At 53.2% G+C, this 70,093-nt stretch overlaps 1 protein-coding gene across 1 annotated transcript; it reads right to left on the minus strand.

Moving 5' to 3' along the window:
- Positions 1–6,060: 6,060 nt before the first annotated feature.
- Positions 6,061–36,656, minus strand: LOC131562110 (hydrocephalus-inducing protein homolog). The gene is made up of 16 exons (XM_058811684.1): positions 36,627–36,656; positions 34,701–34,835; positions 33,262–33,461; positions 30,489–30,613; positions 29,012–29,216; positions 27,641–27,830; positions 26,450–26,549; positions 23,781–23,949; positions 21,823–21,890; positions 19,420–19,652; positions 17,413–17,513; positions 16,103–16,166; positions 15,419–15,481; positions 12,328–12,492; positions 7,812–8,093; positions 6,061–6,102 (listed from the first exon to the last, which is right to left on the minus strand). The coding sequence occupies exons 1-16, from the start codon at positions 36,654–36,656 to the stop codon at positions 6,061–6,063; spliced, it is 2,172 nt and encodes a 723-aa protein (XP_058667667.1).
- Between the last annotated feature and the right edge of the window lie 33,437 nt (positions 36,657–70,093).

The following is a 70,093-nucleotide window of genomic DNA, read 5'->3' on the forward strand; positions in this document are numbered from 1 at the left end:
CGAGGGGCAGGACAGGCCTTGGCTGTGCTGCAGCTCAGCAAGAACAAAACCATCTCTGCGTGCTCAGCGCTGTGCTCAGCACCCGGCCCAGCAGTGTCTCAGTGCCAGGGGCTGTGCCCTCAGTCCCTGCCGGGGATTTCCATGGCAACTGCCAGGCCAGGTGACCCAGGTGTCCCCCCAGTGCCGGTTGCCATGGAAACAGTGCCCAGCCCTGCCCCTTTCTGTCTGGCTGACCTGGCCTTTGGCCCTGGCAGTGCCGGTGGCTGCTGGTTCCTGGTGCCAGAGCGGCCAGCGCGGCACAGGGCAGGTGGCCATGGCACAGCCCCCAGCAAGGGATCCCCTCTGGCTCTGGGCACTGACACCAGCCCTGAGCAAGGGCCCAGGGCAGCTTTCCATGGCCACCAACCATCACAACGGGTCCGGGCATTGGTTGCCATGGCACCAAACCAAGGAACGGGTCCCTGTGGCCGTTGCCATGGCACCTGGTGGCACCAACGAGTGTCACTGCAATTGTACCTGGAACAGCCCTGGCACCGCTTTGTCCCAGGGTTGCCATGGCAGCCAAGGGCAGCAACAGCTCTGCAGGCAAGTGGCCATGGAACCTGGCTGCAGAAATGGCTCCTTGGGCTGGTTTCCAAGGAAACCTGAACTGATGGGGGTTGCCATGGCACCCAAACCCAGCAGTGGGGTCCTTGCAGTGTCCATGGCAACAGTCCCTTGCAATGGCACCACTGCATGTTGGGATGATGATGCACCCTCACAGCTGGCCCAGGGCAGGTCTGGAGTGCTTCTGGTGGCAGCTTGGGCTTGGCACACAGTTGAGGAGGATGTCTGTTTTCAGTGGGGAAACTCAGGAGTTTTAGATTGCTTCAAAAACAAATGAAGGAAAATCCCTCTTTGGCTGTGTGCAGCCACTTCTCCAAGCAAAGCAGGTTCCAGGTGAGTGAGGAGAGAGACCATGGGCTTGGGAAATATGAAGCAAGGTTGTCCACACTGGCTCAGAGCTCAAGGCACCACTTCTCTGAGCAGGCCAGGGCTCCTTAGGAGAGTCCCTGGATCAATATCAGTCACTGAATGCTGCAATCACCTCTTGTGTAATAAGAACAGCAATAAAAAGACACCCTTTAAAATAGGACTACATATTTCCTGGAAGCTCTTTGAACTATTTCTCCATAACTGTCAAAGGAAAACCTCCTAATGAACTACACTGGAGCAGAGGGAAATCAAGGCAGAGCCAGGGTTTGTCAGGACTTGCTTGATCCTCATGAGCCTCACTGTGCATTTGGAGTGAGCCCTTGAACCTCAGGGCCTGGGAGGAGATTGCACAAACCTTGCCAGGAGTCAAAGGCAGAGGAAACACCCCAAGTGTCTCCAGGCATTCATGGCTCCCTCTGAGGTCCCTCTCCAACACAGGCTCCTCATGGACTCCTTGGAGGAGAGAATTTGTGGCCAGGATGGCACAAAAACCTCTCAGACAGTGTGGAAAAGAAAATCTAAAGTACCTTCAACACCTTGAGTGTCTCAAAGCATTAATGAGCCCCATTTCGTGTCAGTACAAAGCTCTCCAGGGACTAATTAACGCAGATAATTGGGGCCATGATTGGACAAATATCTCCCAGAGTCTATCCCAAGGGAAACACCAAATACCTTAAAAGAACTGAAGTACCTTGAAGCATTTATGAGCCCCACTGAGTGGTGTTACTGACAAAGCCTCTCTAAGGACTAATTGCAACACATAATTAGAGGCCATGATTGCACAAAGCTCTCAGAGACTCCAAGGCAAAAGCAAAACCCAAAGTCCTTTGAAAAACCTGCAGTCCCTGGAAGCATGAAGGAGCCCCCAGGACCATTCCTGAGCAAGGCTCCGCAGGGACTCCTTCCAGCAGATCCTTGAGGCCATGGGATGTGGGCTAGGGGAGGATGCTGAGGGCAGGACAAGGGGCTGACAGTGCCCAGCCTGGCTGGGGCTGTGCCAGGAGGCCCCCGTGCCTCAGGACAAGGTGTCTCCTCACAGCCCTTGGTGGCACAGACCCTGCTGTGCCCCAGGGCACCAAGACTTGGCTTCTCTTTGTCCCCACCTGTCATCACTGCCTCCAGTTCTCTGCTCTGCCTGGGGCCTGGGGACACTTTCCCTGTGGTGTCCCTGACAGGGATCTCTTCAAAGTACAAGAAACTTCAGTGTTTCAATAGAACTGAGTTCTTAAGGGTTCTTGAGGGTTGTGTGACATCACAAAGCTGGCTTTGACATCACAGAGCTTGCTGTGACATCACAGAGCAGGGTGTGAGGCTATAGAGCAGTGTCTGCTCTCATAGAGGGTGGCTCTGAGGCATCAGAGAGTAGGTTGTGACCTCACCTGGTGGCTGTGTAACATCATAGAGGAGGCTGTGACATCACAGACCAGATTGTGACATCACAGGGTGACTTTGTGACATCAGTCTTCTGCGATGTCACAGCACTGCTGTATGAAATCACAGGGTGACATAGAGTTGGCTCTGTGATATCACAGGGTCAGTGTGATATCACAGGGTCAGTGTGACATCACAGGGGCTGTGTGACATCATGGGGGCAGCATGACATCACAGGGGCTGTGTGACATCTCAGGAGCTGTGTGACATCACAGGGGCAATGTGACATCACAGGTGCAGTGTGAGGTCACTCTGCCCCGGCCCCCCTCACAGTTCCCCCCAGAGCAGTCCAACCCTGCTCGTGCACAGCGGGGTCCCCTGTCCCCCCGGGTCCCCCGGCCCCGCAGCCTCCCCCAGAGGATGTTCCACGGGATCGACCCCAGAGCCTGACACGGGGACGGGGCCCTGGGGGTGGCACAGGGGGACAGGGACTCCCCGGCAGCGTCCCCATGTCCCCCAGGGCCAGAGCCTGGGCCAGGGCTCCTTCACCCTGTTACAAACGAGGCCTTGAGAGCGCTGAAAAACCCCCGGCAAGGGATCAGCCAAAACCAGATTTAATATTAAGGGACAGCAGCACAAAGTTCCTTGGCAAGAGTCACTCTGCTCCTGACTGGACACTTCAGGCACACCAAGGAAACAAAGCAACTACAAAACCAAACAGAATCCAGGCAATAAAACCAGAAATTAACCTGGAACTGTCCCTGTGTGTGCATGTGTGAGTGACACAAGGACAGCAAGGGCAAGGATAAAAGGAACATGGCCTGAAAGCTTAACAGAGCTCAAACTTAACAGGACTTTACTTATACATTAACCTTAACTGATACTTTCAACCTCACAGTTTAGCAAAAGAGCAGAGTATGACAGCATGTAACCTAACTTAAACCTATGACTTCACAATTTAACAGAGGAATAACACTTAACAATATTGAACTTAACATAAAACTTATACTAAAGGTAACTGCTTAGCAAAAGAAAACCTCTCAGCAGCATTTAACTTCACTTAGGCCTTGTGATTTAACCTTCCCTACAGGCCTGACTGACTCAGCTATCCAAGGCACTCAAGCCCCTCAGAGTGCAGCATTTCTGCCACATTTCCCCAGCACAGGCACTCCTGTGTGCACACAGACACAAAGAGTCAGTGCAAGGCACCTGTGAGCAATTCCCCTGAGGGCAGGAAATGCTCACTGTGGGTCCTTTGGCATCTCCCCAGCGGGTGAAGGGTTGAGCCTGGAGGAGTGGGGGGATCGGCCCAGGCTCTGTTGTTGTTCGGGATCCCCGAGTGCAGCAAACGGGAGAGTTCCCGGCTGGGAGAGGCCCCACTCAGAGGGAGTGGCTGGCCCAGGAGAGCTCCAAGGGCTCCTTTTGGAGCGCTGTTTGCAGGGCCCCAAGAGAGGGGCTTCAGTCCCAGCAATGGTTCATCCTGGCCGCACTTGGCATCAGCAGCTTTCTTTGGCAGGGTGAGAACAGGGATGTTGTGCCGCTCAGGGAACACAAACAGGTCCCAGGGCTGCTCCTATAGGAACCAGGAGCTGGTTGGGCAGCAGCAGTGCCTGGAGCAGACAGTGTTTGTGATGAGCTGCAGAGGAGCTGAGCCCAGGGGCTGTTGGCCAAGGCGAGCATTTGTTGCCCAGGGAGCATTTCTCAGCTGGCAGGGCGGCCTGAGAAGGGGAGGGGGGAATGCAGCAGCACAGGCCCATGGAACCAAGGGACCATTGTGACACTGTGGGGCCCTGTGAGACCAAGAGACCATTGTGACACTGTGGGACCCTGTGACAACAAGGGACCATTGTGACACTGTGGGGCCTCATGGAATCATGGAGAGCACTGTGACGTTGCTGGGCCTCATGGATCCATGGGGACTGTACTGACGCTGTGTGGCTCCATGGAATGTAGGGATCATTGTGACACTGAGAGGCCTCATGAAAACAAGGGGCCATTGTGACAGCGTGGGTCTGCATGGAACCATGGAGACCATTCGGACACTTTGGGGTGTTATGGAACCAAGGGGCCATGGTGACACTGAGGGGCACCATGGAAACACAGAGACCATTGTGACACTCAGGGGACTCATGGAAACGCAGAGACCATTGTGACGCTGTGAGGCCTCATGGAATCAGTGAGACCATTGTGATCCTGGGAGGACCATTGTGATATTGTGGGGCCTCGTGAAACCAAGAGGCCTTTGTGACACTGCAGGTCTTCTTGTAATCAAGGGGCCATTGTGACACTGCTGGAACCCATGGAATCAAGTCACCATTATGACACTGCGGGGCCCCATGGATCCAAGGAACCATTGTGACAATATGGAGCCCCACAAAACCAAGGGAACACAAAACAAGTCTGGCTGCTTTGGCCTCCCATAGACTGCCTGACTGGTCCAACTGACCTTTGCATGTTGAGTGTCACTTCTCATCTGCTGCTGAAGCACTGAGGCTCTGTGCTTTCCTTCCCAATGGAAAAGAACTGTCCTCCTGCTCTAGGCACCCATGGCCAGAATTGGGATTTCACCTCCAGAGGTCCTTATATCCAGGGATTCTTCCAATAGGAATATTGCCAGGACAAGTCTGTCTGGCAGTGGTTTCACAAGGGTCACCTCTCATCCGTCCCCAAAACATTGGGAAAGGCTCCATGCTCTCCTTCCTAAGGAAAGAACTGTCTGCTTCTCCAGGTGCCCATGGCTGAGATTGGGTTTCCACCTCCAAAATTCCCTAAATCCAAACTCTGCAATTACTGACAATCTAGCTGGCCGTGGCCTGCTGAGGCTCTCACTTGCCTTCCAAACCTTGAGGCTCTGTGCTTTCCTTCCCATGGAAAAGAACTGTCCTTCTCAGCCAGGTGCCCATGGCCACAATTGGGATTTCACCTCCAACACTGCCTGTTTTGACAGACTGGAGGAGATTGCTGGCTCTAAACATTTTGTGTGTGGGGGAGGAAGGGGCAGGTCCAGCCTTGCCCTGCCCTGTAAGCCCAGCCCTGCCCTGCCCTGTGACCCCAATCCCCTCAGGGGCCTTCAGTGGGTTTACGGTTTCTACCTGAAGGGCGGCACCCTGAACCCCCAGCACCGCCGTTCCACCCTGGGCACTGGGGCCCTCTTGGCTCTACTCAGTGCTGCCGCTGTACTCGGGGCACCCTAAACCCCGCTAGGGACCCGTGTCCTCCCACTGCAGGGATTGTGCGCGACTCACACTGCCCCGATCCTCCACGCACCCGGAGCTCCATTCAGGGCTTGCGTGCCAACTCACCAATTCATCTGCCACCTTTACTCAAATTTGGTGCACAGGAAAAACACCAGCCAGATATTTGTAAGAGGTCAAAATGACACAAAATTCTACTGGCAAAGTGCAAAAAATCAAGAACTTTGGAATAGGATTTAACGCAACATCAAATTACACATAAAACACTAATCATAGCAGTAACTTCATTAACTTAGCCCATTTATCCTGGAAACATTAAAACACGTAAGCTGTTAGGGTGTCCAAAAATGTTCCATATAAAGAGCATTAGAACAAGAAGAAAGAGAGAGAGACAGAAAGACAGAAGCTCTATAGAAAGACACATATATGACTAACAGCTCCTAGGGTTCCAGTGTGGGTGAGACACAAACCCCAGGAGAGGGCAGAGTCCATACCAGGGGCTCACCTTGTGCTCTATATTTTAAGCCCCCAGGCCCTTGTGAGCCTCCCCCAGGTGGGATTTCTGATCACACAGGCAATCAGGGCTGGGTTAGCACTGTACCCACTGTGTGACTGATTGACAGCTCATCCCACAGTGTCTCAGGACATTGATCTCATCCAGCCTCTGACAGTGACCATGGTGACACAGGGGAACCTCATGGAACCGTGGGTCAGTTGTGACAATGTGGGTCCAAGGACACACCGGGGGATGTCATAGGTAGAATAATGATAGAAGAAAAGTATTACCGCGCCTGAGTGGGCGCTGCTGGTGATAGAGAGACGGTGAATCTTGTTTCTTGAATCAGAAGGCTTGATTTATTAAGATATTATATATAATACATTATGACTATACTAATAAGAATATAGAGAGAGGTTTGCAGAGCAGCTAGGCTAGATAGGAAGAGATAGAAAAGAATCCCAACAAAGCTGTGGCCAAGGACTCAGTCCTCTGGCTTACACTTTGTGATTGGCCCTTAATTATAAACATGGGAACATGAACCAATCACCAATCAAAATAGGTGCCCCTGTTGCATTCACCAGCAGCTGATAATAATTGTTTATGTTCTCCTCTGAGGCTTCAGCCTTCAAGAAGACACAGAAATCTGAAATAAAGGATTTCTGTGAAAAAATGTCTGCGACATCTCACCTTTCTAAATTGTATAAAATAAAAAAAATGCTGATGTGGAATGAACAGGAAATTTCTTTACCTGTAGAATATACAATAACTAACAAATCACTAGAACAATGCTACAATATAAGAAAAATGCAAAATACAATGCAAAGAGAATTTGAGTCCATGCAGCTGAGTTTCAGGAACAGTCCAAGAGCCAAAGTTGTTTCCCTTGGAATATCTGAGAGTCCTTTTTGGTCCTGAAAACAACTTGCTGCAAAAGGAATCCCATCAATAGTTATCAAAAAACCATTGACACTCATAACACAATTTTTAAACAGTTTGTGGAATGTCCTTTCTGGCCCTTCAATGCTTCAGAGCTGCTGCCCGCTGTTTTCAATCTTTTTTATTTAATTTTAATTTTTATTTTTTTTTAAATTGAAAAACAAAAGAGCAGCAGCAGAGCAGAGCAGTGCCAGACAAGGAAAGGCCCTGGGGGCCCTGGCCCATACTGGACCAGGAACCCCAAAACTGGCTCACAAAGGGGGACCAGGACCGGTAGGAGAAACCAGAGTCCCCAAAAACATAAGGAGGCCACGCAGTGGGACCAGCCCAGGAATTTTTTGAGCCCAACGGCCCAGGCCAAACCCATGAGGAAGGCTCTGCATATCCACAGGCCTGAACCCTGCTGCCAGTACAATGGCAGCACGGGAAGTGAGACGCTTCCTTTCCCCTAAACCACTGAGGCATGCCAGCAGCAGGGAAATAGAAGCTGCCCCGAGAATCTTCATCTCGGGTCTGGGAATGTTTGTTTCCCACAGCAACATGTCACCACCCCCACCGGGCTGGGGACCAGAGGCAGAACTTTCGGGAGCCCCCTCCCCCCCGCCGCTAGGGCACAAGATGGGCGGCAGAGATGGCAGCCTCTATGGGACAGCAACCGAAACACCACCCCCCAAACCGCCGAGCTTGAAAGCCGGCAGCTGGACTGCCGCAAGAGTCAGCTGGCGGGCAGCCCCCGCTCCACTGAAGGAGAGACCAGACTCTGGGGCCGCTTCCTGGAGCGGGCCCGGGGCTGGCGGGCCGGCCATGGGGGGCGCTGGGCCAGGGTGGGGGCCCACGGGGCTGTGGATGACGCTGGGGCTGGCCTGGAACGCGGCAGTGACTCTGGCCACGGAGGAGCCGGCCGAGGAGGGAATCACGCTGATCGTGGGATCAGCCGCGGGCTGCTCCGAGAGTCCCGCAGGTTCAGCGCCGTTTTCTGCCGCTGACTCTGGGACTGTCTCGGCTTGAAGCGGCGGGGATGCGCGAGAACCCACCTCCGCCGCGTCCCCCAGCCCTGAAAGCAGCGGCAGGCACGACACGGGGCCGGCGCCGTGCCCCGCCGCTGACTCCGGGGTCTGCTGCAGAGGCGCAGTCGCAGTCTCCTTCGGAGCGCAAACAGGCAGCAGCGGGGCCGGGAGAAGCGGCGGGGCATCGCTGTTGCTTAGCAACAGGTCAATCGCCGAAAGTGCTGTTCTCTTCTGCCTTCTCCGACACAGGCTCTGGCGGGGGCGGGGAGGCCGGTGAAACCGCGGGCGGGACCTCCTGGAGTGACGGCTCTAGCAGGGGCGTGGAGGAAGCCTCGGAGACCGGTGCCGCTCCGATGTGTGAAGGAGGCGGAGTCTGAGAGGCCGGCGCTGGCTTGAGCGGCCACTCCCATCCCCCCGGAAAGAGAGAAGGGGGGGGAGGACAACACTCCATCTGAGCATGCTCCGGAGCAAGAGTAAAAAAACTTCTTCGCGCCGCGAAGTTTCAGCCCCCCGCGCCGCGAAGCGGGGGGGGCGAAAAGCCCAAAGTCATCACCCATGGGGTCTTCTGCCAAGGGCGGTGGAAACGGAGCTTTTCCATAACAGTTAGAGATCCATTGAAAACAAGCTGCTCTGCGCTTCAGGACTGGGAAAAGCTTTATAAATGCTGGGTAGATAGAAGGCAACACGCGTCCCTGACTGTAGACGCACTGGATAATTGAGTCCATGCACTCCCAGACGAAAACATCTAAAGCGTACAGGACATCAGTAAAAAACCCAAAAAGCTTTGCCCATCGAAAGAACCCATAGATATCTGTTTCTGACAAAAAGCAACCATCTTCTCTGCACCAATATTTCCAGAGGGCAATAAGCTTTTCCTCTGAAGCGGAGAACTGAATCTCTTCTGGCAAGGCATGTGTCTGCCAAACGAACAGCCACAAGCTATGAAGGGCTGGTTCATCAGGGATAGAAAAGCCCACAGTACCTTCTAAAAGAGTCCAGCTTGCTCTGGCCAGCTCCACAGGTCTGCTGCCCTTTTCCATCATCTTTCCTGATGGTTTTCCAGAAGAAGGTTCTGTTGTGGTCAGCCTTGGCTGTGAACTCTGTCCAAATCAGGATCTTCAGTTCTTCAGCTCCTGGCTTGAATCCACTTTCTTTGGTCACTTCAAAGCAACCATCAAATGCCACACATACAGGATTTTACCCAGTGCAGCAATTTTGCTCCTCTGGTCTTATTAAATTAATTTTTGCTCTGACACGTCGGGTCACCAGATATTACCGCGCCTGAGTGGGCGCTGCTGGTGATAAAGAGACGGTGAATCTTGTTTCTTGAATCAGAAAGCTGAATTTATTAATATAAGATATAATACATTATAGTTATACTAGAAAGAATAAGGAGAGAGGTTTGCAGAGCAGCTAGGCTAGCTAGGAAGAGATAGAAAAGAATCCCAACAAAGCTGTGGCCAAGGACTCAGTCCCCTGGCTTACACTTTGTGATTGGCCCTTAATTATAAACATGGGAACATGAACCAATCACCAATCAAAATAGGTGCCCCTGTTGCATTCCCCAGAAGCTGATAATAATTGTTTATGTTCTCCTCTGAGGCCTCAGCCTTCCAGAAGACACAGAAAACTGAAAGAAAGGATTTCTGTGAAAAAATGTCTGCGACAGAAAAGCCTTTTGAAATGAAGCCTTGTTCAGCCACATCAATAGCTGGCCTATCATCTCTTCTGTGTGCAACTAAGCAGTTACAAGTTCCCATGTGAAGCTATTTTGAGAATGAGACTTTGTGACCATTCTATTCTGAGGGTGAAAAACAAATGCACCTGCAATAACAAGTAATTTGTCCCGTGAGAATCAGTGAAGAGGTAAACAATACAATAGAGAGATTTGATGCACAAGTAAAATCTATTTTATTAACCAATAATCGACTAACTGATAAGAAACCTTTGAATGAACTAAAGGTGCACACAAGGTCTGTTAAACTGTGTAAAATGAGTTGTATGAATAAAGAATAAAGAGTTCTTCTCCATCTTAGCTTAGTCCTATGGGATTTCAGTTCCCCCCTTCTTGACGGCTTTGGGTTCTCCCTTCTTTGGAGCTTTGGGTTCCGCCTTCTTTGGGTCTTTGTCTTCCTTCTTCTCTGGGATCTTGGTTTCCTTCCTCTCTGATGCTTTGGTGTCCTTCTTCTCTGATGCTTTGATTTTCTTCCCTTCTGATGCTTTGCTTTCCTTCCTCTCTGGGATTTTGGTTTCTTTTTTTGGAATTTTGGTTTCCTTATTCTCTCGGGTCTTGGTTTTCCCCTTTGCTGGTATTGGAGGTTGCTTGCCAACAGAGACACTCTTCTTTCCCTTCTTCTGCCTCTCTTCCTCCTTCCTCCTCTCTTCCTCCTCTAAGGCTTTTGCCTCCTCCTCGACCTTTTGAGCTGGCTCCTTCAGCTCCCTTCTGCAGACAAAACAGAAAATATGGCTGAGAGTCCCACCAGAACCTTGGGCTCCCTCGTCCTGGCTGGCCCTGCACTTCATTCCTTGACCCTGAGGCCATTTCCGTGAATTCTCCTCAACCCACAGAGGTTGGGAACATCCCAAGTGAGGGCATGGGTGGAAGGGGACCTCCAGGACCGGCCAAACCTGAGCTTTGCCATCATAAGGTCTTGACTGTGCAAGCTCCCTCTGAAGGCACAGCCAGACCCCTCCAGCCCCTGCCAAAGGCTGATCCAGCAGCTCTCTGCACTGGTGCCTGGAAACGCCCTTTGTCTCTTGGCTTCCCAGTTTAAAGCAGAGCACAGATTGCTGACATCTGCTTAGCTCTCCTACAGTTCTTACTCAGCTCATTCAGCCCCCTTCTCCCTGGGCATAGCTGAAGCATGATTTTAAAGAGTTCAGATTTCAGCTGAGGGTTAGAAGCAATTCCCATTGATCAGGATGTAGGTTAGATAGGCAGACCATAGGTTAATGATTATGAGATGCTTAAGCTGGAGCAGATTGTTCTATTGTTTACCATTAGGAGAGGGAAGTGGAGGAAGTGAACTGTTATAAGAACATCTTGAAACCAGTAGAACAATGGTTAGCACCTGGGCTTGATGTCAATCAATCACTAAGCAGGGGACCTTGGATGGTGCCAGAGGGTCACAGAGACCTGATGAAGACATTCCTGACTTCACCCCCTAAGACCACTGACCCAATTCGAGACACCAACCCAATTCAAGGGAAGAATTGCACAGGAGTGAAGGACCAATGACCTCATTTGAATACAGAGCAGGGATGGGAGGTGCTGGGGTTGTGCAGATGTATTGTGTGTAAGATCTTGGGAAATAAAGAGAGGGCAAAGAACCTTGGACAGCGCGGTCACGCCTTTTAGGGACGGCTCTGGTGCCACCCGCCGGTGTTAATAAACATCCCACTGTCTAACTTTAATTAGTTAGAGAGTCTCTGCCCGTGATCTTCGGTTTTAACGACTCCTAGCCTGCTCCTTCATGAGAACAATCCTATCAGTCAGAAAGCAAAGGCTGCAGGAACTCCTCTCCTGCAAGACAGGCTCTTGTCGGGCAGATTTCCTGCTGGAACCCAGCTGGGACCAAGCAAACCAGTGCTGGCTGCCATGGAAACCACTGGAAGCAGCCTCGTCCGTCTCCTCCCCATGAAACCAACTTCAGCCTGGCCTGAAGAAGTCCTGATGCACAGGCTTGCTTTAAGCACCTCCACTCCCAGCTCCACACTTGGCCTGTGTGTCCTGAGCTGGGCTGCCTTGCTGGAGCTGAGCTTCTCCTGTGCTTGCCTACGGCTGCAGCTGCAGGGGAGCCTAAAGCACAGGAGTTTTTCTGGCTGCTATGCCACCATAAGGAGAACCCTGGCAGATCAGCAGTGCAAGGACTTCATCTGTGGCAGGAGCAGGACCCAAAGCAAGGTTTGCTCTGTGCCCCACGCCTGCCCATACCACAATCCCACTGTTCTGGTGAAGAAGGCAGATGATGAAGAAGATGCCACTCAACACCATGGACTTCAAGACACCTCTAAATGCGGTGCCAAGGCAGGCCCAGAGCCCAGCTCCCCGCAGGCAGCAGCTAAGCCAGGAGGGCTCAGCACTCAAATAGAGAAGATGATGTTCTGTCTCAACAGAAGAAGGTCCTTCCTCTCTTGGCAGCCAGGGAGCTCAGAGTGGCCATCCCTATGTTGCTGCTGGCCTTTGCTCTGCAGCTCCTCTGAGCTCAGAGGCCTTGGAGCAGGGAAGCCCTGCAGGGACAATAACCCGTGGCAGAGCAGGAACCCACGGAAGGCTGACTCACCTGTCCCTGAGAGAGGCCTGAGAGCCACAGTTGATCTCCTGGGGGCTCAGGGAGGAGCTGACACGTGAGGCCGCCCTGGGCACCAGCACCTCAGAGGTGGAGCCTCCCTCCATGTGGCACAGCTCCGGGACATTGCAGGTGGTGTTGAGGTGGCCAGAGAAGGTGGAGGTGACCTGCTGGCTCTCTCCTGGCTGCAGCACACCTGGCAGTGGCAGGATATTGAAAGCCTGGATGGAAGACAAGAGAGATTGAGGTGTTGAGCATGGAAATGGATGCAGAAGAGCATCTTGGAGCTGTAGCCAGAGGGGCCTATTCCCCAAACACTGCCAGAATCACCCTCACCTCATCCTGCATCCATGCCATTGACCAGTGCAGGGACCATGGGGAAAATCTTCTCCCATACTCACAGCACAATGCATTAATTAGTACATTACATGAAAGTGAACTAGGATGTCTCCTGGCAGTAGAAATTCTCTCTGATGCACAATTTGCCATTACAAAGTTTCAAAACTTCCTGCTTTTAGAAAAGGAGGAGACTCAGAGTGAGAGCTCTTGGAGCTGAGGGAAGGAGTCCAGCCCAGCTCATCTGACTCCTGAGGCTCTTCCCCTCTCTCTCTGATTTAAATGCTTCTTTCTCAAGGTGCTACAGCAAAATCTCCTGCAACAATTTCCTGTGGAGCACTTGAGGAGTTCCAGGGGGAGCAGTGCCCTCCACAGGTGCTGCACAGCATCCTTGGGCAGCCCTGCAACGTGTCCTGCACGGCCTCTCCAACAAGCAGCTGCTCCAGCAGCACTTTGCGATGGCCTGCAGGGATGGGAGGCCCCTCTGTGGCCAATGCTGAGGGCCCCCAGTGGCACTGGCAGCTCCAGCCCTGCTTGCCACACTGACAATGGGCAAGGGAGTCAGATTCCCTCTTGCCTTCTCTGCTCCCAGGGCAGTGTGCGCCACGTCCAGGGAGCACCTGAATCCCTCCAAGCCTCGAGGCAGGTGAGGGTGCTCAGGATTTGGTGCTGGCACCCAAAAAACAAGCCATTTTCTGTGCTGGGAGGAAGAGACAGCCCCTCTGCAAAGTCTGCCTTTGTCAGACAGCTCCAGGGCCAGCAGTGCAATAGCAGCTCTGGGTGAAAGCAGAGCCCTGCAAACAGGGAGTCTGGCTGCCTTGGGAAGAGGGTCCATGGAGATCAGCATAATCCCAGCTTGCTCTGTGAGGGAAGCTGGAGGTGTTACCATGATGATGCAGAGAAAAGCCTCATCTTACACTGGGAAGGAAACAAGGCAAAAAAATCCCACACTCAGCACAGGCCTGTAGGATCTGAGCCAGCTTCTCCAAGGAAAACTCTCCTATTTCTCCCTCCCCCTCAGCCCATGTCCAGCCACGTGCCCTGCTGCCCAGCCCACTGTCAGGGCACAGCACAGCAGGGCAGCAAAAAGGGAGCTCAGCATGAGCAGGACTTGGTGCTGGCAGGCTGGGGAGGCAAAGCAAGCAGTCGGTGTACAAGAAAATCTACCTCTGCTCCTGAAGAGTGGGTAAAATCCTGCACTTCTTTCAGGGCTCTGGCTGCCTCCTCCTGCCCAGTCCTGAAGTGCCTCCATCGAGTTGCCGCACAATCCAGACTGGTTCTCCTCTCCTTCGGTGGCTGGGGTTTGAATTTAGGTGGGTGGAGCTCATCTCTGGAAAATAAATAACTATGAACAGGGACCTGCAGTGGGAGAGAGGGAGGGAGGGACACCTGCACGAGCAGCTCCTGGCCAGGATGCAGCCCCTGGCTGGGTGCTGGCTCGTTGGACTGAGAAATGGTTTGATCCAGCCCTTCCCAATCCAGGCTGGGGCAGGTCTGTTCTAAAGGCAGCCCAGGGATGGCACTGAGGTGCTGCAGCAGCTGCAACTGCTCGCATTGAGCAATTACAGAGGACAGGCATTTACACCTGGTGGGGATGCAAAAAGCACAGTGGGAGAGGAAAAGACAGAGAAGGCAGCAAAAAGGTGAGATTTGAGACACCGAGGGGCAGACCCAGCCAGTGCCCAGCCAGCACAGCCCACCCAGTGCCCAAGGCCAGAAACTCTGCAGCTCCACCAGGGATTTATCAGGAATGTTCCCCTGACACCGCTGGGGGGTTGGTTGACATTTTACAACACTCCCAGGTGACTCAGGTCGCATTCCCCATCCATCCTTCCTTCCATCCATACATACACAGGCTGTGGTGCTGGGATCCTGCCAAGCTCTGCCAGCCTTGGGCTTGGGGAGATTTCTGCCAGCCGTCCTGAGCTCCGTAATTGTGCTCTCTGTTCCAGGAAGCAAGCAAGAAAGATTTTAAAAAACCCAAAACAAACCACAACAGAGAAACCTAAAAAACCTTCAACAGCTCAACCCTGCTCAAGTTATTTCTTTAGGGACAGCTACCACTCTCCAGCTGAAATGCTGGGCTTTTGGGGAAAAAGAAAATTACATGTTCACCTCCAAATTGAAAAGGATTAAGCTAAGAGAACCTTTCAAACTAAAAGTTACTGTCCGAAAGGTTTTATCTTTGCAAGAAATCTCTAGGTAAGACCAGCCTGACGGTTAAACAACTGGTTCTTCTGGTGGGGAGAAACCCTCCTCTTTAAGGGAAGCAGCCTGATAGTTAAAAGCAACTGTTTGCTCAAACTTCAGGCTCCCTGGCACAGCCTGCATTGCCTTTCCTTCCTGTTCACTGATTTACAGGCAGTGCCACGACGGCCCGGGTTCAGATGTTTGGTGCCATCCGTGGAATTTGGCATTGCCATTTCCATATGTTTTAATCGAAGTTTCAGTCCTTGCAACCACTCTTCAAATGCCAGCTTTCCTTTCTTTTACAGAAAGCTCAAGGTTCCCAGAAGACTTCTGACATCCTCTCTTGCGCTCAGAGAGATGACATTTTCAAACAGATGTTTCCAAAGTTACCAGCATTTGAAAGAATAATGACCTCAAATGCCCCCTGGATTCCAGCTAAGCCCAACTCCATTCTGTGTCAGACACTGAGATTCCCACCTCTAAGGCAGGAGCTGTTTGTGCCCCCGTCCCTCCTGTCCTTCTCCCCAGCAGCCTGTGCCTGTTTTCCCCGGCAGAATCCCTGTCCCTGTGCACCCTGCCAGGAGCAGCTGCACACAGGCTCACATCTCCCCTTGCCCTCACCAGGGGGTTTCTCTCATCCCCGAACACGCCGATGAGAACGTTGGTGCGATGAGTGCCCAGGGCCTGCACTGCCACCACAACTGGGATCTCTGCTGTGCTCTGGGGCTGCACAATCCCACAGGGCTTGGGGCTGGAGTAGAGCACAGCAGAGTCCTCCTTGCGCTTCTGGAAGGGACACAATGAAACGCAGATTCAGAGGGACCTCTCAAGAAACTGTAGGCTCCTTAACATCCACCACAACAGAAACTTACACACACCTTTAAAGCTCCCCAGGACAAAGGTCAAAGGCACAAACAAGATGCAAGAATTGTAGGGTTAGCACTCCCAGGGGATCCTGCAAGGAGGCTGCCAGCAAAGGCACTGGTGTCTGTGGGTGCAGCAGCTTTTCACAACCCTCTAAGATCTCCCACAGGAAAACACCCTGAGGACTAGAGCATCAACTGTTTTTTCAGGAGCTTAAACTGCCTCCTAAAGTTTACAGTTTGGTAGGATCCTGCTCTCAGCAGATCTTTAAGACTGAATAGAAAGCAGCAAGGTCTTATCCAAACCCTTGGTTCCCCTAATAATCTCCTCAGGAATATTTGACAGGAGGAGGTGGATGTGATGCCAAACCTGGGGAATAAGCCCGTAGCAGCCAGGAAGGTGGCTGGGATTCCTAATGAGGATCTTTCTCTCGTAGGGCACCTTCAGGTGGCACTCATCACACAGCAGCACTGGGGAGGACACTTGGAGCTCAGGAACGAGACATCTGGGCAAAGAGATGACCCCAGGACAATCAGAGATACTGAGAGAATGGAGAATGCCTACCCCCAAAGACTGTGAAATGGAGCAGAACCCATTGGTCACTGTCAAATGCATATTGAAGAGCCCTACAGGGATAAATTGCCTTCTACCTCTTCCCACTCCCACATGTCTTGTCAAGGAGGGGCAAACCCTGAGAGGCAGCACCCAGAGGCTGCCAAGCGCCCCAGGCAGAGCACTTTGCCCCACAGCTGCCTCAGCCCCTCCTTTACCCAAGAAGGCTTGCAAGGACTCCTGCAACAGTGCCAGTGACCCACGAGCTCTGGGGAAGCCTTCCCAACAAGGATCAGTGCTCCCTAAGGCTCAAGGAACACACAGCTCCAGGGTCTCAGTAAAACTGACTCCCTTCTCTGCCATTGTGCTGTTGCCCTGCCTGAGAACTCAGCTCTTTGCCCCAGCCCTGGAGGGCACGAGACAGCAGCTGCCCCACAGAGGGGCTGATCAGCCCCTGCCAGGCCCTGCAGCTCCCTGGCTCCTTCACTGCACAGCTCCAGGCACTGCCTGGCCCCAGCTCCACCTGCTGTACACAGTGGCAGCCCAGGCACTGCCTGGATGGCTCTGCCTGGCACAGGGAACAGCACCAGGGAGCTGCATCCCTCTGGGCATCACACTGACACCCACAGCAGCACAGCAGCATGGAATTCTGCTGCAGCAACAACGACTTTTGCTCTCAACTCTGACAACATTAAAGCTCAAAACGGGAAGCAGAGGGAAGGACAAAAACTGGAGCTGACCTGCCACATCAAGGGCTGCTTTCCCCTTGTCACACCTTGCCCTCCCCACTCTTGCTGGGAGCCACTTCTCCCCTGCCATGTGCCCTCATGGACAGAGGCAGAGCCTGACTCTCAGCAGCTGCTTGGTGTGGCCCAAACCAGTGCACCGTGCTCACAGCCAGCACAACTCCATCTCTTGCAGCCTGAAGGAGAGGAGGCCCTCAGGAAATTTGTTCCACCTCAAGCACCAAAAACAAGGCCAATCAATGATATCATTCCTGGTGCCTTTAGAAGAGGGCCCAGGACCGTGCTGGGCTGCGAGCAAACGTGCTTTTCACCACGGGCTTCTGCCCAAGCACTGCTGTTCTCGTGTCCAGCTGGCACAACATGAGGGCATTCAGCAGCACTTCTCCTTGGCAGCTGCAGCCAGCACAGCCTGGGCAAGGCAGTGCCTGGGGGAGGCCAGGCAAGGGCTGGTACCTGGCTGTGATGATCAGGGATGCCACTCCCTTGCCAATACCCTCCAGGTCCACCAGCAATCTCCGGTAGAACTCCATCACCGTGTTGGAGCACAGGGTCACCTGGTGGAAGAGAAGAACAGTTAATGCTTCCTTACAAAAGCTCATTACCCACGGGTGATAACCTCCAGTTCCTGAGGGAGGATTTGCCCTTCATTCTTCTGCTGCTCCATGTGTAGAGCACAGTCTCAGAGTAACAAAAGCCTTCTGGCAATACCACATTTGTTAAACACACCTTGCTATAAGGGCACAGGTCAGTGTTGGGAAATTTAGGAGACTAGAGAATGGAAAAGTACAAGACTGTGGCTAATTCCAAGTCCTGCACCTGTGAGATAGCGTGTCCTTGGGCCTAGCTGTAGTAGGATAACAAATAGTGAGAGAGACATGAGAAAAGAGAGATGTAACCCCTAAGGAATGAGGAAGAGTTAATGGTATAGTTTAACCAATAGATTGCTTGGCTTACAGAATATTCATAAGCTTATTATTTGCTGTATAAGTGTTTGAAGCTTTCTTCAATAAACTGGACCTGTGATGAACCACCTGGTGTCCTGGTCCCCTTCCTATGTCAGGTCAGCTACGTTAAAACATTAGACTACAGCTCCATGCAACACTGCATTCAAATTAAGGGGCCAATTTCTCATCTGACTACAAAGACATCCATGCCGAGGAAATCTGACTCGACCACAACGAGTTCAGCTTTACAGCAGGAGGCTGAGGGCAAAGTGTGGCCCAGCAGGTGCTGGGCAGTTCATGGCTGCCCTTGGACCCTGACCCCAGGCTGGCTCTGAGAACTCCGGCCCCACGCCAGGAGTGGGGAACTGCCCCGGGCTGGGCAATGACCAGAGGCAGAACCCTCAGAACTGCCCCAGGGTGAGCACTGACCAGAGGCAGAACCCTCAGAACTGCCCCAGGCTGGGCATTGACCACAGGCAGAACCCTCAGAACTGCCCCAGGCTGGGCATTGACCACAGGCAGAACCCTCAGAGCCTCTTGCTCTACGCCGCAAGAGACAAGCCACCAACGGGACCAGGCAGAGGAGAAAGGAGGAGGATCTCTGTCTTGAAGTTCCACAAGGAAGGGTTTATCCCAAGCAAAAGGGTCAAAGCCTAAAGAGCCCTGGACACTCCCGTGCAAGGGCTTTTGTACAGATACAAATCAGAGGGTGAATACAAACAGCAAGCCAAAAGGGAATCCTCAGGGGAGCACTGAGGGGATTACATCAAGTGTCTGGGGCCACTTTGGGTAGGAGGGTGGGGAGGATGGCTCACATGGGCCAATGGGGCCTCCAGGAATAGGGGAATTCCAAAGGGGCATTGCAGACAGGGATTGGCTCCAGGTTAAATTGGCAAAGAAGGTTGGGGAACAAAAGGGGCTGGGTTTGACAGGCAGGGAAAGAGCTGGAACAAGGGGCAGGGAATGGCATGAGGGACAGCTTTGAGGGAGGCTAAAACCCAGGGGTAAACCAACTCAGGGAGAACACGGGGTACCACAGAACAAACCACTTAACAAGGAATCAATACAATAAATTTGAACCGCTACACATGGCTGCAGATTTTTTTGTCTCCACTGGAGCTTCCTGCAGTGAACACAAATCATTCTGCTGCCCAGGAGGGGGGAAATGACACCACAAAGAAAAGCTCACTGCTTGATACAATGACATCTCTCTAACAGCCACCTTCTGCCCTCATCCTTGCTCTGCCCCATTGCAATCAAATCAATCGCTCTCAAAAACACAAGAATGGCTTCAGGCCTTGACCATAAGGTCTGTGAACTCAGGCATATGATTTTGGAAAGCAAACAGTGCTCTTTGAGGAACATCCCGAGTAAGCCAGCCAGCAGAGGCATCCCAGCAGTGCATATCTCTCAGTGCCAGCATGCTCCAAGCTGGCACCAGAGCTAAAGCCCTCCCACCCTGCAGTGCAGCTCCAGCCCTGGTGCTGCAGCGGCTGTGGCTGGGCTCTTGCCGTACCTCGATGTCCCGGTGTCCCTGGGGGAGGATGGTGCCTCCGCTGGGATTGATGGTGAACTCCCTGGGCTCCACACGGAAATGGATTCCCTTGCTCCAGGCCGGGTCGGTGTCCCTGCGGATCTGATCCACGCTGTCCACAGCCGGCTGCGTGCCATCGTCCGACATGCGGAGCTGGAACGTCAGGGGCACCGTGGAGCTGTTGGTGAGGCGGCAGCGCTGCGTGTAGGGAAAGCCTGGGCAAGGACACAAATATCCATTCAGGCACCCAGCAGGCCATGATCCTGGGGGCAAGATCCTGGCAGGATCAAAGTGGCATTGGAGTGGAGCTCTCTATGATCTGAACTACAGCTCACCCAGAAGCTGCGTGAGGAATTAATCGTCACTTAGCTCCCTTTGACACAGATTCCAGACTGCAGCCTTGAAAATGTCCACTCCTAGCCCTGCTGAACACTGCAAGCTTCTCTCTTTGTGATGGGGCCAAGCTCCCTCACCTGCCCCAAACCAGCACCAGTTCTCTCTCAGTGATGAGTGTGCACCCAGACCCAGCATTTACTCTGAGAATTCAAGCTGTCCAATTCCCTGCTCAGCCTGCCAACACTCCCACCTTTTTCAAGACATATAAAGAGTGAGTTGTCAGTAAGAAGAAGCTACAGCAAAAGAAAGTGAGGATGGAATCCGCAACTAGAACGTGAGGCAAAGAACCCTAATGCAGCTTCTCTCTGCAGGATCCTTAAGGCATCTCTTGCTTTGGGCCAAACAGACTGAGCACGTGACAGCTCAGAGCCCGCTCAGCTGGGGGCACAGCCGAGCCTTGCTTTGAGATTAGCAATCAGGAACCAGGTCCCACCTCAGCCCACAAACAGGGACATCACAGCCGTGCTGCTCACTGAGAGTGCTGCCTGCAAGGGTTTACCCCACTTTGGCTCTGAGATTTGCTTTCCATCCTGCAAAGCCAGAGATACAGCCACTCATGGTGGGGATGTCCTGCAGAGCGCGCAGAGCAGCCACAGCCTGCTCTGCACTGCACATCTGGCTGGGCTGGCCAGCTCTGTGGGGAGGAGACTTCTCCCCAGGCCTGCTCACCAAGAGTCAATGGGACACAGATGGGGAGGAAAAACAACTGCAGCTGCAGCCCAGAGCTTCTCTGTGCCCATCCAAGTGACCACTGCCAGCTCCAGCAGGGACTCCAGCAGGGAGGCAAGAGAGGCACAAAAAGGACAAACCCAGATGTCAAAACCTCCAAGGAGACTGAGGCCAGCACATGCAGACAACAGTCAAGAGTTACAAAGAAGCAAAAATACAACAGCTGCCTTCAGCCGAAGAGCCCTTAGGAATGAAAATGGATTCAGCAGGATCAATCTCCTGCTTCAGAACCATATTTCCATCTGTTGCCTTTCTTCTTTCATTCCTTCCAAAGTCAACTTGACACGTGCCTCCGTGGTGATGCAGGCTGGGGAAGAAGCAGCTCAAGAAAGGCAATGAGTTTCCTTCAGAAGTTCATGAACTTCATTGTTCTGGCTTTAGGCTTGGCAGTGAACGTTGCCCTGGGTCTGGGAAGGGGGACAGGGGTTCTGGGGGGTTTGGGGCGGTTTTGGCCCTGGGCTGGGCTTTTCCCTGGGGGGTTCTTGGGAGTTGTGGCGTGATGCCGTGGGCGGCTGTGCAGTGGGAGCTGAGGCTGGGCAGGGAGCGGAGCTTCCCTTCCTCCCGCTCGGGGGTCGCAGCTCGGCCGCTGCTGCTGCGGGAGGTTTGTGCTTGGCCCGGGGCTGCCCTGGCTGCAGCTCAGCGCTGGCACCGACCCTGCCTGCCTGCCCCGCTGCTGCTGCTGCTGCTGCTGCTGGGCACTGCCCGCATCCTCCTGCCCTCTGGGGCTTTGCAAAAGGAGCATTTCCTCCTTCCCTTCCCTTCCCGCACCGGCTGGGGGGGATCCCTGGCCTGCCAGAGCCCACAGCTCCTCCTGCTGTCACCAGAACTCCACCAAAGGGGAAAAACAGGACTTGGCATCTGGGAAATGTCTGTCCTTGCCTTCTTGTCTGTGCTCTCCTGAGACAGTCTAGCAAAGAACTGTTATTCCTTTTCCCACACTTTTGCCTGGGAGCCCTGTCATTTCGAAGGGATAATCATTTGGAGGGAGGGGCTCATCTTTCCATTGCAGCAAGATTCCCACCTTCCTTGGCAGACATCTGTCTTTTAAAGCAGCACAGAGACACCAGAAAATTCTGCCTTTCTATTCCTTGCTTCCACTGGATCTCACAATGGCAAAATGACCCCTGAGGCAGCAGCAGCAGCAGCAGCTCTGCAGTTCACAGCCTGAAGAGGCTGCTGGGGCAGAGCAGGAGTGAGGGATGCTTTTCTGTTGGAAGGCACACATCCCTGAGGCTGTGTCCCAGCCCAGGGAACACTCACCAAAGGAGATGTCCCCGAAGTCGAGCTCAGCGAGGTCGAAGTGTAAACTCGGTGCAGTGACGCTGCCCCTGCAGGCCGAGGACAGAGCAGGCAATGGCTCGGTTAAAGGCATTGCAAAGCTCCGGCTGTCGTGGCTCGGGGGCACAAAACCCGGGCTCAGGGCACCCGGGGTTTCCAACCAACACAGCCCCGTGTGCTCAGCACAGGGCCCTGGGCACAGGAGGCAGCTCCAGCCAAGGGGCAGCAGCCAACAGCCCCTGATGGGCTCTGGGCACAGGGCAGGCAGGAGAAGCCCCCGGGTTGCTGGGGGTCCCATGAAGGACCCTGAACACACACCCAGACATGGCTCCGTGCCTCAGTTTCCCCATCTGCAATGGCATGGACATCAAGGTGTCCCCACTAACTTCTGTAAGCAGCCCTTCCAACCACAGCTTCCCTGCTTTGCTCCTTCTGAGCTGCAACTGCTGTTCCCATGGAGGAGCTTTCTCAAGAGAGTTTGACCCACACAATCATTACAGACACTTTCTGAGATATGAATCCAGGGCATTCCCAAACATCCTCTGAAAAGAGCAGCAACAGTTCTACCCAGGGCACAGATGAATCCTAGAGGAAAGGACCAGCTTGTCAGCAGTGCACCAGCTGGCACAGCCAAGAGCAAGAGCTTCAACAACCAAACTTGGCTGTCCTGAATCTAGCACAGCACCTCACCTTCCCTTGAACTCAGCAGACACACTCCAAAAGCCACCAACATCCACTGAAATCAGCACTTGAAGCTGCACAACATTCACCAGTTGATTTCATGGTTGATGCCAATCAGTGCCCACTCTGCCTTTTGGTTCAAAATCAAGAACCAGTCAGCTGTGTCCTCTATTGTACTCACAGGACTGCCCCTGGCTCTGCTCTGCACATCTCAACAAGAGACACCTGCCCCTGCTCAAGGAGAAAGCTGCTTATGCACAAACACCCCATGGCCATTTTGGGGGAGGGACAGAGGAGAATCAATTATTTGATGGTGAAAGGTTCCCTCTTGATTTCCAAATGAAAAAAGCAGCACTTTTTCTCCAAAAACAAAGCCAGCAGATTTGTTTCTGCACTATGGGCAGACCTGCTCACCACTTTTCTCTTGCTAAGGAATAACTTCCTTGTTCTTCTTTACCCATCTCCCTTATCTCATTGGTACCATCAGGTGCAGATTGCTTTCATTTCTTCACTGCCTTGAGCCAGTGCTGCCCAAGAGCAGCAGCCCAGCTCCAAAGCTGCAGAGCAGCCAGCATCAGCTCTCCTGCTTCCACTCCATTATCCTGCAGCACATGGCTCAGGCTGGCAGGGACAAGGCCTCACGCTGCTGTGGTGCTGAGCACTGAGCTCTGCCTCCCCTATGATCCGCCCTTCTCCCTGTGGCTGGGCCAGGATTGTCTCTTGCCATGGCACCAGCCCACAGTTCCTGACTCCCACATCAGCGCTTTGCTGGCTGTGCAAAGGAGGCACCAGAGCCCTCTGGGCACAGGAGCTGGGGGCACAGCTTGTGCCCCACAGCATGGCCATGAGAGGTGAGCTGAGGCTGCTGCTGCCCATCTGGCATGGATTATTCACACAAGGTTTTACAAACACTGCTGCTGCTGCTGCAGAATCAGCCAGGCTGGCCCATCTGCAAAGCCCTGGGGGCCTTGCTGGGTGTTCAGGTGGGACATCCCAGAGCAGCTGCTGCCCAAAGCTGATCCATCCCACTGCCTGCCATGGCCCAAGGCACAGGGAGATCCCTGCAGGGACGAGTCATTCCAGCTCCCAGCCACCACACAGGGCAGGAGGCAGCCTGACACCAAAGCAATGCCAGCGGCAGAGCAGAGATTCAGACCTCAGGAAACACCTTTCTCCTCTGCTCCACCCCAAAAGGAGGCAGGTGGGGGATGTCCCAGAGACAGCTACAGATGTGCCCACCCAGCTCCCAGGGTCCTTACTTGATGGTCAGGATGGCAGGCGTAGGAGATCCAGCCACACTGAACTGGAACTCCTCCTCAAAGCTCCCCAGCACGGTGGCACTGAAGGAGATCTGCACACTCTGGCTCCCACCTGCTGCAATGATGCCCTCCTCGGGGGCAAACTTGAAACACAAGCCCAGGTTGGTGGCTGAAGGGAGACAGGTGAAGGGAGCATCAATAGCTCCTGGGTTCATCAGTTTCACCTGCAGCAGCAAGAGAGCAAAATGGAAATACGTGTGGAATCTCCCCTTCTTGTGAGTTATTGTCTAATGATGCAATGAACACCCAGAAAAGGCAGAAGATGCTTTGTGCTGCTGAATGGCAGAAGTCCAAAGATTCAACAGGACAACTTCTGCCTTTGGGTTTTCATGCAGAGCAGTGGCAACTCCACAGAACTGCAGTCACCCTGGGCTTATCCCATGGGCACAGAGCAGTGCCCCTCTGCTCAGCAGCACCAAGCGCATTGAGAGCTGGCGCTGAGAGCAACGTGGGCTGATTGCAGCTGCCTAGGGAATCACCCCAGAGCTGCTGCTGCCCCAGTGAGCACAGCTCCAACAGCACCATCTGCTCATTCACCTTTTCCCAGACCATGAAAACAATACATTGAGAATGAGGCATCAGCGTCAAAATGTACAGAGAGCACCATCGTTTGTAACAAATCTCAGCGTGTCTTTCCCATCCACAGCCAAGATTTTGAAAGTGTCTGCCATGATGCAGTGCCTCATGAAGTTTTTGCAAGCTTGACTCTACTGGGGGGGAGACAAATAGGTAGAAAAACCCTTTGCTTTATTCCCAGGATCACTTTTCTCTTTCTAGAGCCAGAGATGCACCGAGGTTGAAGTGCTGTGAGGGACTGGTCAGCAAGGGAGAGAACTCCCAAGGATTTCCTGTGATTGCAGCAATAAGCAGAAGACACTTGGCTGGCAGCTGTTGGCAGTGGGCTGAAGCTCAAAGGCAGCCACTTTGGTGCAGCTGCTTCTGCAGAGCCCAGTCCAAAGGTGCCTTGTGTCTGGCACTGCCACAAAAGCCTCTGAACATGCAGCTTTTTGACCCAGGCTTGGTTTCATGTGCCAAGGAGTTGTTTTGCAGGAAGCCTCCCAGCTGATCCCTAAGGAAGGCTGCCCAAAAGCAGGGACTGGGGCTTCAGGAACAACTGACACACCTTTGTGTCCCCCCAGATTTGAGCAGTCCATCAAATATTCCCTGCTCACAGCTGCCCAGGTTGGCAGCAATTCCACAGCTGCACCAGGCTTGCTGCTGCCTCAGAAGCCATCAGGATCCATCCCAAGCCCTGCTGCTCACCTCATAGACATGGGGGGTGTTGACGAAAACGTTCCCAAGGTTCAGAGTAGGAGAGCTGAGTTCAACCAAGGGTCCTTGGCCTTCCCCTCTGAGCTGCAGGGGCAGCCTGCTCTCACAGCCTGGGGAGAGATGTCCATTGCAGTACAATCATTCCCTCTGCTACACTGGATTTTCCAGGCTGCCTCAGTGCTAGTCCCCAACTCTGAGCTGGATGCAACCAGCTCCCGATGCTGCAGGAGAAGATATGGACCCTTCTCTTCCCTCAGGACATATCCCCTGAGGCTGACTTGCAATTTCTAACCCATTCCCTGGGCTGCTTTCCAATTTGAGCCACCAGTTTGCTGAGTTTAAAACATCTCTGGTTCCTGTAGTGACAGGCCATGGAGGTATGGGTAGAAATGGAGAGAAAGGAGATTTAGGTGAGATATTCGGGAAGAAATTTTCCCTGTGAGGGTGGTGAGGCACGGGAGCAGGTTCCCCAGGGATGTTGTGGAGGTTCCAGCCCTGCAAGTGTTCCAACCCAGGCTGGATGGGGCTTGGAGCTCCCTGCTCTATGGGGAGGTGTTCCTGCCCATGGTAGGGGCCTTGGGACTAGATGATCTCTAAGGTCCATTCCATCCTTACCATACTGTGATTCTGTGGTTTCCTTCCCCTGCACCTATAGGAGCTTTGAAATCCATTCAGTGCAGGCACAAAGCTCCAACAGGGTTTGGCAATTGCCAAACTCCCTGGCCCAGGAGCACAGGACTTTGTTGCCCAGGTGCTCCCCTTGTGACACTCAGCACTGTGTTCTATTGCCACAGACTGAGAGCTGCAAGGTGACAACTGCCACACAGGGAGAGAAGCAGCTGCTGGCCAAGGCTGCTCCCTCTACCAACAGCCCGGGCTCAGGGGGCTCAGCCCCCTCTGCCCTGCTGCTGTCTGGGCACTGGGAGGTGGTCCAGGCTCAGGGAGCCCGTTTCTAACTCAGCTCCTGCTCCCTGATGATGGATTCATGGCAAATGGAGCCATCCTGGAGGCCAGGGGCCTGCAGGGGCTGAGTGCTTGTTCACTGAAGCTGTTCTGCTCTGGAGCTCTCTGGCCTTTGAGGGAATGCTGGCAAAGCCACGGCATGAAAACCTCTCCCTGCACTGCCTGGGCTGTTCTGGGATCACTCAGGCACACACAGCATTCTGAGCCCTGGCCTGGCACGGGAGACTCCCTGGGAGCTGCAGGGCCAGGGGGGATGTGCCAGCACTGCCCTGCTGACCAGGGACCCTTCCCAGCACTTCCATGGGAGCCCAGTGGGCTCAGGCTGGCACCAGGGCTTCACTGAGGGGGAGAGAGGCAGGGCAAAGGAGCTGCACCTGAGATACTGCAGTAAGCCACACTTCCATACTCCAGTGCTTCCAGGGGTTTGAAGGTCACCTTGATTTCAGCTGAACAATTCGGCCTGATTTCTCCCTCCTACACCAGAAAGAGACAGCAAAAGATTGGTCTGCAAACTTCACATTCTTGTTTTCACCACCCTCCTGTAAGCCTTTGTTTAGAGCATCAGTGATGAGTGAACAACACAAGGAGCCAAGGAAACACTCCAAACCCAGCCCAACACAGCTCTCAATGCTCAGCTGATCAGCTCCCACTCTCCACAATATTCCTGCTGCTCTGACACAAGCTCTTGGGCACATCATGCTGCTGTCAGCTACAGTGGGATGCAACTGCCACTGTGCCCTGCTGGCTCTTGGCCTTAGATGGGCCATAGCTGTAACCAAGAAGAGAACATGATCCCCTTCCTTGGAAATAAAGATATTAGTTTAACCTCTACTGAAAGAAAGCAGAGGTTGGGATTATTCTAGGGTTTACTCCAAGATGAGAAGGGTGTTCCACTGTGCACACACCAGGCATTCATCATCTCTCACAATGCCAGTACTCAGAATCAAGGCTCTGGTTGATGGGAGCATGTGGCAGTTTGCTTGCACCACCAGAAAAGGAAAAGGTTTTCTGTCCCTGTGTGCAGGACAACTCCAAAGGCCCATTTTAACCTTCCACCCTGGTGTCCAGGCTCACAGATGACGCTGGAAGGGACACTCAGAAATAGTGCAAGGCATGGTTACAGGAGGGGATTGGCATTTCTGTCATTAACCTTGGGCTGAATTTGGCCTCCTTTTGCTAGGGAACAATTGCAAGCTTCAGGTCAGTGTGTGAGCTGGCAGTGCTCCAACAGCCTCTGCTGAGCCCCACGTGTCAGGGGAGCCCCTGCCTACAAGAACTGCTCCCTGGGACACTGCAAGGACACGCAGGCAGTGCCCTGAGCTCGAGCCTGGCAGCAGAGCTGGGCTTTGTCAGGCTCCCAGCCCTGCCTGGAGCCTGCAGGGCACAAATGCTTTCAGCAGCGAGCCCTGCAGCCTCACCAGAAACTCCATGTCCTCCCTGCCAGCACATGGAGCCAGCTGAGGATCTGCCCAGTGACCGCAGCCGGGGAAGGGGTGGGTGTAGGGAGGAGGGTGGGTGGGAGGAGGAGGAGGAGGAGGAAGAGAATGTTCTCAGCTATCACTTACCATTGGCTCAAGGAAAAAAATGTCATCAGAGAACAGCATGGGGTCTTCTTGCACCTTTACCATCTTCTCCTTGTCCATGCTGCTCAGGAGGGCACTGTGATCTCCACAAAAGCTCTTCACCTTCTCTGTTTCTTTCTCCTCTGGGAAGTTTTCCTGGGACACCTCTTTGGGCGGCCGCAGCAAGCACTGCCTGCAGCCCCAGGGAGAGACAAGGCCAGCAGATGGTTTCATGAGCCACAGATTTGCAGAAAGAAGTGTGAGCGCCAGAGAGCAAAGCACTTGAGGAGCAGCAGCAGCAGCTCCCCAGCAAAGGCTGAGCCCAAGCCACGAGGGTCCCACAGGGATCAGAGGACAACTTGCTGTTCCCTGGCCCAGCAGGGAGTTTCACTCCACCCTTGCAAGCTCAGCAGAGGTTTGCAAAGCCAGCATCCCTCCAGAGAGCCTCCTGCCTCAAAGCCTCTGCCACAGCTGAGGGAGAATCAACCAGCCATTTCAAGTGGCTTTTCTTCCCACTGAGCTGCTCGGGGGGGCACAGAAAGATCACAGAGCACCCACTGCAGCATTTCCCTGGCAAGGGGAGACAAAGCTGGCTTGCAGCTACGTGTTACCAGCATCACTCTTTGTTTCTTCCAGTTTGGACCTGCCCCGTTCCCTACTCTGCCTTTCACAAGAGCATCCCAGAGCACTTCCACAGGAAATTGATGAATTCAGGCACTGAATCCCTTCAGGGACATTCAAGTTTTTATATGCAATATGCATGAAAACAGAGGCTCTGAGAGGGGAAGGAACTTTGTTGTGCAGGAGGGAGACAGCAAACTCCTGGAGAGACCTTTCCATGAGCCAGAGCTTTTTGGATCCCATCCCAGTGCATGGCACTAGAATGTCCTGAGAGGGAAAGGATCCTGCACTATCTTCTCTCACAAAAAATCCTCTCTGCTCTGAGAGCACAAAACCTCTCTGACAGCAGCACAGGGACACACTACCAGCCCGCATGGGCAAGGAGATTTTGAAGGAACTAAAGGGAAAAAAGAGGGTGTATCACCTTTGGAAAGAGGGACTGGCAACTCAGGAAATGCTTAAGGATGTTGCCAGGTCATGTCGAAAGAAGAGAAGAGAGACAAGAGCCCAATTAGAACCTGAGGAAATCCAGTCATCCCAATCAACCTTTCCTTCCCAAAATGCCATCCCTGGTTGGAGTATAAATGACCTGGAATGCTGAGTGCTGAGCTCCTGAAGCCCAGGGACACACACCCCAGCGCCGGGCATGGTTCACTTGGCCTAAACCATTCAAAAGCACCAACATCCCCTGAGGCCACACGTTAGTTTCAGTCTTGGGCCTGTATCTCACTGAAATGCATCTTTCAAACCAACCTCCTCTTCGCTTCATTCTCTTCTTCCTCAGTAGCAAAAGCCTTCCACTGGAAGTGGGCTGTGATGTTACTCCTGTTTTCAATGAACAGGGTTCTGTGGCTTGACATGCTGGTGAAAGTCTTGTCAAGCTCCACGGAATTTGTGCTCAGCCCAACGTTGACATCTACAGCTTCTCCCTGGAGCTTTGTGTGGATTCTTTCTTCACCTGGAACAAAGCAAAGGGGAGTCTTTGCTCAGCTCACTGGCTGATGGAAGCACAAGGGACAGAGCAAAGCACAGGGCACAGAAGAAAGTGTCCCAGTTTTGCGCTGAAGGAGCACTTCTGTGGACCACCCCATTGATCACATCCTTCAGCTCTGTGTGTACAGCGTGAGGATGTCCTGGGCACCTCCTAAAACACCTTATTTCTGAGGGTGTTTGTAGAGATTTGGCCCCAAGGGGACAGGATGGACAGGGAGATTGGTCCATGTGCTCCGGTGACCCACTCAGATCACCAGGATTTCTGCATCCAAGTCCTTCAGGTGACAGGGCTGAGGAGCCCTGCTCAGTCCTGCCTTGCCCAGGCTCTCCCCGGGCATCCCAGGAGACTCCTGTCTCTCCTGATCCCTTGGATCCCTTCTTGCTGACCAGCAAATATGCCTGGGGGCAGGTGGGCAGCAAAAGGAGGCCCAGAGGAACAAGTGAAGTGACAGCCCACAGCAGGAGGGGACACAGGTGAGGAAACACAACCAGCCTGGCTCTGCAATGTGACAAACCACTACAGAATGAGCACCGTGAAAATCATCTCCCTGTCCAAACCCACAGCCACATCAGTCTTTAAATATTTTATACTGTTCTGATCTGAAAAACCAAGCTGGAGCATTGCAAATCAAAGAAGAAAGGGACAAAGGAAAGATCAGTGAGTACAGAGCAGTTTCTACATTAAGACTGAATGGGATCCCTCAGTCTAGAAATCAAATGGGAGATAGATGTGAGAGGTTTGCAACAGCTTCAACAGCCTGGGAAATGGGGACAGGGAAAAAATTGTTTTGATTTGTCACAAAAAAGGAACTTAAAGGCCTGAAAATGTTGTTAGACAGAAACTACATCTATGTGTAAGGGCCACACAGAAAAAGGGCCTGTGACAAGCCAGTGGAGAAGCAGCATATGGGACAGAGGTGTGCAAGAATTCCATTGCATTGGAGAGAGTCTGATGGAGACCTCACCTACAGCACTGCCCAGGAATCAAATAAAACTTCACCCAGGCATAGCCACATGGTAGTGGAGAATCAGAGTTCCTCCTTCCTCCACTCAGCAAGTCCCAGCAAAACAGCAGTCAAAAATCTTTGCCTTTCTCAAGCCCCTAAACACCAAGGAGTTCTCAGTTTGCTTTGGGGTAAGGCTGAACAGGGGAGGCACCTCTGGAGGCAATGCAGGGGATGGACAGCAGGGAGCCATGTGCAGAACTGTCCTGTGCCCTGCAGGGCCCAGCACTCACCTGAGCTGCAGCACACGGCCAGGGAGCCGCAATGGGCACCGCTGGCCAGCGGGTGAAATGCCACTGTCACCTGCACGGTGTCACCAGCGCCCAGAGCTCCTGTGGCCGGCACCACGGAGAAAGGACTGCAACACAGAGAGAGGGGTCAGGCCTGGGGACGCCTGGCCATGAGATTCCTGCTGCACTGCAGCTCCCTGCAGCTCCCTTGGCCAAGCAGGGAGCAAACCAAGCACAGGCAGCACAAGAGACAGAACAGACAGGATCACAAACAGCCACTGAGCCACTGCTGACAAGATCCAGCCCTCACAAGACCCTGGGGGTAAAAGGGCCTCAGCTCCCCATACTCTGCATCCAGCTCTCTGCAATGAGCCTCAAGGCTCCCACTGCCAGCAATCCCATCAGAGAATGGTTTGTGAAAAGCACAGAGAGGGTTCAGAGCTATTTGCATGCACAACTTGACACTGACTGCCTCAGGAATTTCTCTTTTCCTGCTGCCTACAAATCCCATCTCAAGAGATGCAAATGGTAGGGCACTCCCTGTCCTGGGAGATTACAGCCTAGGAATCAGACAGGGAGAAGGAACTTTTCCCTGAAGACCAAGGAATAGTTGCTGTTGAATTTGCAGTGTGCTTCTTTGGTTTATTTTACCTTGAAATCATCGTGATTTAGCTTAAAAAGGGCAACTTTTCAAGGCATTTCAATGAAAGCTGCTCTAAGAAGAGGAGTAATCAAAACTCTGAAAGAGTGCAAATGCAGACTAGAGCAATACAGTGACATGGAAACCCAAAAGGACGATGCCATTTACAGTCTGAAGGGTCCAATCCCAGCTAAATGAAGCACCATGAGCAGGAGCACATCAAGGAAGCAGAACCGGAGGTTTCTGTGTGTTTGCCAGCAATGCAGTCTGGGACTCTGGGCTGTCATGCAGGCTGGTAACTGTTTGCTTGGCCCAGCAGAGAAACTCTGTGCAATGTGTTGGAAATAATGATGCAGATGAGTTGGTGCACTTTGGATTTAACAGGAGCAATCAGGATTTAGTCACCAGGTAAACAGCTCTTGCCTGACAAACACAAGACTCTGTGCTTTGATGCTCAGGGACAGCTCAGGGGAAATGTGCTTCTGCCCAGCAGCTGCTGGGCTTTGTGCCCTTCTACAGCCCCACTGAGGAAACCGAAGTTCCTGGCCTTGGTGCTTTGTTGCTGGTCAATCTGTCACTTCAAATGTGTTCTGGGGACTTTGCTGATGAATGCATCACACACAAAAACAAAGAGAACATCTGTCAAGCTGAACTTTGTTCATGTCAGTAGTAACAGCTGAAGAACTCGCTTCAGGTTCTGCTCATTCAGGACCTCTTGCTGTAGTTATGGGCTGACCTGTTCCCATTGCCACTGGTGAGAACATCACTGCTGGCTGATGGAGAAGCCTTGGGCCAGCAATGTTCATGTGCTGGACGTGAGACTTTGGAGGGAGGGGAGGAAAGAAAAGGCCCCAGCAGCCCCAGAGCCAGATCAGTGCTCGTGCTCCTGCATCTGCCCCGGGGCTGATGCCAGCACTGCTGCAGCTCTGCTGGGGCTGGGGGGATCAGGGCCTGCTGGGGGCAAGGCACAGCATTCTGTTCTTAGTCTTTGGCCAGAAATTTCACCGCAATAGAGAAGCTGCCAGTTAGGGGAATCCCTGGCCAGGCTTCAGCACTGCCTTCCATTCCATTCCCTTCCCACTCCTGCCCCATCTTACATGCTCCTGCCTTCAGGTGGCAGGATGGGAATAACATTTCAGGGATGACTTCAGGGCTTGCCTGAGAAAGAAGGTGTCTTCTTCTTTTCAAATTATCAGGAGAAGAGGATCCAGCCAAGTTCAGGACTCAGCTGTCAGGACTGAAAAACTGAGTGCAAATCAGCCCCCGCATCGCCTCCATCCCTGGGCTCTACCCACCAGACTCCTCTGTCCCTGCTCTAGCAGTCATCTCTCACACACACCTGGCTCCCCAAGACCCAAAGACACAAGCTCCACAGCTAAACTTAACTCCTCTGAATTTTGGCCAACACCACTAAACTGTTCCCTGAGCCCACAGCTAGAAGAGCTGTGAAGGAGACATCCCTGACACTGTAAGAACCAAATTAAAATCGCTGTCAAGAGATGGGCCTGGAAAGCTAAATTTTGGGCTTTTCTCTGTTAATTGTCAGCTGCTCCTTAAGACACTTCTCATCCTGTTAGATCCATCCTCTCAATGAATCACTACTGCACCTGACAGGCAGAAAAGATAAGGTATGGAGGGGGTTTTAAAAGGTTGTTTTCTTCTGCTTTTATACTAGGTCCATTGACATGTTTGTTTTCTTGTAAGGCATCTTACAAGATGCCTTACAGGTCCATGTCTCCCAATGGCACCTTGCAACCCCCAGACACTGCTCTTGCTTTGAGCAGTGTCTTTGCTCAGATGATTTCCAGAGGTCCCCTCCAGGACCACTGCAAAGCCACGTGCCTGTGGCCTCCCTGAGAATGGCTCTCTTTGGCTGACAGTGCTGAGGAAGCATTTCAGAAGCTGCTTGTGCTCAGCAGGGTGCAAGCCAGCTCCCAACATGTTCCAGCAGCCTCCAGGAAATCTGGGACACAGAAAGCTCCAAGGCCACTGGAAGCAAGAGCAGATGCCTTCCATCCTGCTCACTTCCAGCCAGGCTGCAGGGCAGCAGATCCGATGCTTGGTTCCTTCTGTAGCTCTTTCCCAACTCCGCTCTCACCCAAAGGTGTTTGCACAGGGACAGATGAGCTGCCTCACCTCTGCGTGCTCAGCTGGTACCGAGCTGCCCGGGCACCGACATTGCGCACCAGCAGAGTCTGCTGGGTGCTGACCTTGACTGGACACTTGGAGAAGTCCAGCTGGGCAGGGAAGTCCAGCACAGCTCGGGCACCAATGGCCCGAATTGGCACAACGATCCTTTCCCTTGCAGTGAGGCACACCAGCTCGTGGCAATAATCCTGCAGGAAAAGAAACTGGCTCAGCACAGGACATTTAGTGCCATCCCCATGGCAGAAGAAAAACCATTTCCTATACCCCTTCAAGGGCATCCATTTACCTATTGCACCCTCAAATCAACACTAAGTTCTACTACTATATCACATTTTATAGGCACCTGCGCACTTTGCAAAATCCGTCTCAGTGGCATTCAGCTCTTGTGTCACTTGGGTCATACAGATAACAGCCCTAGGCCACCATCATTTTTACTCTAAACTTTAATGATGTTAAAGAATTCCTAAGCCCCTTTCTAAGCAACATGGAGCTGGGGAACACAGGACATTGCTCTTTACAGTTCTATATTCCCACTGTCTGAGAATAGGACAAAGTGTTCAACTGACTCTGAGCAGCAAAAGGAAGAGGAGAAAACAGCTGCACCCAAAGACATCCTGCACCTCTGGCCTGCACCCAGCACTGAGATCAGACTTGCCAGGGCCTCAGCACTGCTGTTCAAAGCTCCCCGCAAAAGCACCTTTGGCACGGAATGGGTGCCAGCTGACAGAGCAAGCACAGGGACAGGCATGAAGACAGAGCCCCAGCAGTGTCACTGCCACGGGCGCTGGGCTCACAGCTCTGCCTGCAGCTTGTACCTGCCCTACACCAGCTCCTTCAGGCAGGTGTCCAAGTGCCCTGCAGCTCAGCAACCTCCTGCTGACCAAGGGCACCCAGGGCCCAGTGTGCCTGTGCCAGGCCGGGCTCACGGGCACAGCACATCCTCTGCCCTGGCCCTGCAGCTGTGCCATGCTCACTTGTGCTCTGGGACAGCACAGCTGACAGGCTGCACAACAGAGGGGGTGAAAAAGCACCGGCTGTGCTCCAGCCCAGGGGCAGGCAGGGAAGCTGTTGGCAGTCCAGGAAGGAGGAAAGCTCTCTGACCTCTTTGTTCCTCTGGTGTTTTCCATCAGAATGAAACCCCTTCCACTGGACCTAGAGATGGCCCAACATCTATCAACAGCCCTCTGTCATTTTCATCCTGTTTCCCGTGCATCTTCCCTTGGCAATGCTCAGCAGTGTGCAGGGAGGGCAAGCAGAGCCTGTCAGGCCTGGCTGCAGTGCCTGCCAGCAGTGCCAAGGTGTGACTGGCTGCAGGCTGCCTGCCCACGCCTGGAGCCCAGCTCACAGCATGCAATGGGCTGGAGCCAGAGTGCAGGGAAAACAATGGCTGTGGAGATCATTGTGTGCTTTGGCTCCTCCAGCCTCACCTTGTTCTTGCTGGGGGTGAAGCGGATGCGCACAGGGGCAGAGGCGCCCGGCGGCACGGCACGGTACGCATCGCTGGAGCTCACCAGCTGGAAGTAAGGTGAGCTCTCCATGGAGACCTTCACCACGTGAAGAAACTGCAGCAAAGACATGAAATTATGATTTTGCCACTTGTGGAAACAGGACGAGGGGAGACCTGTCCATGCCCTGCTAACATCCCTCCCCTGCCCCTTTTCCAAAGCACTTCCAGCTGAGCAGGCACAGGCACATCATTCACAAGGCTGAACTTGAATCCCTTCTCTCTGGCTCCAGCATTTTGGCCAGGGGCAGTAGGGCAGCGCCTGCTGGGAAGGAAGGGCCGAGCAGGTCAGCACCAGCAGGATGGAGACACAGCACCTGAACCAAGTCACCTGCATGTTCAACAAGGCCAAAAAACCTGCTGGCTTCTGCCTGCACACAGCCATGAAGTGGTCATGTTCCAGAGGGGGAATGTGCTACCTAAAAGCAAACCAGCCCATTTCTGTGGGGGAAGGAAGAAATTCCCTTCCAGCAGATCAGGTTTGGGTAGGGAACTTCTGGGGATACAGTCAGGCAGGCAGAGCAGCAAGACAGGAGACCAAACACTGTGGTCTTACTGGGAATAAAAGCAAACCTGAAAAGCAAAAGAAGGAATGAACACAGCAAGACAATCCCTAAAACAAGGAGATGGCAAAGAGAATTTAAATGGGCAGCAAAGCAGCAAGCAAGAATCATAAAACCATGAGAGCAACCAGCTTGCCAAAAGTGACAGAAACACAGACAGGCGGTGTCTATTGACCATGGGGCTTCAGAGGCATTTTCTGCCTGGAGAAACAGGGCCAGCACTGACTGACAGTGTGGTTCCAGTATGAAAAGCCAATCTTGGCTCTCCAGGGCTTCCTGCTGCCTGTGCAGGCAAGCTGGGCTGCTGGGCATTCCTGCCTGCAGCCAGCAGGCCAGGTTCGGCCCTCTGGGGTACACAGACACAGCACACATGCATTTTCTAGCACACTGATCTCATCAACCCCTGAGCACCAAAATGCTCTCCAAAAGTCTAAACCAGATGATTTGGACTCCCTCCTGTCTCCTCCCACCAGCCCACTCTTGGCACAAGCCTCACTTGAGAAAATGTTTCCCTGACTGAAATTCAAATGGTCTCAAGTTTTCCTCAATACAGTGGAACACAATTGACATTTTTCAACTTTTTCCCTCTCAGCTCTCTTGGGAAACTGCAAAACAATGCCAATTTCTTCAGGTGAAGGTGGAAACCTCCAGGAGCACATGGCTTTGGATGTGCTGTGCTTCTGCAAAGGGAAAGCAGAGCACCGTGTTGCTTCTGGAAAAGTTGAGCAGAGCTGGATGAAGCTGAGCAGGAGCCTCAAGTGGAACCTGAAGGCCTCTCACTGCTTCTGCTCCATCACTCTGATTGCAGGGCTCTTGCAGAACACGGTTCCTGCAGGGCCAATGCCATTAATGAGAAGTGATTCCAGCATAAAGTGCAGAAGGCTCAGCCCCTGAGCTTTGCCTGTGAGCTGCACAAAGGGAGCCAAACTGGCTGAGAGAGGCAGAGATTCCTACCAGGAGCCAAGATTAACCAAGGACACACAGGGTGTGCTATAGACCCAAGGCAAAGCATGAGAGCAGGTAAGAACTGTACAGCCCTCAACATTCCAGTCAATCCAGAGCTTTCAAGAGAAGGAAACTCCTTTGGGATAGACACCATCAACGCCTGGCCAAAATCTGGGGACAATTCCCAGCACAGGAAGATTTCCACCATCTTGCAGAAGAAGGTGCTGAGACATTTTCTTCTGCATGTGCTGCAGCAGATAACTTGCTTTGCTGTACACTGAGGGAATGAGAGCACTCTCCTCTTCCAGCACAGCGTTAAAGCTCTGCGTGCCAGCACTTACCTTGTCCTTATTCATGAGAGACAGCACCATTTCCGACACCTGCCGAGCGACGAAGTTCTGAAATACCAGCTCTGGTGGGGAAACCCCAAACCAGCTCTGTTTCGGGGCAGCTGACGGCAGCTGGAGGGGAGAGAGAGCAGGGAGAGCTTCAGCTGCTGTGAGGAAGGTTCATGCAGGAGAATCTTCCACTGATCCCCAGTGAAGTACAGACTCTGAGGGAGCACGTCTGCCCAGCCCACACTGGGCAAACAGTGGCTCACCCACCTCTGCTCTGAGCTCATCCACAGCTGCTGGGCCACACAGAGCAGGCTCAAGCCAAGCTGCTCTTTCGGCATGGATTCCTCCAGGTTTCTTTCTCCAGAATGCCAGGCAGCACGTTCCTAAAACACAGCCCTGTGCCCATGCGGTCACAGAGCTCTGGGGCACTGACTGAGCACTCATGGAGTAAGTAAAACCCATGAATTTACAGGAGACTCCATGGGAAAGGATTTGGGATGTCTTTTACTCTGAGACAGGGAAACCGAGGCCCACACAACTGCAAATATCTTTTTTGCTCTAGAACTTAGACTTCAGTAAGAAGAGCACAGGACCAGAGCAGGTGTGAGAGATGAGGTGACATTTGGCTGAAGCCAAAAGGTTATTAAGCAAAAGAATGGAATTTGTTGGCTCTGTGTGTTATTTGTGGTTTGCATTTGTTCAGGTTGGTTTGTTGAGTGTCACAAATAGAGGGACAGGGTTGAAGACCTGACCAAAAGGAAGGAGGACGAGCAGGGAGCGGACAGAAAAGTTGGTGCTCAGTAGAGAATGGAAGCTCCTGAGTACCCATCCAATGGCAAAGGGCACAGGGACCGCCCCAGCCGGGTACAAAGGGGATACAAAGATTGCCATTTTCTCAGAGGGTGTGTGTGTGCCCTTGGCTCTCAGGGAGGGAGACATCCCCAGCTCAGCTGAATCCTTACTAAGAAACACTTTTCTTTTGCTTTGATCATTTTGTTCCTTTTCATTGTATTTAAAAGTTAGTGTGTTCCAAAGAGAGGAAAAGGCAAAAATAAAAAGACAAATGAGCTGAAAATAAAAAGACAAGTAAGGTGGATGCTGAATGAGGATAAGTTTCAGTTATTTTCTCAGCAACTTGGGTAAAAGTAGAGTTGGTATCTCCTTTTTCAATGGCCTTTAAATGGGTGCTTTCCTGTCATTACTGCAACCTTATTTCATGCCATTGTAGAGGCACGTCTGGAATGACACAACAACAGCAAATGCTTCTGGAGCAGAGACATTGCTTGGAGAAAACTCTGCCCTGCTTTGTCTGCCTTCTCCAGCCACACTGCTGTCACCGAAGAGACACAAGCAGGTCTCCTCTGTGACTTCACAGCAGACACATTCCGCTCAAGGGAGTGGCTGCAGCACACTGTCCCTTAGCTGTGCCCTTCCCTGAGGTGTTCCCAAGGCCCCTCTCCAGGACAATCCTTAACCTGGATTGTGTTCCGTGTCTCTTGCTGCCAATTTCCTGCTCAACAGCCCACCTCAGTCACCTACCCGTTTGGACTGTGCTTTATACCGAGCTAGTCCTGCCAGAAAAGCAGCTTTAAACACACCTCTGAGTAGGCACTGATCCAGACAAAGCACATCCATTCCCCTCTGCCTAGGGCCAGTCCCCTGTACATCTGGCAGCCTGCAAAATCTAACACCCCGTCAGGCTCCAACACATTGTTCCAGCCCAAAGCAGTAATGCAATTTGTTGTGTTCCATCTGAAGTAATTCCTGCAGATCCTTGGCCTTCAAAGGCCAACGCTGCCACTCTGCAGGGAATCCTGTGACCCCGAGCATTTGATGGTGACCACACCAAAGCAAGAGGTGGCTCCTTCAGCAGGAGAATGGCAAAGGGCAATTTTGGGCCTCTGTGTCCCCAGCCTTCCTCCCATTGTTTTAGCAATGGCAGCTGCACTCCAGCACACCCCAGCAGCTTCAGCAGAGGGTATTTGTGTTGGCTTAGTGCAGATCAGGACTCCCAGTCCACCACTCCCAGCACCTTGCAATGACAGCAGGACCTGGACACTGAGGTATTTTGCTGGAGGCAAGCCTGTCACAAGCACACACCCTCTTCAAACTTCATGTGAAACAGAAAGGAAAAGAGCAGGAAAAGGCTACCTTTGGGCGAGTCTCACTCCTGTCTAGAAATGGGCCAATTCTGGGCAGAATACTCCCCCCAGTGCTGGCCTCCTTCTTCCTGCTGAGAAACTTCTCCCTCTGGAACTTAGAGGGAAGCAGCTGAAAGGCAAAAGTAAACCAGCTAGAGCCTCAGAGTTGTGCCTGTTCAGAAAGGCTTTTCTCGAACAAGTGGCACTGGTGAATAACTTGTGATCACAGCCACTAGGACATTCCTGGAAGCCCTGGGAGTTTCCAGCTGAAATACTTAGCATCAGTGAATTAATAATACAGAGTGGAACACACATACTCCAGCCATATGGCTCTGTCCCATTGGCTTCTCCATGACTGGATGGGACATGGTTGGGGATTTCTGCTCTTTGGGCATTTGTTTCCTCTTACGTTTCATTGGATTGAGGCAGTGACCTTTCCAGAGAATGGGGAGGAGCTCTCAGAACTGCCTGAACTCCATCCCTGCACAACGCTCAGAACTCACAGCAAGGAGATATCGCTGCTGGATGAGTCCAAGAGATGCAAGAAAGGAACGCTGTACCAAGAGTGAGGTGCACAGCAATGTCTCTAGGTTTTAGTTCTCCCTGTTGATTGTTTTCTCTGCCTGGGCTGACAGAGCCCGCCACAGAAGAAAACAGAGGCATCTCCTTGACAGAGCCTCAGCAGTGGGGCATCTTCAGCCAAGTGAGCTGCAGACAGCAAGGGACCTTTGCGGCCCTGGCTCCAGCGCTGCCTGCAGGCCTGCATCTGTGCCCACACAGGAGCTGGGAGAGAGCAGCTGCTTTGGAAGCTCTTCCAGCTGGGACCAGCCGTGGCTCTCAGGGCTTTGGGCAGAGTTTGAGCTTCCCCCCACCAACACGCCCAGGTGCCCAAGGGCAGCATGGTCAGAGCAGCACCGGTGAGTGGTGCCCAGCCTGACAGAAGGAATTCCTGTGGCACAGGGAAAGGGACAGAACACATGCTCAGGCCTTCAGCTGTACATTGGTTTCACTTGGCTCTGCTGGCACAGCCAGGCAAGACACAGCTGAAGCATCCCACAGTGTTCCCTATTGCACCAGGACAGCCCCAGCAACAGCAGCACAGCACAAAGGGCTGGGCAGGGGCTCTGCAGCTTCACAGCACTGCTGGACAACAGGGGCAGGGAGAGCAGGGACACCAGGGCAGTGCCAGCCTTAACACAGCCCCAGGGGGTACTCACAGTATTAGGCTTCAGCCCTTCCCTGGACAAAAGACGAGGGGTCGGTGTCTTCTTTGGCAATCCAGACGCCATTTCCAAGGGACGGTGTCGCAGGTGAGCGACAGTGCCTCAACAAAACTGGAAGGAGCAACAATGGAACTCTGAAAATCCACAACCCAATTCATGGCAGATTCAAGGCATATTCTGGTGCTAAAAATGTTACATTACTTGAAAGTAGCTAAGTGCTTGTTTGGTGTAAGTAGCTAGTATAATTAGGCATCCAGTTGGACTTTATTTGAACTCTATGGCTACCTTGTGCAATTCAAAGTTAGATCATACTGAAACCTGGAGCTAAAAATCTGAACATTAATAGCAGTTCAAACAGACAAAGCTGTAGCTTAAATATTACTCAAAAATAGCTAGAGTGGGCCTCCTCTTCTTTAGGCTAAAGCACCCTTGCTCTCTCAGCTGCTCCTCACAGCTGAGAGACTAATGAGAGACTGGAATGTTATGGCTAATGGCTTAAATATCATTATAAAGGACTTTCTGCCCATTGTGACAAAACTCTATAAAGAAGCTGCGAACACCCAAGCCCACCCCTCCCTGAAAATGCCTCCTGACTGGAACTTGGCACTGTGAGTTAAGCTGCCTAAGGGAACTTGAGACAAGATCAAGGTGACACTATTGTCCCATTAGCTCAGGTCTGGGGACAAGTAAACAAGGCTGAGGAGTAAAACCTATCCACAACAAAGCCAAACCCAGCAGCTGTCCTGAAAATCAGCTCTGTCTGGGTTCAGGCTGGGGAAGTCATAGCCACAGACTCTTCTGCTGAGGCCAGGTTTGCACACAAACCTCCCAGCAAAGACCTCCACAGTGCCTCCAGACCCATTCCTGAGGCCTCGCACCAGACGACTGCAGGGCATGCAAAGTAACACAGCAACTCTGAAAATCCAGAACCCAACTCATGGCAGACTCAAAGGATATATGGGTGCTAAAGATTTTATATTATTTGAAAGTAGCAAGAGACAGAGTCCAACTTGCCCCACTCCTGGGAGGTACCTGGGCAAGGTATCCCCTTGCCCAAATCTGCATTAATCCATTGGAGTCTTACATTTTGCCAGACCTCACCACAGAGAAGACCAGAAGAGGATTTAATGGTAGGCCAATGGGAGCCATGGAATGGTGATATTTTCTACTAAACCTCTCTCTGTCACTCTCTTTCTCCTCCCCCCCTTCCCAACCTCCAGCCCCCTCCCACTTTTTCTTTTCTTTCTCTCTCTTTCTCCCTCACATTTACTGTTCCATAAAATCCAGACCATTGACTTTGGCATATGGTCTCCTTTGCACCTCAATACAGAGGCAACTCCCTAAAAATTTTAAAACCCAGATGATAAAAACCTACTGAAACTTGAACAGAACTCATTCACCTTTAAGCAGTTTAAGCAGTTACTATAGGAAAAAAATGTATATACTACTACCTTTAGAAAATGTTCCCACTTCTTCCTGGTCAAACCACCACAACATGTCACTGAACTGCTGCGCCAGAAGACTGGCATGATCACATCCTCTATTTCCCTTTGGCATTCTCTTTCAGAGCACAGATGAAACAAAACCAAAAAGTTCAACTTTAGTCGGTCTTTACCTTCAAGTGAAATTCAGGACTCCCTAGCAGACACCAGTGTTCTGCACGCTGCGGAGCTTTTCGCAGAGGCCAATGCTCTGCACCTTTAGCAATTCTCTACGCCGACAATTCACCCGGCGAATGGCCCGGTGCAGCCGCCTGCAGGAGCCCAGGCTGCGCACACCCAGCCAGGGCCGCGCTCTCAGGCAGCTGAGGCCGCGCCGCTGTCACAGGCGCTGAGGGCCCGGGCGCGGTTACCGGGCAACCGCGGCGCCGAGTGCGGGGCCGGGCCGGGCCGCAGGGCTTTGCCAAGGACATTGGCACTGCAGCGACTGACTGCAGTTTGGGGCTTCCCAAGAGTCTTTCTGTAACCAATGAAAGGTTAAAATGTGGTGACAAAGGCACCTATGCCAGGTCTGTACATTGCTCTTTGCAGCACTAGTATCCGACCCTGGCTGGAACAGCAGGAGGGGCTGAGGCAGCAGGGAAGGGGGCTCAGCCTGGAGAAAAGGAGGCTCAGGGGGGACCTTCTGGCTCTGCACAACTCCCTGACAGGAGGGGACAAGCGGCTGCTGCAAGTTCAGGCAGCGCCGGAGCCGCCTGGCTCCCCCTCTCCGCCCCCGCTCCGCCTCTTCCTCCCTTCCCTCCTCCTCGTCCTCCTCCGCTCCCGCAGCCATCGAAGCCCCCGGCAGGAGCGGGGATGGAGCCAGGACAGGTCGGAACGCAGAGAGGCCTGGGGGGATGCCAGGACTGGGAGTGACTGGGCTGTACTGGGATCATCCTGGGAGCAGCTCCTGGGTGACTGAGTTCTACTGGGATCATCCTGGGATCACACTGGCAGTGAGGAGGAGCAGCGCGATGGCTCCAGCGCTGGGGCTGAGGGCGCTCCTGGGGGGCCAGGGGCGAGTGGGACCCCCGGCACGGGGACCCTGAACCGCCACTGCCAGCACCGGGACCCCCCTGCTCCCCTTAGCCTGCACAGGGACCCCCTGAATCCCCCTGTTCTGGACATCAGGTCCCGCTGCTCCCCTTTTCCCGGGCACCCCATGGCTCCCAGCCTCCGGGACAACCTGGAACGCCTTGGTCTCCCATTCCTGCCTTTCCCAGGCACACCTTTCTGCAAAACCAGAGATCCCCTGAAGTCCCCATTTCTGAACATCCCGGGTGTCCCCACTCTGGTCCCCACTTTTTGGGAAACCCTGGACTCCCCTTTCCTGGGCTCAAGGACCCCCTGGAACTCCCTTCTACCTCTCCACGTCCCTGCCCACCCCCCCATTTTCATGACCCTGAGACCCCCCTGGCACCCCAATTCCTGAGAACCCAGATGCCCTTTTACCCCTTTGCTCAGTACTGAGACCCCCCTACACCCTTTATCCGGCACCAACTCAACCTTTTCCCAGCCCCTTCTTCGTTTTTTAGAAGCACAAGACCACTCTTTGTCTGTTCTAACTCCTCATGGGATTACAACTATTTTAACATCTGCTTACTTTAACATAGAAGCCTTTATTTGATATCAATTTGAACACTTTAATCTCTTTATAGTTTAATGCGTTATGAAGAAAAAGAGTATTTTCTTGTTGTTAGAAACACCAGAGGTTTATGTTCACAAAGGAGACAGAGGAATCCTTTCTGGTTTTATTCCAATAAAGGGAGAGGCCATGGGGCATTCCCCTGGGATCTCTTGAATTTTTGGAGGATGCAGCCTTCTTTTTATCCTCATTTCCTGGCCACATTTCCCTTCTCTCTTTGCCCTTGGCTGAGGTGCTTGAGAGGTACAGATGCCCTGATACGCCTGACACCGAAGATTTCCCAAAGATTTCCCTCTAATGTATAACCCTCCCTTTTAGTTTTTAATTCTTACGGAGTTTAGGGGTTTTTCTTCCCCATTGTTTCTTTCATTTCTCAATGGCTTATTTCGTTTATCTGCAAACCTAAAGTGTATTTGTAAAAGCAAATATCTTTTTCCAATTATCGATCAGTGGAATCCTTCCCATTGTTTCTTTTATCTTCCAGAGCTAGTTTTATCTACGAGCAGACCCACAGATTGTTAGTAAAAACAAATTCACTATTCCTCTCCTTTACAGCTTACAAGAAAATTTCAGCTCTAAAAACAAAGCATCTTCTCAGCCCTCTCATCTAAGACTTAACTTCTTCTTTATTGACTTGAGTGTCTTCATGTTGTTTTTTATATACTTGCATTTTGTTCTTTTCTCTCACTCAGAAGAAGACTGAAGTACTGAAAAACTTAACATCACGCATGAGGCCTACCTAACCCACCAATAACTTGTAACAGAAAGCTGTGGCTCAGTTGTGTTCAGATCAGCTTTATAGTTGGAGTTTCGTTTTCTACACCAGCCACAGAAGTCTCTGGTCTCAGCCACGCTAAGAAGAAGCAGCAGCCTGACAGCGAGATCTTCGCAGCCACAGCCAGCCCTGCTCTGGCTAAAGCTCCGCAGCCTCCCCTGTCTCCTTGCCCGGCAGCTGCTGAAGCCCAGCCCGGCCAAACCAGAGCCCATGGAGAGAGAAGCCAGCAAGCAGCCCAGAAAATAGAAAAGAAGCCCCGCCTGCAGCAAGACTGCCAGCCCAGCCCAGCACAGCCCAGACACAGAGCAGAAGCCAAAACCCAGCAGCTCCCTGCCGACCAACAAAGAAAAAAGGTTTCTGAATTTTTTCATCTTTACCATGTGTGTTTCACAAAAGCGTGTCTAGCTTTCAGTAGCTCAACAGACTGTCAGATACACAAAAAACTTTGCATCACTTCCCTAAATTTCCTCCCACTCCAAAGCATAACACAGGGCCGCTGGGAGCAACTGGGATCAGACTGGGAGCAACTGGGAGCAACCAGGACCATACTAGGAGCAACTGGGATCATCATGGCATCAGAGAAGGATCATACTGAGAGGGACTGGGTCTGTGCTAGAGGCAACTGGGATCACACTGGGAGGAAATGGGGACATGCTGGGGAACAATGGGATCATACTGGGAGCAACTGGCACCACACTGAGGGTGACTGGGATCCTTCTGGAATCATACTGGAAGTGATTGGGAGCAGGCTGAGAGCAACTGGGACCATGATGGGGCAACTGGGATATACAGGAAGTGACAGGAATCATGTTGGAGGTGACTGGGAGTGGTTATGAGAACTGGAATAATGCTAGAAACTACTGGGAGCAACTGGGAGTGAGTGGAAACACATTAAGGACAATTGGGATATACTGGGGGAGACCAGGAGTGACTGGGATCACAGAGGAAGCTTAAAGTTACTGGAATAATACTGGGAGTATCTGGGAGTGACTGGAATCATACTGGGGGCAAATGGCACTGTACTGAGAGTGACTGGGTTCATATTGGAATCATACTGGGAAGGACTGGAACCATACTGGGAGTGCCTGGAACTATGGTAGGGGTGAATGGGAACAGCTGGGACTGTGCTGGGACCATGCTGGGATCATACTGGGAGTGACTGGGATGATACTGGGATCACACTGAGTGTAACTGGAAGTGACTGGAACCATCCTGGGGGTGACTGGGAGCCACAGGGCCCATGCTGGGAGTGACCTGGGGGGAACTGGCCCAGCTGGGGCTCAGGGTTGTTCTCCCCCAGGGCTGCCCTGGGTCCTGCTGCTGTCCCTGGCCCCACAGAGCCGAGGGACAGGGGACAACTGAGGGACAGGAGACAGGGGCAGGGACGTGGAGAGGTAGAAGGGAGTTCCAGGGGGTCCTTGAGCCCAGGAAATGGGAGTTCAGGGTTTCCCAAAAAGAGGGGACCAGGGTGGGAACACTCGGGATGTTCGGGAAGGGGGAGTTCAGGGGGTCTCTGGTTTTGCAGAAAGGTGGGGCTGGGGGCTGGGAAAGGCAGGAATGGGGATCCAAGGTGCTCCAGGGCATCCTAGGGTGACGCCCATGGCAAGTCTGGAGGCTGGGAGCCATGGGATGGCCGGGAAAAGGGGAGCAGGGGGTCCTGATGTCCAGAATGGGGGATTCAGGGGGAATTCCCTGTGCAGGCTAAGAGGAGCAGGGGGGTTCCGGTGCTGGGGGTCCCACTCCCCCCTGGCCCCCCAGGAGCGCCCCCAGCCCCAGCGCTGGAGCCATCGCGCTGCTCCTCCTCACTGCCAGTGTGATCCCAGGATGATCCCAGTAGAACTCAGTCACCCAGGAGCTGCTCCTAGTATGATCCCAGTTGCTCCCAGTCATTCTTTATTATGATGCAATTTGCCCCTGGCACAGTTCCAGTTGGTCTCAGTTGCTCCCCCTTTGATCCAGTGTGTTCCCAGTTCTCCCAGTTGCCCCTAGTGTAGCCCCAAGTAACTCCCAGTATGATGCCAGTCTCTCCCAGCAGGGCCACAGTCATTGACACTTGCCCCCAGTTGCCCCCAGCATGGTCCCAGTTCCCCGTAGCACGCTCCCAGTGGCTCCCAGTGGCTCCCAGTCCAGTCCCAGTCATCGCCTGCATGGTCTCAGGCACTCCCAGTATATCCCAGCTGCCCTGAACATTCTCGTAGTCATTGCCAGGCACTCCCAGTTACCTCAGCATGGTTCAGCTGCCCCCAGTTTTATCCCAGTCACTGCCAGGACATCCCAGTTGTCACTAGCATGCATCCTGTCATTCCCAGTTGCTCCCAGTTCTTCCCACTGTGTGCACAGAGAGCTCCCAGCATGGGCCTGGTAGCTCCCAGTAACCCCAGTGTCACGATCCGTCCTTATGAACGGGTTTCGTGATCGTTCATGGATTGATCTCAGGGTGCAAAAACCGACACAGGACAGGGGGATTTGCAGTAATAATCAAAACAAACGCACCTTTATTGAATGACCACAGCAAAATGCAATAGAGGGATTAAGGGAGAGAAAAATTCAGAGAAAGAGAGAGAGAGAGAGAGAGAGAGGGGAATATAACTGCCAAACGTAAAGTCCTTTGGTCCAGTCCAGTTGAGGATCCGCCTGTTACGTCGGGGAGATCTCAGAGGCGCAGTTCATCTGGACCCCAATTGTACTCTTTTTCAATGGGGGAAGGGGGAATGAATTTTGCAACCAAATCAAAGGTAGTTTTGGGGAAAGAATGGTGTTTCGAAAGGGTACACACAGTCCATGTTCGGCAGTGGGCATGAGCCATTGTTTTTGTGGCCCAATGCTCACACCTGCAACATCCATCTCGCTTTGGTCAGCTTGCCTCTCCCCACACACCTCCCTCGGGTTGGGGGTCTCAGTCCCAGTCCTTGGAAAGTATAAGAGGGGGGCTTCTCACATGCGGGTTTGATGTCTGGGTCTCTTGATGAAGAGGCTTCTTACATCTCAGTCTGTGTGTCACGGTGGTTGCAAACGAGTGAGAGGGGTCTTCTGCAGGGTTCCACCACTCAGGAGAAGTCCAGCCAGACCGAGAGGTGGGGCAGCTTCCAAGGCTGTTGTTGCAAAAAGGGCACGGTGCCCCCTTCTCATTGGGCTCAGTGTAGCATACAGCAAACAACACTTGTGGAAACAGTAGCTTAGCAATGCTCTCAGGTCTCAGGGCCTTGTGGCATATGACTTTCTCCTACAGAGGAGACGGGGGGAGGGGGGGGATCTTCTCTTCAGTGGTCCTCAAATGACGATCGTGAGGCAGATGAGGGAAAATTCGGACAGACTCTTACACCTGCTCAAGGGGAGGTCTCTGTCCCTGTCACTCCCTTGCTCTCCCCCCCTTTTCTCTTTCTTTCCATCTCTCTCTCTACCTCACATTTACTGTTCAATAAAATCCACTTTGGATTTGGTCTCGTTAGCGCCTTAATTGGGGCTGAGGCATCTCTCTAACAATTTTCTTAACCAGATTGCCACATGATTTTGGCACAGTGAGTTCAGGGCACTGTTGTCTGTCCCCAGGTGCCTTTGACAACAGCATGGTTCCCGTCCTCTGAGGAGGTTGTGGTTCTCTCTGGAGGAACTCTTGGAAACTTGGACACAGCTTCCTCTGAGCAACTTACGGGAGAACTGATGAGGAAAATGGCTGTTGTGGGTGGCCAGTGAAGAGAAAATATTTTGTTGTCCTTCCTTGAAAAGTGTGTTAAAATCATTGGAGGAAAGGGAGCAAATGTTACCAGCGAGACTGACAAGGTTCATTCACCCCACGGTGAGGAACATAAGGCTGCTGAAAGTCCTACAAGAAGCCCAGCTCAAGTACCTAAATTCCTGAATATCTCCTGAATTCCCAGGCTTGGGTTCTTTGCCAAATGTGAGAATCATTTTTCTCTTGATCCCTGTCACCTTTGTGACAGCTACACAGAGCTTCCCCTTCCTTTTAATAATCTGTATTGGGCCAAATATTCTCTTTTCTTCTTTTAGAACCTGCCAGCAGCTGAGCTGGAGCTGTGCAGGAACCAATGAAACTTGGAATTGCCACATCACTGCTTGGATTGTCAGTTTATTCATATTTGGGATTTGTTTGCATTTCCATCACAAGTTACTTGTGGGAAGAGCAAATATTCTTCAAAGTGATTTATGCAGAGTTAAGTTTGATTTCTGCCAAGTTTATTTTGTCCAGTGCCCAGGAGATGCTCAAGGGGTCTCTGTGCCTCTTGCCCTGGGGGATGCTTGGGAGGGGCTTGGGAGTGTTGTCCCTGTCCCTGTCACCCCAGGCCATTCCCCAGGGGACAATAAAACCTGGCTGAAAGTGGAGCAAAGTTTGCAAAAGTGGCAGTTAATGGAACAGTCAGCGCTACCTTGAGAGCTCAGTAACAAATCAAGGCGGCCCAAGGTAATTATGGGGCTCTGTGGACACCTAAAGTAGAACGTTTAGTAAATGGCAGGTATTGAAGGGAAGAACTTGATCTGTCTTCCCCAACAGTCTTGGGGACATTGGCAGGAGAAATGATGTCATTGTCTTCTTTATGGACTGTCAAGCTGACATAAAACCTGACTTGGAGGAAAATGTCCAAAGGCTTCACCCACAGAGACTTTTTGCCTGAACTCCTGAGAAGAAAGGATTCTGTGCCCCAACAACCCCATAGCTCAGCCAGGGGCTCATGCACAGCCCCCCTGGCAAAGGCTGATCCCAATGGATGCTCCAAACCAGGCTGTGGGTTTGCAGCAGTGGGGGAACTGGCTCAGATGTGACACACATCTTAAACTGATCCAAAGAAAAACAATGAGGCTGTACTCACCTGGGAGAACTTTGAGCACTTTATGGCAATTAAAAGGACTATAAAAGGGCTGGAGGTGGACTTTGTACAAGGGCTTGGCATGGAAATGGCGTCACAATGACAGAGGGGAGAGATAGGTGGGATATTGGGAAGAAATTCTTCCCTGTGAGCATGGTGATGCCTTAACAGAGCCTGCCCCATTCCTGGAAGTGTCCAAGAGCAGCTTAGATGGGATCTTGCCGCAACCAGGTCTAGTGGAAAATGTTCCTTTACCTGTCCCTGACAGGGGGTGAAACAAGATGATCTTTTAGGTCCCTTCCAGCCCATGCCATTCCAAGGCTCCATTAATCTATGACTTCATGGGCCCCACTGGCTCCCAGGAGTGGAGTGGGGTGCGTTGCCTGGCTACAGGAGTTGTGTTGAGGAGGGCCTCAGTCCTGCAAGGGATGTAGAAGGAGAAAGAGCCTGCTGGCTGCTCGTCCTTTTTATCATTGCTTTGCTCATTGCTTCTATCACCCTTTTGTTCACCCTGTTTGTCGTCCATTTTGCTCATCCCTGACAGACCCAACTGGGCAGAAGGCTTGTGACAAATCAGGGACAGAGTGTGTGCAGACAGCGGGAGAGGAGTGTGCTCCTACATCCTGGGGTGTGCCCCAACCTTGCTGTGGTGTCATGGGTTCCTTTCTGTGCTGAAAGATGCTGACCCAGTTCCTGGAGAAGCTGCAGAAGGAGAAAGCAGATCAGCAGGACATGATGGCTGCCATGGACATGGTACATTCTAAGGGGCCTCTGTGCCAGCCCAGGGCTTCCTGGGCAGGGTGACAAATGCCCCTTGTCCCTTGGGGGCTGGGTGGCAGAAATTGTCCCCTTGGGAGGGGGAATTTCCTGAGCTCATGGGGTCCCTCACCCTTCACATGGTGGGACCAAGCTCACCAGGGTGATGGGGCAAATGGGGCCACAGCAGCCTGAAAGGGGCATGATGGCCTGGAGGAAGCACTCCTCCCTCTGCCCCTCACACGCTGGCCCTGCCTGGCATTCCTCATCCCTTTCCCCGCCGCTCTCCTGCCGTTCCCCTCTGCTAGAAGGCGGACAAAGCTGCCTTGGACAGCAAAGTCAATTGCAGCCAGTTTGAAGAGAACATGAAGGAGCTGGATGAGAGAATGCAGGAGTTGCAGAGCCAGATTTCAGGCCAGGAGCAGCACTGGAACAATATGCAGCAGCAGTTCAGCAATGCAATTGAAGACAAGGTGAGGGGTATTTCGTCCCCACCATGAGGAACTGGCACCTTTGGGACTTGACAGCCTGTGGCAGCATCCCTCTGAGGATCCCCCTCCAGGCTGTTCCCTGGAGAGCTCCATGTCACATCCTGGAGCAGCTGGCTGAGGCTGTGCACCTGTTCACAGCTGGATCGCCTGGAGCTGAAGACTTTCCGTAAACACCTGGAGGACTCCTGGAACAGGAACATGGAGGAAGTCGAGGATAGGCTGTTGCATGAAAACGCCGCTGGGATTAAGAAGTGAGTGCGATGGAGATTCTGATGGCTTTGGGAACAGAGATGGCAACTGCTCCTCCAGGCAGGGCTGTCACACACTATGTCCCTGAGCTGGGCCGTGCCCTGCCCTCCTGACCGTGCACACGGGGGGACTTTGGTGCCAGAGAGGGGCTGAAAGCGCTGCAGGGGCTGCTTGAGATGGTGGCATGGGTGCCTGTGCCCCTCACCTGGCATCAGCAGCACCTTGGGGATGGGGAGAAACAGGCTCAACAGCCCACGGTTCAGCCTGCAATGGCCGTGAGCCTGTGCAGTGACCTGCCCAGCAGCTGGCTGCTGCAGGAAGCTGCTGCCTGTGTGCTGCAGGGCTGTGGGCCCAGGAGCTCAGCTGGCGCTCTTCCCTCACCCTCCTTAGGCAGCTGCCAGTGCCTTTCACGTGCCTGTCCTGTGACCGCATGCTCAGCATGCAGGTTCCTGGCCAGTGAGTAGCACCCGTGCATCGGGGGCAGCAGGGCTGGCATGGGGGGAGATGGGTGCCAGCGGTGACCCGCTGTGCTGGGCACAGGGGTGACAGTGTCTACTTGGGAGGGGCTGATGTGGGGAGCCCCCTCTGCAGCCCTGCCCATCAGCAGGGCCTGTGGGGGCTCATCCCAAGGGCTACAGGCAGCGAGATGCCATGGGCTACAATCCCATGGCTTTGGGAGTGCTGCCTCCAACAGGAACAGGTTCGTTGTCCCCTGCCACACACCTGTGACTCCTGCCCTCCCCAGGTACCCCGAAAAACTCCCATATTTGCAGCCGATGCCCCCTAGCAAGGAGCCACCGCCCAGCCAAAGGTAAGGGCTCTGAGGACACATTCCCCGCGCCTGGGGTGCAGGGTAGCCCTGACACAGCAAGGAGGGCTCTGCACCTGGGCTGGGGCAGAGGAGCCTGGGGGGACGGGGCAGGGTAGGGGAGCAGAAGGCAGCTGTGGAGGGCCAGTGCTTGCCCCAGGGCTGGGGGCTTTTGCATTCCTTGCCTTGCACTGCCCTGTCTGGCCCACCTCTCTGTCCCAAGGTTGCTGAAAGCACATCTGATGAGCTGTGTCTGTTTTCAGTCTGAGCTCAGGCTTGGTGGGGACTTGTGTGCCTCCTGTGAAAGGAGTTCCCAAAACCAATCCCTGCAGCTGGGACAGCGCAGCTCCTGCCAGCTGGTGTCCTGTGCACAGGGACCTGCCATGGCCATGGCCAGCACACCTTGCTGTGGGGACAGAGCCAGCAGATCAAGCCTGGTGGGATGGGCTTGGGGCTCCTGCAGCAGATGGACAGGAGCTGGCAGGGACATGCCCCTGCAAGCAGCCCTGCTAGTGCCCTCCCTGGCACAGCAGGGTGATGCCCTGCATGCCACAGGGCTGGGCACTGAGCCTCCTCTGTCCCATCCCACAGGAGGCCGCTGCTCTGTGCCAGTGTCCCCCATATGCCTCAGATCTCTGGGGACCATCAAAGCAGCAGTTTTACGATGCAGAACATCAAGGCTTCCCCACATACAACTGCACAGCTGCAGCGTCTCCTGGTACACCACAACAAGGCAGGTGTGATGAAGGTAGAGACACAGAATGGTGACTGAGGCTTTAAGCATTGCTGACTATCCAGGAGGAATCTGTGCCTTCAGTCCCCAGGGAGACCTGGGTTAGGAGGATTATTGGGGGGTGCTGGATTGGGCCCTGCATTGCAGCCAGCTGCCCTCTCCTCCTCAGCCTCGTGTGACCCTGCTGCACGGTGATGGACACATCTGGAGGGGCCGTAATGACCAGCATTGCACGGCGATCAGGACACAGGATGCGTCAGACATGGCCCTGTCGGGGCAAGGGGGTCAGTGATGACAGGGGGCTGATTATCTGCAGGGTGCTAGCTGGGGGATGAGTGGTGTGCTGGGTAATGTGGCATGGGTATTTTGTGTCTGGGGTAAGAAGGAAGGGGCAGAATGGAGCAGGAGGACTGGCACATGGGGCAACTGAGCTTGGAGCCGCAATTATGTGGGAGAATGGCCATGCCCAGTGTGGGACAAGACCTTGAGTGCTGGTGCGCTGGGGCCAGCACCTGTGGCAGCTCACCCTTGTCCTTCACCGCCCAGGCCCTGCCGCCTCAGGACAGCACCGGCCAGGCACAGCTCCTTGACAGGTCTCATGGGCCCCAGGGCTCGAGCAGCCTCTCCAGCCCCGCCAGACATCAACAGCCCCCGGCCAGCTGGAAAGGACTCAGCGCCCAATGCTCGGCCTGGGACATCTTGTCCGAAGCGAGAAACACCTGTGACAACTGTCATAAGGAACTTGACTTTTTACTTGTATATAATAACTAAGTTAGTTGTACATAGTTATTAGGTTAATAAAAACTGTTAAAATTACGGGCAGAGCCTTGTCTCACAGCCTGTCTCTCCCCGGGCTCCCTGGTGCTCCTTCAGCTCCTTCCCCCCTGCTGTGGCTCTGCCCCCGTGCTGAGCAGATCGAGCCCCGGGCCAGGCCCTGAGGCCGCTGCTGCTCCCGCAGCGCCTGCGGGGCAGCCCTGAGGCACCGGGCCGGCTGTGGGAGCCGGAGCCGCGCTGCAGAGCCCGCGGCCCTCACGGGCTGCGAAGGCACGGGCAGATGGCCATGGGGCCCGGCTGGCAATGCCGGCGCTGCTGCTCTCGGCTGCCGCCTGCAATCCTTACAGGCAGCCCTCATGCCGGCTCAGGAGCCGCTCGGAGCCGTGCCCGAGGGCTGGCCCCGACCCGCGGCCCCAAGGGCACTTGTCCTTCATCTCAGCACTGCCACATTCCGAGCTCATTTGTCAGCTCCCTCCTCCCCTTCCTTTCTGCGGGGCAGCGTTAGGGGCCGGCCCAGCAGCTTTCCTCCCGCACAGCCGGCAGCCCCTGGCCCACAGCTCCCTGGCGGGAGCCAGAGCTGCTTTCCAGCCGGGCAGCCCCGCCGTGTCCCGCAGCCCGGGCCGGCTCTTTCCCGCCGCCGGCAAGGCCCAGCGGCTGGGCCCGGCCATCCCGGGCCAGAGCAGCTCCCTGGCCGGGGGAACACAGCCGGACATGGGGGGACACACAGCAACACAAAGGGGACACACGACGGGCACCGTTTCCCGTGTCCCCGTTGCCGCAGAGCAGTGCTGTGTGCGGGGCTGGCACAGACCCGGGCACAAAGCCATGTCTGTGCTGTCACCGGAGAAAGGACACGGCAGGGGTGCTGCTCACGGATGAGGGTGCTTGGGGCTGGGGGAGCTCTCCGACCTTCTCACACCTGTGGAGGTCGGGGCAGTCTCTGTCCCTCTCAGCCCTGGTGTGACCCCACCCAAACATCATCGGGGTCAGAGGGACAGAGACACCCGCAAACCCCCAGAACAGCAGAACCTGGGATTTGGTTTGGGGCTGAGGATTTAGGAAGGGGCTGGAATTGGGGCTGGGTTGGAGTTGAGGCTGAGATTTGGATTAGAGCTGGGATTGAGGTTAAGGCTAGACATGGATTGGCTTTGGGCTGGAGTTGGGTTCCAAACTAGACAAATTTGGAATTGGAATGTGATTAAATACAGAACTGTGAGTGTGTCTAAACGTGGAGTGAGATTGAGACCAGGATCAAGGTCAGGTTTGGGACTGAGCTCACCCAGAGCGGGACAGAGGGAATGTCACTGCAGGATGTCCCTGGCATCATCCCAGCCCTCCTCAGGCACCTCCAAACATGAGGGGCAGCTGGGTGCCCCAAGATCCAGGTGCTCCCACGCTGCCCCTCAATACCAGGCAAGCATTCCCTGAGGGCAGCCCTGACTGTGACCCTTAGGGCTCTGGGATCAGCCCTCACATCCCTGTGGGAGCAGCTGCAGACAGGATGAGAGATTTCCCCCCCCTCTTCCCTGTGGAAAGATGAAGCCCAGCTGCCCTTTCCTTCTGGTGCCTCCTCCTCTCCTCAGCTGAGGATGTCAAACTTCCCAGGAGCAGGAAAATCCCCATTCCCTGTTTCCTTGTGGCTGCAGCTTGGAACACCCACTCAGAATTAAGGACTTTCTGACAGCCCTGCTGAATGACACTGGGAGGAGATTTGTGAGAAAGGGAGGAAATTGTATTTCAATAGTAAATAAAAGGTGCAAAATTATTTCTTTCTGTCACATTTGTTTTCAGTCAGTTGCACTTCTGGTCCCAGGCCAGAGAAAAGGGTGGGGCTGGGGGCTGGGAGAGGCGGGGGGCTGGGAAAAGGTTGCGTTGGTGCTCGATGAAGAGATGCAGGGGGGTCTGGGTTCTCAGCAATGGGGGTGCCAGGGGGGTCTCAGGGTCATGGGAATGGGGGGGGTGGGCAGGGATGTGAAGAGGTAGAAGGGAGTTCCAGGGGTTCCTTGAGCCCAGGAAAGGGGAGTCCAGGGTTTCCCAAAAAGGGGGGACCAGAGTGGGGACACCCGGGATGTTCGGGAAGGGGCAGTTCAGGCTGTCTCTGCTTTTGCAGAAAGGTGTGCCTGGGAAAGGCAGGAATGGGAGACCAAGGCGTTCCAGGTTGTCCCAGAGTCAGGCCTACGCCAAGTCTGGAGGCTGGGAGCCATGGGGTGCCCGGGAAAAGGGGAGCAGCGGGACCTGATGTCCAGAACAGGGGGATTCAGGGGGTCCCTGTGCAGACTAAGGAGAGCAGGGGGGTCCCGGTGCTGGCAGTGGCGGTTCAGGGTCCCGGTGCTGGGGGTCCCACTCGCCCCTGGCCCCCCAGGAGCGCCCTCAGCCCCAGCGCTGGAGCCATCGCGCTGCTCCTCCTCACTGCCAGTGTGATCCCAGGATGATCCCAGTAGAACTCAGTCACCCAGGAGCTGCTCCCAGGATGATCCCAGTACAGCCCAGTCACTCCCAGTCCTGGCATCCCCCCAGGCCTCTCTGCGTTCCGACCTGTCCCGGCTCCATCCCCGCCCCTGCCGGGGGCTGCAAGGGCTGCGGGAGCGGAGGAGGACGAGGAGGAGGGAGGGAGGAAGAGGCGGAGCGGGGGCGGAGAGGGGGAGCCAGGCGGCTCCGGCGCTGCCTGAACTTGCAGCAGCCTCTTGTCCCCTCCTGTCAGGGAGTTGTGCAGAGCCAGAAGGTCCCCCCTGAGCCTCCTTTTCTCCAGGCTGAGCCCCCTTCCCTGCTGCCTCAGCCCCTCCTGCTGTTCCAGCCAGGGTCGGATACTAGTGCTACAAAGAGCAATGTACAGACCTGGCATAGGTGCCTTTGTCACCACATTTTAACCTTTCATTGGTTACAGAAAGACTCTTGGGAAGCCCCAAACTGCAGTCAGTCGCTGCAGTGCCAATGTCCTTGGCAAAGCCCTGCGGCCCGGCCCGGCCCCGCACTCGGCGCCGCGGTTGCCCGGTAACCGCGCCCGGGCCCTCAGCGCCTGTGACAGCGGCGCGGCCTCAGCTGCCTGAGAGCGCGGCCCTGGCTGGGTGTGCGCAGCCTGGGCTCCTGCAGGCGGCTGCACCGGGCCATTCGCCGGGTGAATTGTCGGCGTAGAGAATTGCTAAAGGTGCAGAGCACTGGCCTCTGCGAAAAGCCCAGCAGCGTGCAGAACACTGGTGTCTGCTAGGGAGTCCTGAATTTCACTTGAAGGTAAAGACCGACTAAAGTTGAACTTTTTGGTTTTGTTTCATCTGTGCTCTGAAAGAGAATGCCAAAGGGAAATAGAGGATGTGATCATGCCAGTCTTCTGGCGCAGTAGTTCAGTGACATGAACACCTGAGAGGATGAACAATAAATGGACTACTGATTGTGCTTTTTTTTACTGAAGAAATGCAACATTTTCTAAAGGTAGTAGTCTATACATTTTTTCCCTATGGTAAGTGCTTAAACTGCTTAAAGGTGAATGAGTTCTGTTCAAGTTTCAATAGGTTTTTTATCATCTGGGTTTTAAAATTTTTAGGGAGATGCCTCTGTATTGAGGTGCAAAGGAGACCATATGCCAAAGTCAATGGTCTGGATTTTATAGAACAGTAAATGTGAGGGAGAAAGAGAGGGAAAGAAAAGAAAAAGTGGGAGGCGGATGGAGGTTGGGAAAGGGGGGAGGAGAAAGAGAGTGACAGAGAGAGGTTTAGTAGAAAATATCACCATTCCCTGGATCCCATTGGCCTACCATTAAATCCTCTTCTGGTCTTCTCTGTGGTGAGGTCTGGCAAAATGTAAGACTCCAATGGATTAATGCAGATTTGGGCAAGGGGATACCTTGCCCAGGTACCTCCCAGGAGTGGGGCAAGTTGGACTCTGTCTCTTGCTACTTTCAAATAATATAAAATCTTTAGCACCCATATATCCTTTGAGTCTGCCATGAGTTGGGTTCTGGATTTTCAGATTTGCTGTGTTACTTTGCATGCCCTGCAGTCGTCTGGTGCGAGGCCTCAGGAATGGGTCTGGAGGCACTGCGGAGGTCTTTGCTGGGAGGTTTGTGTGCAAACCTGGCCTCAGCAGAAGAGTCTGTGGCTATGACTTCCCCAGCCTGAACCCAGACAGAGCTGATTTTCAGGACAGCTGCTGGGTTTGGCTTTGTTGTGGATAGGTTTTACTCCTCAGCCTTGTTTACTTGTCCCCAGACCTGAGCTAATGGGACAATAGTGTCACCTTGATCTTGTCTCAAGTTCCCTTAGGCAGCTTAACTCACAGTGCCAAGTTCCAGTCAGGAGGCATTTTCAGGGAGGGGTGGGCTTGGGTGTTCGCAGCTTCTTTATAGAGTTTTGTCACAATGGGCAGAAAGTCCTTTATAATGATATTTAAGCCATTAGCCATAACATTCCAGTCTCTCATTAGTCTCTCAGCTGTGAGGAGCAGCTGAGAGAGCAAGGGTGCTTTAGCCTAAAGAAGAGGAGGCCCACTCTAGCTATTTTTGAGTAATATTTAAGCTACAGCTTTGTCTGTTTGAACTGCTATTAATGTTCAGATTTTTAGCTCCAGGTTTCAGTATGATCTAACTTTGAATTGCACAAGGTAGCCATAGAGTTCAAATAAAGTCCAACTGGATGCCTAATTATACTAGCTACTTACACCAAACAAGCACTTAGCTACTTTCAAGTAATGTAACATTTTTAGCACCAGAATATGCCTTGAATCTGCCATGAATTGGGTTGTGGATTTTCAGAGTTCCATTGTTGCTCCTTCCAGTTTTGTTGAGGCACTGTCGCTCACCTGCGACACCGTCCCTTGGAAATGGCGTCTGGATTGCCAAAGAAGACACCGACCCCTCGTCTTTTGTCCAGGGAAGGGCTGAAGCCTAATACTGTGAGTACCCCCTGGGGCTGTGTTAAGGCTGGCACTGCCCTGGTGTCCCTGCTCTCCCTGCCCCTGTTGTCCAGCAGTGCTGTGAAGCTGCAGAGCCCCTGCCCAGCCCTTTGTGCTGTGCTGCTGTTGCTGGGGCTGTCCTGGTGCAATAGGGAACACTGTGGGATGCTTCAGCTGTGTCTTGCCTGGCTGTGCCAGCAGAGCCAAGTGAAACCAATGTACAGCTGAAGGCCTGAGCATGTGTTCTGTCCCTTTCCCTGTGCCACAGGAATTCCTTCTGTCAGGCTGGGCACCACTCACCGGTGCTGCTCTGACCATGCTGCCCTTGGGCACCTGGGCGTGTTGGTGGGGGGAAGCTCAAACTCTGCCCAAAGCCCTGAGAGCCACGGCTGGTCCCAGCTGGAAGAGCTTCCAAAGCAGCTGCTGTCTCCCAGCTCCTGTGTGGGCACAGATGCAGGCCTGCAGGCAGCGCTGGAGCCAGGGCTGCAAAGGTCCCTTGCTGTCTGCAGCTCACTTGGCTGAAGATGCCCCACTGCTGAGGCTCTGTCAAGGAGATGCCTCTGTTTTCTTCTGTGGAGGGCTCTGTCAGCCCAGGCAGAGAAAACAATCAACAGGGAGAACTAAAACCTAGAGACATTGCTGTGCACCTCACTCTTGGTACAGCGTTCCTTTCTTGCATCTCTTGGACTCATCCAGCAGCGATATCTCCTTGCTGTGAGTTCTGAGCATTGTGCAGGGATGGAGTTCAGGCAGTTCTGAGAGCTCCTCCCCATTCTCTGGAAAGGTCACTGCCTCAATCCAATGAAACGTAAGAGGAAACAAATGCCCAAAGAGCAGAAATCCCCAACCATGTCCCATCCAGTCATGGAGAAGCCAATGGGACAGAGCCATATGGCTGGAGTATGTGTGTTCCACTCTGTATTATTAATTCACTGATGCTAAGTATTTCAGCAGGAAACTCCCAGGGCTTCCAGGAATGTCCTAGTGGCTGTGATCACAAGTTATTCACCAGTGCCACTTGTTCAAGAAAAGCCTTTCTGAACAAGCACAACTCTGAGGCTCTAGCTGGTTTACTTTTGCCTTTCAGCTGCTTCCCTCTAAGTTCCAGAGGGAGAAGTTTCTCAGCAGGAAGAAGGAGGCCAGCACTGGGGGGAGTATTCTGCCCAGAATTGGCCCATTTCTAGACAGGAGTGAGACTCACGCAAAGGTAGCCTTTTCCTGCTCTTTTCCTTTCTGTTTCACATGAAGTTTGAAGAGGGTGTGTGCTTGTGACAGGCTTGCCTCCAGCAAAATACCTCAGTGTCCAGGTCCTGCTGTCATTGCAAGGTGCTGGGAGTGGTGGACTGGGAGTCCTGATCTGCACTAAGCCAACACAAATACCCTCTGCTGAAGCTGCTGGGGTGTGCTGGAGTGCAGCTGCCATTGCTAAAACAATGGGAGGAAGGCTGGGGACACAGAGGCCCAAAATTGCCCTTTGCCATTCTCCTGCTGAAGGAGCCACCTCTTGCTTTGGTGTGGTCACCATCAAATGCTCGGGGTCACAGAATTCCCTGCAGAGTGGCAGCGTTGGCCTTTGAAGGCCAAGGATCTGCAGGAATTACTTCAGATGGAACAAAACAAATTGCATTACTGCTTTGGGCTGGAACAATGTGTTGGAGCCTGACGGGGTGTTAGATTTTGCAGGCTGCCAGATGTACAGGGGACTGGCCCTGGGCAGAGGGGAATGGATGTGCTTTGTCTGGATCAGTGCCTATTCAGAGGTGTGTTTAAAGCTGCTTTTCTGGCAGGACTAGCTCGGTATAAAGCACAGTCCAAACGGGTAGGTGACTGAGGTGGGCTGTTGAGCAGGAAATTGGCAGCAAGAGACACAGAACACAATCCAGGTTAAGGATTGTCCTGGAGAGGGGCCTTGGGAACACCTCAGGAAAGGGCACAGCTAAGGGACAGTGTGCTGCAGCCACTCCCTTGAGCGGAATGTGTCTGCTGTGAAGTCACAGAGGAGACCTGCTTGTGTCTCTGCGGTGACAGCAGTGTGGCTGGAGAAGGCAGACAAAGCAGGGCAGAGTTTTCTCCAAGCAATGTCTCTGCTCCAGAAGCATTTGCTGTTGTTGTGTCATTCCAGACGTGCCTCTACAATGGCATGAAATAAGGTTGCAGTAATGACAGGAAAGCACCCATTTAAAGGCCATTGAAAAAGGAGATACCAACTCTACTTTTACCCAAGTTGCTGAGAAAATAACTGAAACTTATCCTCATTCAGCATCCACCTTACTTGTCTTTTTATTTTCAGCTCATTTGTCTTTTTATTTTTGCCTTTTCCTCTCTTTGGAACACACTAACTTTTAAATACAATGAAAAGGAACAAAATGATCAAAGCAAAAGAAAAGTGTTTCTTAGTAAGGATTCAGCTGAGCTGGGGATGTCTCCCTCTCTGAGAGCCAAGCGCACACACACACCCTCTGAGAAAATGGCAATCTTTGTATCCCCTTTGTACCCGGCTGGGGCGGTCCCTGTGCCCTTTGCCATTGGATGGGTACTCAGGAGCTTCCATTCTCTACTGAGCACCAACTTTTCTGTCCGCTCCCTTCTCATCCTCCTTCCTTTTGGTCAGGTCTTCAACCCTGTCCCTCTATTTGTGACACTCAACAAATCAACCTGAACAAATGCAAACCACAAATAACACACAGAGCCAACAAATTCCATTCTTTTGCTTAATAACCTTTTGGCTTCAGCCAAATGTCACCTCATCTCTCACACCTGCTCTGGTCCTGTGCTCTTCTTACTGAAGTCTAAGTTCTAGAGCAAAAAAGATATTTGCAGTTGTGTGGGCCTCGGTTTCCCTGTCTCAGAGTAAAAGACATCCCAAATCCTTTCCCATGGAGTCTCCTGTAAATTCATGGGTTTTACTTACTCCATGAGTGCTCAGTCAGTGCCCCAGAGCTCTGTGACCGCATGGGCACAGGGCTGTGTTTTAGGAACGTGCTGCCTGGCATTCTGGAGAAAGAAACCTGGAGAAATCCATGCCGAAAGAGCAGCTTGGCTTGAGCCTGCTCTGTGTGGCCCAGCAGCTGTGGATGAGCTCAGAGCAGAGGTGGGTGAGCCACTGTTTGCCCAGTGTGGGCTGGGCAGACGTGCTCCCTCAGAGTCTGTACTTCACTGGGGATCAGTGGAAGATTCTCCTGCATGAACCTTCCTCACAGCAGCTGAAGCTCTCCCTGCTCTCTCTCCTCTCCAGCTGCCGTCAGCTGCCCCGAAACAGAGCTGGTTTGGGGTTTCCCCACCAGAGCTGGTATTTCAGAACTTCGTCGCTCGGCAGGTGTCGGAAATGGTGCTGTCTCTCATGAATAAGGACAAGGTAAGTGCTGGCACGCAGAGCTTTAACGCTGTGCTGGAAGAGGAGAGTGTTGTCATTCCCTCAGTGTACAGCAAAGCAAGTTATCTGCTGCAGCACATGCAGAAGAAAATGTCTCAGCACCTTCTTCTGCAAGATGGTGGAAATCTTCCTGTGCTGGGAATTGTCCCCAGATTTTGGCCAGGCGTTGATGGTATCTATCCCAAAGGAGTTTCCTTCTCTTGAAAGCTCTGGATTGACAGGAATGTTGAGGGCTGTACAGTTCTTACCTGCTCTCATGCTTTGCCTTGGGTCTATAGCACATCCTGTGTGTCCTTGGTTAATCTTGGCTCCTGGTAGGAATCTCTGCCTCTCTCAGCCAGTTTGGCTCCCTTTGTGCAGCTCACAGGCAAAGCTCAGGGGCTGAGCCTTCTGCACTTTATGCTGGAATCACTTCTCATTAATGGCATTGGCCCTGCAGGAACCGTGTTCTGCAAGAGCCCTGCAATCAGAGTGATGGAGCAGAAGCAGTGAGAGGCCTTCAGGTTCCACTTGAGGCTCCTGCTCAGCTTCATCCAGCTCTGCTCAGCTTTTCCAAAAGCAACACGGTGCTCTGCTTTCCCTTTGCAGAAGCACAGCACATCCAAAGCCATGTGCTCCTGGAGGTTTCCACCTTCACCTGAAGAAACTGGGATTGTTTTGCAATTTCCCAAGAGAGCTGAGAGGGAAAAAGTTTAAAAATGTCAATTGTGTTCCACTGTAAGGAGGAAAACTTGAGACCATTTGAATTTCAGTCAGGGAAACATTTTCTCAAGTGAGGCTTGTGCCAAGAATGGGCTGGCGGGAGGAGAGAGGAGGGAGTCCAAATCACCTGGTTTAGACTTTTGGAGAGCATTTTGGTGCTCAGGGGTTGATGAGATCAGTGTGCTAGAAAATGCATGTGTGCTGTGTCTGTGTACCCCAGAGGGCCGAACCTGGCCTGCTGGCTGCAGGCAGGAATGCCCAGCAGCCCAGCTTGCCTGCACAGGCAGCAGGAAGCCCTGGAGAGCCAAGATTGGCTTTTCATACTGGAACCACACTGTCAGTCAGTGCTGGTCCTGTTTCTCCAGGCAGAAAATGCCTCTGAAGCCCCACGGTCAATAGACACCGCCTGTCTGTGTTTCTGTCACTGTTGGCAAGCTGGTTGCTCTCATGGTTTTATGATTCTTCCTTACTGCTTTACTGCCCATTTAAATTCTCTTTGCCATCTCCTTGTTTTAGGGATTGTCTTGCTGTGTTCATTCCTTCTTTTGCTTTTCAGGTTTGCTTTTATTCCCAGTAAGACCACAGTGTTTGGTCTCCTGTCTTGCTGCTCTGCCTGCCTGACTGTATCCCCAGAAGGTCCCTACCCAAACCTGATCTGCTAGAAGGGAATTTCTTCCTTCCCCCACAGTAATGGGCTGGTTTGCTTTTAGGTAGCACATTCCCCCTCTGGAACATGACCACTTCATGGCTGTGTGCAGGCAGAAGCCAGCAGGTTTTTTGGCCTTGTTGAACATGCAGGTGACTTGGTTCAGGTGCTGTGTCTCCATCCTGCTGGTGCTGACCTGCTCAGCCCTTCCTTCCCAGCAGGCACTGCCCTACTGCCCCTGGCCAAAATGCTGGAGCCAGAGAGAAGGGATTCAAGTTCAGCCTTGTGAATGATGTGCCTGTGCCTGCTCAGCTGGAAGTGCTTTGGAAAAGGGGCAGGGGAGGGATGTTAGCAGGGCATGGACAGGTCTCCTCTCGTCCTGTTTCCACAAGTGGCAAAATCATAATTTCATGTCTTTGCTGCAGTTTCTTCACGTGGTGAAGGTCTCCATGGAGAGCTCACCTTACTTCCAGCTGGTGAGCTCCAGCGATGCGTACCGTGCCGTGCCGCCGGGCGCCTCTGCCCCTGTGCGCATCCGCTTCACCCCCAGCAAGAACAAGGTGAGGCTGGAGGAGCCAAAGCACACAATGATCTCCACAGCCATTGTTTTCCCTGCACTCTGGCTCCAGCCCATTGCATGCTGTGAGCTGGGCTCCAGGCGTGGGCAGGCAGCCTGCAGCCAGTCACACCTTGGCACTGCTGGCAGGCACTGCAGCCAGGCCTGACAGGCTCTGCTTGCCCTCCCTGCACACTGCTGAGCATTGCCAAGGGAAGATGCACGGGAAACAGGATGAAAATGACAGAGGGCTGTTGATAGATGTTGGGCCATCTCTAGGTCCAGTGGAAGGGGTTTCATTCTGATGGAAAACACCAGAGGAACAAAGAGGTCAGAGAGCTTTCCTCCTTCCTGGACTGCCAACAGCTTCCCTGCCTGCCCCTGGGCTGGAGCACAGCCGGTGCTTTTTCACCCCCTCTGTTGTGCAGCCTGTCAGCTGTGCTGTCCCAGAGCACAAGTGAGCATGGCACAGCTGCAGGGCCAGGGCAGAGGATGTGCTGTGCCCGTGAGCCCGGCCTGGCACAGGCACACTGGGCCCTGGGTGCCCTTGGTCAGCAGGAGGTTGCTGAGCTGCAGGGCACTTGGACACCTGCCTGAAGGAGCTGGTGTAGGGCAGGTACAAGCTGCAGGCAGAGCTGTGAGCCCAGAGCCCGTGGCAGTGACACTGCTGGGGCTCTGTCTTCATGCCTGTCCCTGTGCTTGCTCTGTCAGCTGGCACCCATTCTGTGCCAAAGGTGCTTTTGTGGGGAGCTTTGAACAGCAGTGCTGAGGCCCTGGCAAGTCTGATCTCAGTGCTGGGATCTGGAGGGTTCATGTTCTGATCTGGAGGCTTGTTCATACAGAAGGGTTGAGGGCATGGCATGGAAGGGAGGAAGCCTTGCAGGGAAACAAAGAGAGGCCCTTTCCAACAGCATCCTGCTACCTCTTAGCACCGTTCTTCTCCTGACTTGGTTGGACAGGCAAAGTTAGAGGGGAGTTGTGAGCCAACTGATGTTTCTGCACCAGGCCAGAGGTGCAGGATGTCTTTGGGTGCAGCTGTTTTCTCCTCTTCCTTTTGCTGCTAAGAGTTAGTTGAACACTTTGTCCTATTCTCAGACAGTGGGAATATAGAAGCCTAAAGAGCAATGCCCTGTGTTCCCCAGCTCCATGTTGCTTAGAAGGGGCTTAGGAATTCTTTAACATCATTAAAGTTTAGAGTAGAAATGATGGTGGCCTAGGGCTGTTAACTGTATGACCCAAGTGACACAAGAGCTGAATGCCACTGAGACGGATTTTGCAAAGTGCGCAGGTGCCTTTAAAACGTGACATAGCAGTAGAACTTAGTGTTCATGTGAGGGTGCAATAGGTAAATGGATGCCCTTGAAGGGGTATAGGAAATGGTTTTTCTTCTGCCATGGGGATGGCACTAAATGTCCTGTGCTGAGCCAGTTTCTTTTCCTGCAGGATTATTGCCACGAGCTGGTGTGCCTCACTGCAAGGGAAAGGATCGTTGTGCCAATTCGGGCCATTGGTGCCCGAGCTGTGCTGGACTTCCCTGCCCAGCTGGACTTCTCCAAGTGTCCAGTCAAGGTCAGCACCCAGCAGACTCTGCTGGTGCGCAATGTCGGTGCCCGGGCAGCTCGGTACCAGCTGAGCACGCAGAGGTGAGGCAGCTCATCTGTCCCTGTGCAAACACCTTTGGGTGAGAGCGGAGTTGGGAAAGAGCTACAGAAGGAACCAAGCACCGGATCTGCTGCCCTGCAGCCTGGCTGGAAGTGAGCAGGATGGAAGGCATTCTGCTCTTGCTTCCAGTGGCCTTGGAGCTTTCTGTGTCCCAGATTCCCTGGACAGCAGGGGGCAGATGCAGGAGCATGAGCACTGATCTGGCTCTGGGGCTGCTGGGGCCTTGTCTTTCCTCCCGTCCCTCCAAAGTCTCACGTCCAGCACATGAACATTGCTGGCCCAAGGCTTCTCCATCAGCCAGCAGTGATGTCCTCACCAGTGGCAATGAGAACAGGCCAGCCCATAATTACAGCAAGAGGTCCTGAATGAGCAGAACCTGAAGCAAGTTCATCAGCTGTTACTACTGACATGAACAAAGTTCAGCTTGACAGATGTTCTCTTTGTTTTTGTGTGTAATGCATTCATCAGCAAAGTCCCCAGAACACATTTGAAGTGACAGATTGACCAGCAACAAAGCACCAAGGCCAGGAACTTTGGTTTCCTCAGTGGGGCTGTAGAAGGAAAGGTTGATTGGGATGACTGGATTTCCTCAGGTTCTAATTGGGCTCTTGTCTCTCTTCTCTTCTTTCGACATGACCTGGCAACATCCTTAAGCATTTCCTGAGTTGCCAGTCCCTCTTTCCAAAGGTGATACACCCTCTTTTTTCCCTTTAGTTCCTTCAAAATCTCCTTGCCCATGCGGGCTGGTAGTGTGTCCCTGTGCTGCTGTCAGAGAGGTTTTGTGCTCTCAGAGCAGAGAGGATTTTTTGTGAGAGAAGATAGTGCAGGATCCTTTCCCTCTCAGGACATTCTAGTGCCATGCACTGGGATGGGATCCAAAAAGCTCTGGCTCATGGAAAGGTCTCTCCAGGAGTTTGCTGTCTCCCTCCTGCACAACAAAGTTCCTTCCCCTCTCAGAGCCTCTGTTTTCATGCATATTGCATATAAAAACTTGAATGTCCCTGAAGGGATTCGGTGCCTGAATTCATCAATTTCCTGTGGAAGTGCTCTGGGATGCTCTTGTGAAAGGCAGAGTAGGGAACGGGGCAGGTCCAAACTGGAAGAAACGAAGAGTGATGCTGGTAACACGTAGCTGCAAGCCAGCTTTGTCTCCCCTTGCCAGGGAAATGCTGCAGTGGGTGCTCTGTGATCTTTCTGTGCCCCCCCGAGCAGCTCAGTGGGAGGAAAAGCCACTTGAAATGGCTGGTTGATTCTCCCTCAGCTGTGGCAGAGGCTTTGAGGCAGGAGGCTCTCTGGAGGGATGCTGGCTTTGCAAACCTCTGCTGAGCTTGCAAGGGTGGAGTGAAACTCCCTGCTGGGCCAGGGAACAGCAAGTTGTCCTCTGATCCCTGTGGGACCCTCGTGGCTTGGGCTCAGCCTTTGCTGGGGAGCTGCTGCTGCTGCTCCTCAAGTGCTTTGCTCTCTGGCGCTCACACTTCTCTCTGCAAATCTGTGGCTCATGAAACCATCTGCTGGCCTTGTCTCTCCCTGGGGCTGCAGGCAGTGCTTGCTGCGGCCGCCCAAAGAGGTGTCTCAGGAAAACTTCCCCGAGGAGAAAGAAATGGAAAAGGTGAACGGCTGTTGTGGAGATCACAGTGCCCTCCTGAGCAGCATGGTCCAGGAGAAGATGGCAAAGGTGCAAGAAGACCCCATGCTGTTCTCTGATGACATTTTTTTTAATGAGCCAATGGTAAGTGGTAGCTGAGAACATTCTCTTCCTCCTTCTCTTCCTCCTCCCACCCACCCTCCTCCCTACACCCACCCCTTCCCCGGCTGCGGTCACTGGGCAGATCCTCAGCTGGCTCCATGTGCTGGCAGGGAGGACATGGAGTTTCTGGTGAGGCTGCAGGGCTCGCTGCTGAAAGCATTTGTGCCCTGCAGGCTCCAGGCAGGGCTGGGAGCCTGACAAAGCCCAGCTCTGCTGCCAGGCTCGAGCTCAGGGCACTGCCTGCGTGTCCTTGCAGTGTCCCAGGGAGCAGTTCTTGTAGGCAGGGGCTCCCCTGACACGTGGGGCTCAGCAGAGGCTGTTGGAGCACTGCCAGCTCACACACTGACCTGAAGCTTGCAATTGTTCCCTAGCAAAAGGAGGCCAAATTCAGCCCAAGGTTAATGACAGAAATGCCAATCCCCTCCTGTAACCATGCCTTGCACTATTTCTGAGTGTCCCTTCCAGCGTCATCTGTGAGCCTGGACACCAGGGTGGAAGGTTAAAATGGGCCTTTGGAGTTGTCCTGCACACAGGGACAGAAAACCTTTTCCTTTTCTGGTGGTGCAAGCAAACTGCCACATGCTCCCATCAACCAGAGCCTTGATTCTGAGTACTGGCATTGTGAGAGATGATGAATGCCTGGTGTGTGCACAGTGGAACACCCTTCTCATCTTGGAGTAAACCCTAGAATAATCCCAACCTCTGCTTTCTTTCAGTAGAGGTTAAACTAATATCTTTATTTCCAAGGAAGGGGATCATGTTCTCTTCTTGGTTACAGCTATGGCCCATCTAAGGCCAAGAGCCAGCAGGGCACAGTGGCAGTTGCATCCCACTGTAGCTGACAGCAGCATGATGTGCCCAAGAGCTTGTGTCAGAGCAGCAGGAATATTGTGGAGAGTGGGAGCTGATCAGCTGAGCATTGAGAGCTGTGTTGGGCTGGGTTTGGAGTGTTTCCTTGACTCCTTGTGTTGTTCACTCATCACTGATGCTCTAAACAAAGGCTTACAGGAGGGTGGTGAAAACAAGAATGTGAAGTTTGCAGAGCAATCTTTTGCTGTCCCTTTCTGGTGTAGGCGGGAGAAATCAGGCCGAATTGTTCAGCTGAAATCAAGGTGACCTTCAAACCCCTGGAAGCACTGGAGTATGGAAGTGTGGCTTACTGCAGCATCTCAGGTGCAGCTCCTTTGCCCTGCCTCTCTCCCCCTCAGTGAAGCCATGGTGCCAGCCTGAGCCCACTGGGCTCCCATGGAAGTGCTGGGAAGGGTCCCTGGTCAGCAGGGCAGTGCTGGCACATCCCCCCTGGCCCTGCAGCTCCCAGGGAGTCTCCCGTGCCAGGCCAGGGCTCAGAATGCTGTGTGTGCCTGAGTGATCCCAGAACAGCCCAGGCAGTGCAGGGAGAGGTTTTCATGCCGTGGCTTTGCCAGCATTCCCTCAAAGGCCAGAGAGCTCCAGAGCAGAACAGCTTCAGTGAACAAGCACTCAGCCCCTGCAGGCCCCTGGCCTCCAGGATGGCTCCATTTGCCATGGATCCATCATCAGGGAGCAGGAGCTGAGTTAGAAATGGGCTCCCTGAGCCTGGACCACCTCCCAGTGCCCAGACAGCAGCAGAGCAGAGGGGGCTGAGCCCACTGAGCCCGGGCTGTTGGTAGAGGGAGCAGCCTTGGCCAGCAGCTGCTTCTCTCCCTGTGTGGCAGTTGTCACCTTGCAGCTCTCAGTCTGTGGCAATAGAACACAGTGCTGAGTGTCACAAGGGGAGCACCTGGGCAACAAAGTCCTGTGCTCCTGGGCCAGGGAGTTTGGCAATTGCCAAACCCTGTTGGAGCTTTGTGCCTGCACTGAATGGATTTCAAAGCTCCTATAGGTGCAGGGGAAGGAAACCACAGAATCACAGTATGGTAAGGATGGAATGGACCTTAGAGATCATCTAGTCCCAAGGCCCCTACCATGGGCAGGAACACCTCCCCATAGAGCAGGGAGCTCCAAGCCCCATCCAGCCTGGCTTGGAACACTTGCAGGGCTGGAACCTCCACAACATCCCTGGGGAACCTGCTCCCGTGCCTCACCACCCTCACAGGGAAAATTTCTTCCCGAATATCTCACCTAAATCTCCTTTCTCTCCATTTCTACCCATACCTCCATGGCCTGTCACTACAGGAACCAGAGATGTTTTAAACTCAGCAAACTGGTGGCTCAAATTGGAAAGCAGCCCAGGGAATGGGTTAGAAATTGCAAGTCAGCCTCAGGGGATATGTCCTGAGGGAAGAGAAGGGTCCATATCTTCTCCTGCAGCATCAGGAGCTGGTTGCATCCAGCTCAGAGTTGGGGACTAGCACTGAGGCAGCCTGGAAAATCCAGTGTAGCAGAGGGAATGATTGTACTGCAATGGACATCTCTCCCCAGGCTGTGAGAGCAGGCTGCCCCTGCAGCTCAGAGGGGAAGGCCAAGGACCCTTGGTTGAACTCAGCTCTCCTACTCTGAACCTTGGGAACGTTTTCGTCAACACCCCCCATGTCTATGAGGTGAGCAGCAGGGCTTGGGATGGATCCTGATGGCTCCTGAGGCAGCAGCAAGCCTGGTGCAGCTGTGGAATTGCTGCCAACCTGGGCAGCTGTGAGCAGGGAATATTTGATGGACTGCTCAAATCTGGGGGGACACAAAGGTGTGTCAGTTGTTCCTGAAGCCCCAGTCCCTGCTTTTGGGCAGCCTTCCTTAGGGATCAGCTGGGAGGCTTCCTGCAAAACAACTCCTTGGCACATGAAACCAAGCCTGGGTCAAAAAGCTGCATGTTCAGAGGCTTTTGTGGCAGTGCCAGACACAAGGCACCTTTGGACTGGGCTCTGCAGAAGCAGCTGCACCAAAGTGGCTGCCTTTGAGCTTCAGCCCACTGCCAACAGCTGCCAGCCAAGTGTCTTCTGCTTATTGCTGCAATCACAGGAAATCCTTGGGAGTTCTCTCCCTTGCTGACCAGTCCCTCACAGCACTTCAACCTTGGTGCATTTCTGGCTCTAGAAAGAGAAAAGTGTTCCTGGGAATAAAGCAAAGGGTTTTTCTACCTATTTGTCTCCCCCCCAGTAGAGTCAAGCTTGCAAAAACTTCATGAGGCACTGCATCATGGCAGACACTTTCAAAATCTTGGCTGTGGATGGGAAAGACACGCTGAGATTTGTTACAAACGATGGTGCTCTCTGTACGTTTTGACGCTGATGCCTCATTCTCAATGTATTGTTTTCATGGTCTGGGAAAAGGTGAATGAGCAGATGGTGCTGTTGGAGCTGTGCTCACTGGGGCAGCAGCAGCTCTGGGGTGATTCCCTAGGCAGCTGCAATCAGCCCACGTTGCTCTCAGCACCAGCTCTCAATGCGCTTGGTGCTGCTGGGCAGAGGGGCACTGCTCTGTGCCCATGGGATAAGCCCAGGGTGACTGCAGTTCTGTGGAGTTGCCACTGCTCTGCATGAAAACCCAAAGGCAGAAGTTGTCCTGTTGAATCTTTGGACTTCTGCCATTCAGCAGCACAAAGCATCTTCTGCCTTTTCTGGGTGTTCATTGCATCATTAGACAATAACACACAAGAAGGGGAGATTCCACACGTATTTCCATTTTGCTCTCTTGCTGCTGCAGGTGAAACTGATGAACCCAGGAGCTATTGATGCTCCCTTCACCTGTCTCCCTTCAGCCACCAACCTGGGCTTGTGTTTCAAGTTTGCCCCCGAGGAGGGCATCATTGCAGCAGGTGGGAGCCAGGCTGTGCAGATCTCCTTCAGTGCCACCGTGCTGGGGAGCTTTGAGGAGGAGTTCCAGTTCAGTGTGGCTGGATCTCCTACGCCTGCCATCCTGACCATCAAGTAAGGACCCTGGGAGCTGGGTGGGCACATCTGTAGCTGTCTCTGGGACATCCCCCACCTGCCTCCTTTTGGGGTGGAGCAGAGGAGAAAGGTGTTTCCTGAGGTCTGAATCTCTGCTCTGCCGCTGGCATTGCTTTGGTGTCAGGCTGCCTCCTGCCCTGT

Source organism: Ammospiza caudacuta, chromosome 10 (assembly GCF_027887145.1).
Source record: "Ammospiza caudacuta isolate bAmmCau1 chromosome 10, bAmmCau1.pri, whole genome shotgun sequence".
NCBI lineage: Eukaryota > Metazoa > Chordata > Aves > Passeriformes > Passerellidae > Ammospiza > Ammospiza caudacuta.

What these genes read in the sequence shown, in the direction of transcription:
- LOC131562110 (XM_058811684.1), bottom strand. Translation starts at nt 36,656, where the DNA reads ATGGTGCTGTCTCTCATGAATAAGGACAAG. An exon ending in GGCCGTGTGCTGCAGCTCAG is followed by an intron (nt 29,217 to 30,488) that starts GTGAGTGCTGGG and finishes GCTTTGTTCCAG; the next exon opens with GTGAAGAAAGAATCCACACA. An exon ending in GAGAATGAAGCGAAGAGGAG is followed by an intron (nt 27,831 to 29,011) that starts GTTGGTTTGAAA and finishes CTGGGGCTGCAG; the next exon opens with GCAGTGCTTGCTGCGGCCGC.